Raw genomic sequence first — 61549 nt, 5'->3', positions numbered from 1 at the left:
TTCATTTCACCTTCATCTCCGAGGTTTAGCTCATCATGAGCTAAACCCCTTCATGTAGCTTTTCATGTTTTCATAGGCCAAACGTTCAACATAATAACACTTCGGTGGAAAATGTTGATGACCTAACCTAGCAACCTAGCATGTTAAGATTATGTGACTGCACTCCGATTGGACGTATTCATGTGCTTAACATGAAAGCTCAGTTGTGATATACTCTCAATGGCCATTAGGTTGCCAAAGTCATAGAAAGTTATAGCTCTGTGGATCGTAGTAAAGTTATGTCATAAATGAATCTTTGTTTAAACCATGCTTTTCACTTTGAGAATTTCTAAGTCTTTTTAACTGTTTTCCCAAAACTTTAACTTTATTTTTTTTTTTTTTTGACAAATGATTTATTTTATTTTTTTAAACAAGTTTTCTACTGAAAAACTATAGGAAGCTATAGCTCCCCAGTCCTTGTAAGATTGATATCTTTTTATTATACTATAACTTAGACAATATATACTTGCACTTAGTCTTTCCACCTTAAAATACTCGGTGTTTTGGGAGAAACCAATAGTCTTAAAGTTTAAGTTTGGAAAAACTTTACTCAAATAGTGATTCTGGAAAAGAGATAATCTTATTTATTTAGTTTTTATATAAGAAAATCATAATCTATGATGTAAAATAAATTATTTTCAAAAACATAGGATTCAACGTCATTACTACTATAATTATAAATTTTAATGAAGTAAAATGTGTATTATGCTTTATCATTGGATAATGTGGTATCCTGAACCTTGTGAAAGGATTTTTATTTTTTTTTAAAAAAACTTGGTTTACTGCTTAAAAATTGACAAATTCAAGTGCACCAATCTCACCGTCCACTTGTGAGGGCGCCCTTTTTAATTCTTGAAAAAGTTTTTATTTGAAATCCTCTGTTGTAGATCAAACTCCACTTTTGAACTAATAGTTGTAATATTTATTTTTGGGTTTTAGGTGTCATATCATGCACCTCGTGAATGGTGATGAAAATTTCTCCTTTTTGCAATTAATTCTTCAGCATTCCAAGCAGTTTCTCCTATGATATCATGTCATGTGACTTGAAACAGAATTCCCTGAAGTACAATTTGATCTTAAATTCTTTAATGTGATAAGTCTAATACCTTCGCAACATATACCAATCATCGTCTAATCAGATCAACCTAACAAATAACACCAAAAAGACACTGACACATATAGTTGTGTGGATAGGGATATGAAATGACTGACAAAGACTATTTTCGTTACATGACCGAACTTTACCAAAACTATGAGCAACTCTCTAAAATCCTCTAAAAACTTAAAATAAAGTTGCAAAAAGACTCCATAAAACACTAAAACACATGATACGATGAGAAGTCATCAAGTTCTCAAGCATATGACAAATATTGTCTTCAAAAGTTCACCTAATTTGGTATGTATGGATTATTATAATGAACAATATAAGGTTTCAAAATAGTTTCAATCCCATAGTTATTTATGAGATGCAACAAAGTTATAGGTTAGATTTTGGTCACATGATTTCCTTAATGCAGGATTTCAAGATTATAGGATAGTCTTCATAGTTTTATTAATATTAGTAGTCTTCATCCACCAAAAGGACTGTAATTTGACTTTATCTAACAGTTGGTGAATGGTGCATTCCACAGAACCCAAACACAACATAACCAAACAAGCTGCAAAAAAGAACGCCAAACTCGCGCGCCACCAGAAGAATAAACGAACTGAATAACATGGTCTTGCAAATGGTACAGATCAGCCGATGAGATACCAATCCACGCCCGAACAAGACTCCACAGTAAATTGAAACAGGGGCAAGAGAGGAATAAATGATGAGCAGTCTCAATGCCTCCACATCTAGTTGCGCACAACTAATTTTCATGAGAAATAATGCCACGTGCCACTAAATTGTCCTTTGTCGACAACCAATTTTAAAGAATACGCCAAGCCATAATAGAAACCTTCAAACGTTATAATTTTCTTATTTAACTAGTAACATACCCGTGCTGACGCACGGGTACAGTAAATGTTTGATATTTGTAAACAATCATTCAACATATGTATGAACTATGCTGCAATATATATTACATTGAATAAGTGTAATTGATATATGTTGAGGATTTGGTATTTTGTTATTAAATATATAAGATTGTAAGAATAGTTATGATATAAACATATATACTTGGTAATACGAACTTATGATACTTAGTGCAAAAATATAAATGATGTTAACATAAGAGGAAATTTTAATTTAATGATTAAAACTTAAAAATAGAAACTGACAATAATAAAAAGCTACTGGTCTTACAAAGAGGGTCTTACAAATAGTTGTTATAATTCTCGACCTCCCGTTTCATGAATTCATGGATCCGTCCATGAAATCCTTCTCTCTTCTTAATTTCTTTTCTTTCCAAACAATCCAACTACTCTTCTCTTTCTCTCTTCTATATGCCTCTCTACTCTCTTTATCTCAAACCAAATAAAAAGGTTTGAAGTTTCTAGTGTTTGGTAACTCAAGATGTTTTGTTTTAATGTCCCTAGTTATGTGTTGTAGGGGGCTGTTTGGCGGTGTCACATAATTGAAACTTATCTCTTCTTATCTTATCTGACGTTTCATTAGTTAATGTTGTGACATTTCATTTTTTTTGAGGGAATTTTTTTTTTGGAGGGAATTGTGACATTTCATTGTGTATCATATTAAATGTATTCCGATTTAGGAGCAGCATTACATATCTTGTGCTAGTTTGTTCTTTTTCAATAGAAATTTGCTTATTAAAAAAGTATATTGTATATGTAAAATATGCATCTAAATCGGATATATAATATAAAAATAATTGTTGTCGACAACGCTGGTATATATGAAAACTTTAATCATGACATGACAACTTTTAAAATATGAAAAGAGAAAACAATGCAAAGGATTTGCTGCTACCTTGTCAAGATTGGGCAAACATTAGAAGATAATCTAATTAGAAGCACGTTTTATCATGCTTTTCAAACTTCAAAGTTGGTAATTCAACACAAAAAAAAAAAAAGACAAAACTTCAAATCTGGTTTTTCTCCCTTCTACAAACTTTGTAAGTACACTGAACCAAACCGATTTCGTCATGTCAAACGTTATTTTTTTTTTTGTACTTTATTAAAGCTTAATTAATGCTTAATTTTTTTTAATCTTAGATGAAGTGGCAAACTACTGAAATTAAACTCACACACAACTGTGAGGTTTTGGGTTCGAACACGGGTCACAACGTCCGACCTTGTAATTTCAACATTTTCCAGTTGAGTTAGGACTTTTAGACAATTAATGCTTAACTTTATTTCTAGTCATGAAGTTATGGGTGCGAATATGGTACAAAGTTTCTCTCTAATTCCCCCAATCCGAACATCAAACCATTGCTTATCATTAAAATTAGAGAGTATTAGAATCACACTCTTGGGATATAGTAGTATTTGATATATATATATATATATATATATATATATATATATATATATATATATATATATATATATATATATATATATATATATATTAAGATGCAAATTTTATTTGTTTTAAATGATAAATATGTTGTTGTATGTTAGGGATAAAACCCTCAACCTGGTGTTCATATCATGATCACTCAACTTCTTAGAGCATCTACATTGGTGAGGTCTTCACCATTTAAGACCTGGTACCTAATAAGTATCCTAATGTGGATTCTTTTTTTGAGGATCTTCTAGGATCCAGGGTCTTACTTAAGACTCCAATGGTTAAGTGGACCCCACATTACTTTTGTTTAAAATAATCATTGTCATTGTACTATTGTTTTTCAATTGTAATTTACATTGGCTTTTTAATGTTATTGGTGGGATCCATATAGACCTTTTGTTAGAGGGTCTCCATTGAAGTGGTTCTGTACCTATTAGGTACCATTATTAAAAAAATATAAAAAAGTGATGTGTCCATATGAGACCGTTTATGACCTCAAAATTGAGGGTCTCCATTGTATCCATGTGGTAAGCCAACTTCCTATGTTTTATATATAATTATTAGTAGGAGACTTGAATCACTCTTAGGTGAGAGTTTTGAAGGGGAAAGAAAAGAATAAGAGGATTTTTGGGAGATGTGAGGAAGGGAAAAGAGACAAATCACATGCCTTATTTGATAGAATATAGTAGAGAATGTGAATGAAATACTTATAATTAATAATTTCTAATTTTGAAAATATGAAAATGATTTAAATAGTTTGTTTAAATCCTTCAATTCTTCTACAATATATTTTTGAATTCCTAGATATTTTATATTATGAGGAAATTATATTTCTTATTCAAATCGGAGGAACTATCATTTAAACAAAAGGTAGGTCTTGTTTTTGTTCCATTTTGCATCATTATAGCTTTAAATAAAAAACAGCTCTCCCCCTCCTGACCACCCCCTCTAGTTAATAGTTATAGCCACACATACACACAAACATCAAAATTTTAAGGGAAATGTTAACTTGTGCCCTTAAGGCACAAGTTAATGAGCCAAAAGTGGAAATAATTTGGTGTAATTAATGCATTTAAATTTAATTTTTTGACTTTTGATTAATTAAATGCATAAAATTCAAGAGAATGTTTCTACTTTTGATTGCTTAACATGTGCCCTTAGGGCACAAGTTAACATGATCCAAATTTTAAATATTAGATAGGAACGAGGAAAATGATGGCCACATGGAATGAACATATAAGCTAGGAACATTTAAGCTTAAAGCTTAATACGACACATCTTAAATATATTTAAAATTAGATGCTTTTAGTTAAAAAAAATAAAAATAGTATACTAGTTAAGCTATTTAAAACGAGTACTGTAAAAAGAAAAGAAAAAAAACTAGTCCGTGTCTACCCCGTGTATTTTGCAGCTTGCCATTTGCTATCTCAATTGAGGATCATATTTATAGTACTACTCATCTATTTTTTGTTTGGGGAATTAGTCACTTTAGTCCCTGAATGGGGAACGATTCGTCAATTTAGTCCCTGAATGCAGATAAATTGCAAAATAGTCCCTGAATGTAGACTTTGTTAGTCAATTTAGTCCCTGAATGCAGACTCCGTTAGTCAATTTAGTCCCTGAATGTAGACTTCGTTAGTCACTTTAGTCCCTGAAATTGACCATGCAGGGACTGTTTTGCATATTATCTGCATTCAGGGACTAAATTGACGAATCGTTCCCCATTCAGGGACTAAAGTGACTAATTCCCCTTTTTGTTTTGTTTCATATATATAGTACTACTCATCTATTTTTTGTTTTGTTTCGTATCATATTGATAAGGTCTTGTTAACGAGTGTCTCCGGGGCACTCTTTAAGCATTCCAAAAGAAGGAATTATTCCATAAAAAAGATTAAAAATTTCAATTTTCAATGCATTGATTACATTAATTTTCAAAAAAAAGTTACTTTTTAAAGGTCTTAAAAAGTGCCCCGAGGACACTCGTTAACATTTCCCTATTGATAATCATAAGATATTCTTTTTATATTTTTCTTACTCTTCAGTTTTTATGATAAAAAGGCTTTAATAAATTGAAGTTCAGTCCAAAGATATATAAAGTCTATCAATTTTTTTTTAATAGCATAAAGTCTATCAATTAATGTGGCATATACAGTTGAACATAAATATTAATGTTCTCCAATTGAACGTAGATGCTCTCAATTGATCCACTAGCCACATTGACCAATTACCACTTGGTTAGCAGTGAATCACTTATCTTTTAAGCATCAAGTGTTCTTACTTGTAAATTTATCGCGTGAGTTCAATCACTTATAGATGTAACAAAAATGAGTATTGTGGATATTAGTTTGTATCCCAACAAATCAAATGTTTCAATTGAAAAAATGTTAGGATTACTCTTTTTATAACACTCTTTCTAACACACACTATTCTATTAGACGAAGTTACAAATTGCAGCAAAGTATTTACATAACTATATGTATGAGTGTGTATGTAGTAAAAGGGGATTGATTTTATTTTTGTGAAAGAAAAAAGAGGATTAGAGTCAATTATTTTACGTGATTCGATTTCTCTCTACCCCCCATTGATTCATTCCTCTCCCCATACCTGTCGCTCTCACTTACTCTCTGAACTTTACGTGGTGGACTAATCTATTCTATCTATAAATGTACGAATCCTTCAAATTTCGCATCATGGGTTATTCTCATAAGGTCACAAAATCAAACCTATAATGTTTATATGCACACACAATTAGAAACTTCTTTAAAAAAATATATATAAAAAAAGATTTAACATTTTGGAAGAAAATGTCTTATTGTGTTTGTGTGCCTAAACACAACAAATTTAATCTTTGACCATACAAAATTATCTCTACTCCCTCCTGTCACTATTATAAGTAAAAGTTGACTTTTTAGGTTCATTCAATAAATGATGTATGTGATCTATATATAGACCACATACATCATTTATTGAATGAACCTAAAAAGTGAATTTTTGCTTATAATAGTGACCGGATGGAGTATTATTTATCATTGGGAAATGTTAACTTGTGTACTCAAGACACAAGTTAAAATTCAAATATAGAAAACACTTATTAGAATGTGTGCATTGTATTCAATACTATTTAACATTTTAATCATTTAAATTCACAAAATTTTAGAGAATATTTATTCTTTTAGGTTTCTTAACATGTGCCCTAAAAACACAAGTTGACACTACCCTTATTTATTTCTTTCACCAAATAGTCAATTGGTACCATGTCTACATTAACTGCAGCAAGCAAAAGCTGCCCCAATGTTAAGTCAATAAGAAGAAAATCTTATCGAAAAAAGGAAGAAAATCTTATCCAAAAAAGGGAAGAAAATGTCATCAGATGGGGGACATTGAATGAATACCCTTTTCTTTATTATTATTTTTTTAAATTAAAATGCATTTTTTGTATACAGTGTCTTATGAGATTATACATAATTTTTAAGAAAATAAATCTAAGAAAATTCTAATAAGGGTCCCTAACACAATCTTTAAGAAATCAAATATAGAAAATTTGCATCGATAGTGGTGTATCTAATTGCTTAAAAATTAAAAAGTTAATTGTTATTTTCAAAAGATTTTTTTCTTAAAATCTTTAGTTGTGTCATATAATAAAAGATATGGAGTACATGTTAATTAAGAAGACCTTTAAATATTCTAGTAAAAAAACAAGACTTTAAAGATACCAATGTTGATCATAAAATATATTTCATTAGGTAAAGTACTCTCTCCGACACTAAATATCAGTAAAATTATCCTTAATTCCTTTTTAATTAACCCCTCTGAATAAAAAATTGTTTATAATTACCTTTTTCCAAGTTCAATACAATAATAATTACCATTTTGTCAATAATACCTTCCAATATATATCTAAAAAGAGAAATAAGTGAAATGAGATAATAATAAGGTACAATTTTTTTGTTGTTGAGGAATAATAGGGTAAAATTTTTAATTGTAACAATTTTATTTTATTTTGTTAGTGTGTATGTAAGTTTAAAGCAACAACTAAAAAAAGAATGAAGTTTATTGTTGATATGACATTGATAAAACGAAAAACAGTTTGAAATAAAGAAATGTTTAAACGTGAGATTAGACAAAAGTAGTATATATGCATATAGTATTCACACTGCAATCTAAATAAAGTTATTACAACCTAACATTTTAGCCTAATTAATCTAAAAAATCATGTTCTTTCATAAATCTTAACCGGCAAACCACCTCTAAACGAGGCAGTTAAACCGGGTGCAAACTGCGGCTCTTGGTTCGGTCCAACAACCCGAACATCAAACCGTTTTACTAATGAAGCAACGACAGATTTCATCTCTACAATAGCTAACTCCTTTCCCAAACAAACCCTCGACCCCGCTTGAAAAACCGGATACTTAAAAGGACATTTTGGAACAAACACACCATCCTTCAACCATCTCTCGGGTTTAAATTCCAAACAATCGGGTCCCCAAATGTTCTCCATCCGACCCATAGCATACGGGTGATAAGTGACCCGACTCCCCTTTTTTATAAAAGTTCCATCAGGTAACACGTCATCCTCAAGAGCAAACTTTGAATCAAATTGAACCGGTGGAAAAAGTCTCATACTCTCATGAATCGCTCCATTAAGATAATGCATTTCACGCGTTTGTTCAAAAGTAGCACACTCTTGAGCCGGGTTCATTACTCGGTCTAACTCAACCCGAATTTTTTCCTCCACTTTCGGGTTCTTCGACAATAAAATAAAAAAACCGGTTAACGCGGAAGCAACGGTATCACGACCCGCTAACAGAAAACTAACAACAATATCTCTTAAATATTCGTCGTCATTTGAATTCAAAGCACCCATAAAACGAGATAGAAGATCTTTTCGTGAGTCAACTCCATTTTCAATTTCTCGTCTTTGTTTTATCATCTCATTTGCCAAATCGTTTACTATTTTAATTGCTTCTTTCAACTTCTTCTCTGACCCAATGTTGAAGAAACGTTTCATCTTCCATATTAACGGTGACGCCGTTAATGCTCGTTGAGCTGAAAGTGTTGAAGAGAGATCAAAAGCATTTGCAAGATTTGAAACAGGAAGTGATGGAATAAGACAACATGGGTCTAATCCAAACGAGAATTTACAAATGTTGTCGAACGAGAATCTTCTAAGAATGTCTTGCATGTCCAAAAGAACGTCTTCTGAGGTATTGTCTGCTTTGGACTTTGTGTGAGCACTCGCGGTTTTTTTCTCGGCAACAGAAGCTATAAGAGGAAGCAACCTTGTTTTGATTTCTTCGATGACAAGTTCCATAGCGTAGGAACGAATTACTACGCTACCGAGTTCAAGAGATGCCATTTTTCGTTGAAACTTCCACGAATGGCCGTCAACGTTGAAGATACCACGGCCAAGAAGATCACCAAGGATTGTAGAAAATTGTTTACCTTTAGGGTAGTTGTTGAAATTTGTTTTGAGTATATACTCCACGTTTTCTGGATTTGAGGTTATTGTGTTACCTAAGACATGAACATGGATTGTTCCTGTTGGTGATTCTTTAAGAAGATGTGTGTAGTAATCCACAAGGTTTAAGAATTTATTAGACCAACTCATGGTTAAGAAAGTTTTGCAAGTGTTGCAATTACACCATGGCTTGATTCTTGAGATGAAGAGAAGAAGAGAGAAGAAAGAAAACAAAACGGAGAAAGAGAAGAACAAGAAAGTGAAAGTTGTAGACATGGTAGATTGAAGAGAAAGAGAATCTTGATAAAAATAAAAACTCATTTCGATTTGTTTTATGTTTTCTTTGCAGTTTGGGAATATGATAGTAGGTAGAAGTGTGGATGTAGTAGATGTGGAATGGAATGGCATGTGATATATATAATGGGTTTGGTTCACTATTATTACTTTTATTGAACAATACAATGGGCAAATTAAATTAAGCATAATATTGAGTGTAGTGGTATTGATTTATTATTCTTAGAGAGTCCAATGGAGAATTTAGATTTTAGTGGAGAGTTGAGAGTTGACAAATGGACACGTAAAATACATAGTTGAGACAGAGACAATTATACAAAGAAACGAGTAACGCGTGCAAAAAAATATTGAGACACCATCGCTAGCTTGTTGAGAAACTTAGGTTTTGTTTGGTTGGGACCTTTTCTTTTCTATAATTTCACCCACGTGATGCTATTGTTTTTGGGGTATGTGGTGGGTCTAAGCATTTTTATTGTTTTTTCTTCTTTCTGCTGCTCTGTCTATAGGGTGTCCTAAATGGATTTGTATAGGATGTCATAACTGTGCCTTTGTGTTGCTGATTTTGATGTTTCATTTTAAATTTATTTGACGGCAAAAGATGATCTAGTAATAATTACTACATTAAATTATACGTATATCTTTTTTGTCAAGTAGTCCAGTGGCTAGAGAAATTCACCTTAAAGATGAATAAGTAGGGTGTCCGAGGTTCGAACCCGACCCCTGCACATATTGTACATTTTGATCATTTTATTCGTATTAAAAGTTATTTCGGTCATTTTATTTGTATTAAGAAATGTAATTACTATTTCATTCGTATTAAATGTAAATAGTTTTGTAAAATATGATCTAATAACTACTACTCCATCCGTTTCAAAATGAGTGTCGCTTTAGCCAAAAAAATTTGTTTCAAAATGAATGTCACTTTACATTTTCAATACAACTTTATTTTCTTTCTTCCAACTTTACCCTCTCCAATTTTTCTCTCACACAATTTTCAATGTAACTTTAAGTTTGTCTTTTTCTTATAAAGTAAGGGCAGTTTAGTAAAAGTGTAATGTCTAATGATTATTTCATTCCATTCCTTAATCTACGTGCAATTGCCTAAAGCGACACTCATTTTGAAACGGAGGGAGTATTTTTTATCGTAAATTATAAGTTATTTTCGTCATTTTATTTGTATTAAGAAATGTAATTAATTTTGAATGGAAAAGAGAAATTATGAGTTGTTTTAGAAAATTATCATTAATAATTGACATGTGAAAGATAAATTAAAGAGTTGAAAGAAGATAAAGTAATAAATAATTAAGGGTATAATAAGAAAACTATTGTAAAACGACTTATAATTTAAGATAATTTGTTTTCCAAATCGATTTATAATTTGAAATGGAGGATGTATATCCTAAATATTATTTGGGAGTAGTATCTATTATAAATGTGGATTGTATACTTAGGGACAGAGGGAGTATAGTCTAAAGATTGTTGGAGCAGTAGTTGTGTAAAATTAATTTGGTTATGTTTTGTTCTTCTCAAGTATCATTGATTTTGCCTTTAGAATTGAGTATACTTGAAGATAGAAATTATGACTTTTGATTATAAAATAGATTTAACATTCAAATTTTTTATGCAACTCATTTTATATAAATGTATCCAAATAAAAATCACATTGATTTAACTTTGATTTTTTTTGAACAAGCCAAAATGAGATTTTTATTAACAAGACAAAAGGAGGCCAGCTAGAGTTTGTACAATGTCAGCAAAGCCAAGACCAATAACAGGCCGCCTCAAAAAATGCAAGAGTAATCACATATAAACGCCCATACAAAATAAGGGATGTCGCCACCACCCATGGTAGGTGTAGATGAAATTGATTGATTTACCCCTGAGCCAAGTAAAAGAAAGTAACTTAACTTGATCGAGCAACTGATGTAAAGATAAGATTTTGTTGTTGAAAATCCGATTGTTTCTTTCTTTCCAAATCGTCCAAGCACAAGAGCGCCAAATAAGTTCTAGAAATGGATGAGTTTGTTGAGGAAACCCTCATAAGTGAGCAAACTAGTGAAAATGATCCTGAGCACAATAAGATCTATCAAGGAGAGACCAAGACAACATCGAATTTGCATCCAAAGCTGACCATAATGACTGCAAGTGATGAAAAGATGATTTGCTGACTCCTGAACGCCGCAGTTGCCAACACAAATGATTGTTTCTTCTGGAATGATACCCCGCACAAGAAGGTTATCCTTTGTTAAGAAATGGTTGTGAAAGAGGTACCACGCAAAGAGATTAACTTTTAGGGGGACATGTTTGAGCCAAATAGTGGTCGTGGCAACCCTCTCAGTGATGTGATCTGATGCTTTGAGTAAGTGGTAAACATCCCTGACTGAGAAGCCTTTGGTTGGGTCGAGTAACCATACCCAACGATCATGGATATCATCTTGCAAAACAATGTTATATAACAAAAAACAATAGTTCCTAAGAAGGGCATCCTCATCCTCCCACCCAATCAGCCTTCTTCGCCACTTCCACACCTCTCCTCCATCATCCCACCCTAAAAGATGCATCTCTGCCACCGAACACAAAGGATTTTCCGCTAGATTAAATAAGCAGCTGAACCTAACACTTAAAGGAACATCCTCAATACATTTATCCGTCTAGAAATAGTACTACTACCATCTCCTACCTAACCAATGATGTTATCGTCAAACTAGCTCCCCACTTCCATGCCTATTCAGTCACGAATACCCACCATGCTCTTCCACCATTCTGAACATGTCCTCCAACCTTGCTTGAGCCGCCCCCTTCTTCCTTGTAACACATTTATCTATAAGATCCCCCCTACAAGAAAAAAAGCATTTTGCGACACATTTATCTATAATTGACTTTTTTTTAACGGCAAATTTTATTAATCAACTAGATCCCTATTCAAGACAAACAGAGACCGATGAAACTGAAATTAAAAACAAAAGGCGCCGTATATAGACGGAACACCTGAAAATAAACACCCTCAAAAGACCCTTTAGGACACATTTATCTATAATTGACTTTGAATATAGGTGTCACATTTTATGCAAATGACTTAGTTGTTTACATTAAAAAAATATTCAAAGTCAATTATAGATAAATATGAATCTTTTTTATATATGAATTTGACTCTTTAAAGTGTCATCAAACTCGATTATTTTATTAAATAGGTATCGTTAGTTTTATTTTGCTGGTGTTACTTTAATTTATGTTGTATATAAACAAAATTATTGTGTTTATGAACTAAATTTAATGTATTGATTTTAAAATTATATTTTGTTTTATTTCGTTGTATTTGACCACCTGCAGAAAATATTGGTTAACTTTACCACCAAATCATCAAATTTGTTTTTAGATAGTCAACTTTATCCTCAAATATAATTTGTCTTGGTTAATTAGGCCAAAAAATTACTATAACAAAAGAGGTAGCGAAAATGTGTTTGCAATTTTAATACATTTATCTGCTCCCGTTGCTTACTTCCTCCGGTTCCCAATTCTTTGCTCAGATGCAGGACACGTGGCGAGTAAAATACCAACGGTTGAGATTAAAAACGTTTCACTGTTCCTCTTCTTCTCGACCGTATTCTCCATACTTGTTCTCCCTTTCACGTCTTTTGCTTCATCGATTCACCATCTTCCTTTTGTTGCGTTACCTGGAAGCCGTCATGAAGGCCCGTCGCTCCGACATGATTCTCCACCACTGCGCCATCTACCTTCTGTCGTGTTATGAGGACGCTGCCGTGAAGACCCATCGCTCCGCCACGATTTATTTGTTCATGAATTGATTACATTGCATACTAAACTCTGCATAAAATCTGCAACATTGAGAACTGCATGTCTTGCATCTGAACAAAGAATTGGGAACTAGAGGAAGTAAGCAAATGGAGCAGATCCTGACTCGTAAAGGGAGTACATTCAATTTTTGGGCTAGATTTTACCTTTTCAATTTTACCCTTCATTTAGACTATTTTATCATTTTAATAATTAGTAAAAAATAAGTAAATCCCATTATAATAAGAACAATCCACAACAATAGGAGGAACAATCAACAACAATAGAAACAATATTCGACCCTATGAAAAATCATTGTTTTGACCTTATCTAAAAAAATTATGTTTTGGTGTAACATTCTCTCTTTTAATTTTACCCTTCACTTCATTATTTTTTGAGCACTGCTAAATGCCACGAAGTAATTTCCCAAGAATAACAAGAATACAACAGTGTCATATTTCACAAAAATAAAAAACTATTAACACAAACTTTCACACAAATCATGACCGTGTGTTTGTGTTAATCTTCGGTGCTTGTCATTTCGTGGCTTTCGTATTTGTGCCTTTCGTTAGATGAATCATTATCCTTATTTTTTATTATACCATTCTATCATTCCTTGCCAATAAAAGCGGAAAGACTTTCCGTAAGCACAACTTAGTTGGTAGTTGCATATACAATGACTAGAGTTCGAACCCAAAACTCTCAACTTCTCCATAAACGTGCGAGTCTCATTCACTAAACTACTTGAAAGAAATGAAAAACAAAAAGACAATATCATAACATGCAGGTTATCACAAACATACTGGTATCCGTCTTCAACACTAGTACATCATAGTGATAGTATCTCAAATATTAAAAAAAAAAAACGGCCGTTTGCTACACTTATTTATTCATTAGGGTAATAATTATTTTGGTCCTTAAATGTGTAATAAGTAATCACAATAATCCCTCAATAGATCAAAATTTGAAAATAGTATTTGATTTAAAAATAGTCTTTGATTATGCACTCTGTTAGTCAAAATAGTTATTGACGCTAAAATAATCATTCAATACTCACTATAACTCTTTTCATATAGAAACTGAAATAACAATAAACAAGTACTTATAACAATTGATACGATAATAAGTAAATATATTGAAAGATTAATATGACAATATTAACGAAATATTTTATTGTCATAGACTATTTCTATCAACAAAGTACACAGTCAATGACTATTTTGAAATGTAGATATATTTAGAGACTATTATGAATACTTGTTACAGAGACCAAAATGACTATTATTCTTTTATTTATTGTTAAGTGAAAAGGATAAAATGAGTATTTCAGAAAAATGCAGAGTATAGGCCACGGGACCATGTGATGGGTATGGCAAGAAACAGTGTTAAGATTATCACAAAACAAAAGCGGCCAGCCGTTGTCAGCTAGATAAAGTGATATGCAACTTGAAGCCGTTTTTGTTTCGAGATGGCTTTGAGTTATTCAACATCACATGGCTAGTTGGGTTTATGACTTGACTGCTTAGCTCACAAACAAGACATTTTCAGCAATTCATTCACCACCATAGTTCTTTATTTAACATTAATTTCTTGAATATTTTCCACACGTTTTCAATTGTTTAGTTCTTGTGACAACTTCTTTTCCTTTGCTTTATTTTATTTTATTATACAAATTGAGACTTCAAGTACAAATAAATTGTTTAGAAGGAAAAAAAGTACAAATAAATTGAGGCTTTCGTTTTTCAAAAATGAAAAATTGAGACTTGTGTGTTGTGGCCTCGTCGACTGTCGACATATAAGTAGAGTGTAGGTCCCAAATATATCAAATTGTAGAAAGCCTTTAAAATCTGAATTTGATCCAACAAGAGAGAAATCGGTTTTAGTTTCTCTACTGTTAAAATTAACGACTTTTTTTTGTCCCTTTTATAATAGAAAGAACTTACAATGAAGACTAAGGAACAAGATAAAAGAAAGAAATCCCTCTACAATTATAAGAAAACAATAAAAATAAAGATGAAGGAACAATTTTGTTAAAAAAAAAGGGGAAATAGTCACTTTGATCCTTGAATGAGTGACGAGTAGTCACAATAGTCCCTCAATGTATTGAAATAGCAAAATAGTCCCTGATTGTGCACTTTGTTAGTCAAAATAGTCATTGATATTAAAATATTTCGTTAATATTGTCATATTAGTCCTTCAATAGGTTTACTTATTGTCATATTAGTCCTTATACGTACTTACTTATTATCATTTTAGTCTTATCAAAAGAGTTATTGTGAGTATTAAAGAGTTATTTAAGCTTTAGGGACTATTTTGACTAACAAAGTGGACAATCATGGACTATTTTGAAATTTTGATACATTGAAGGACTATTGTGACTACTTGCTACACATTCAGGGATCAAAGTGACTATTACCCAAAAAAAAAAGATGAAGGTGATGAGCATTCTATCAAATCAAGCTAGTCATTGTGACTAAGATTTGTAATACGATTCACATATCGATTGACGTCTGACCCCTCGATAAATATGAATATGTTCGATCTCACAATTTTAATTAGAAATAAAACCTCTTGAAGGAAGGGGAGCATAAGGTGGCTGTGAGCTATCCGATATATGACCAGTATTAAGACTAAGTGTGTGTTTGGTTTGATGGCGGTGATAATTGATTTTGTTAGAATTGAGTTTGAAAAGTTGATTTTGGTTAAAAGTGAGTTGAATGTGAATTGATTTATGTTTAGATGCATTTACTTAAAAGTGATTCTTATGAGTCGATGTGGTTTGGATAATTTGAATCAAAATTGATTTTGAATGTGTAATATGACCAAACTATCTTTTTAATTGTATTTAAAAGTAAATATCTCATTCTCATTAGATAATTATTTCAACTTATCATAAATATATTTTTATTGCTTCAAAGCTCATTTTAATGTATGGGAGGATAATTGGCTTCCTTATCAAAATGGACACAAGATTTGGTTCCCTAAACCCCCTAATTGTGATATTAGTTTTGTTTCAGATCTCATTCACCATGATATTCGATGTTGGAATGCTCCTTTAATTAATGAAACTTTTCTCCCTTTTGAGGCTCAACAAATTCTTAAATTGCCAATTTCTTTCTCTCGATTGCAAGATGAATTTGTGTGGGGTGCTTCACAGTCAGCTACTTTTTCTGTGAAGAGTTCATACCATTTCTTAAAGGCAAGGCGTGAAGCAGATGGCTCACATAGCTCAATGCAGGACAATAATCACCAAGTGTGGAAAAAATTATGGAAAATTAAAAGTATTCAAAAACACATCCACTTTTCTTGGAGGATTATACATGAAAAACTACCAGTAAAAAATGATCTGTTTAAAAGAGGAATAAGCAGCGATCCATTGTGTGTTCTTTGTGGGGAACATAATGAGACAATTTCACACCTCTTTATGGAGTGTCATTGGTCAAAGCAGATATGGTTTGCTTCCTCTTTAGGTGTGGTATTTAATTCGCATGATTCCAGGTATCTTCCTTTTCATAAGTGGTTAGAGGAAAATATTATTGATGTCGATGAGGATATTATAGTCCATGTTCTGACATTGTGTTATGAGATATGGTGTGCTAGAAATAAGAAATGTTTTGAGGGGACTGATGTTGATGTGGCTGCCACTATTCAAAAGGCACAAAGATCTATTGTGAATTTTAAGAGTGCTAGTAAGATGTTGGTGGAAGCCATAAGTGGAGGTCCAATTTTGCCAATATCTGATGTTCATTGGACACCCCCTTTTAGTGGTTTCTATAAGCTTAATGTTGATGCAGCGGGTCCGATAGAGGGTGATAAGTGGGGTATTGGTGTTGTTGTGAGAGATTATGAAGGTGTTGTTGTTGGTGCTAGTTCTTGGCAAGTATTTTCATTACCAGATTCAGAGGTTGCAAAAGCCTTAGCTATGCGGAATGGTTTGGAATTTGCAAAAGACATGTCTTTTCTGAATCTTATAGCATAATCAGATGCTTCAAATGTGATTTTAGCGTTGAATGCTCACCAACAATCTTCCAACTATGTTGGCTCTATTATTCGAGATTGTATTAGTTTTAAGGGTAATTTTCGTAGTTTAAATTTTTCGCATATTAGGCGTGAAGCCAACCAAGCTGCTCATTTTTTTTGAAGAGGCTAAAATGAAATTTGCATTACCACAACAAAAAGGCCTTCCTAGCACAAGATGTGCTATGGAAGAAACACCAAAATCCAGACAGTATTCAGATTATAATTACAAGGCAAAGCCACACCGCCAAAGCAGAGAGAAACGAAAAAAACCGCAAAATATGCTCATTATTTAGCCAAATATGTTCTTAAGATTTTAGATTGCATATGGGTCGAGGAAACTTCGCCTTGTATTTCTGCAGTCTTGACATTTGATTTATTGCCAAACTTTCGTTAATGAAATTGTTTTCAACGTCAATTTTTTTTAATTTATAAGAGTTATTTTTAATAAATTTTTATATCAATTGGATGATTTTTAATAGAATATAAGCATCAAAATATGTAAAAAAATGTTAAGTTAATCCCTTGTAAACGAGAATATCTATAAATTCTAAATACATTAATTATAGATTTTTTTGAAGCCTTAATTTTAGATTTTTAAAACCTTTAAATATATCCGTAATTTTTTTTAAATATAGAGAATTTAATTTCAAATATATATTATGTTCAGATTTTTGAGCAATTTATATTATAAATTCTATTTTTTTTTGTCAATAGATGACTTCTTTAGTTTTTTCGTTTATTTAAGTTAATGGGCTTATTTAGAAAGGAAAATAAATGGGCTTTGGGGCCAATTATTCCTTCCCTAAAAAATTACTTTTCCCACTTTAATGTTTGCTTAGAAACACCATGAATTGACGACTCTAACATCATCGCCAGCTAGCTGCCGCTGTTTAGTGAGCAATTGCAGCTAGCTGCTGCTGGTTAACATACAACAGCAGTTAGCTGCCGTTGCAGATGGATATTGCTGATAACAGCAACCTACTCCTACACACTATTCCATCATCACCCAAGGCTGGCCCAACACATACTGAGGCTCAAGGCGAAATCTAAAATGAGACCTTTTAAGTTATTATTAGTTTGTGCAAAAAAAAAAATTAATAGTATTTGTTTTAAAGTAATATTTTTATTCAAAATTTTACTTTTCTAACTTTTTTTGGATGCAAAATCATTCATTAAATTATTGTAATCGATTCCGTTTAACAACTTTTTTCAATCGACAACAAAACAAATCCATTTAATCTTTGTGGACACACTGTTGATCTTAAATAAGATATTATTAACTTTAATTTTGAATTTTATTTTTGACAGACACAACAATATTTATATGAATTGTTGGCATTATTTTATAAGGCAGCAGTATACACATTTGAAAAAGAATTAGTTTTTTTTTTAATATAATTAAGTATTAAACATATCAATTGGTGTATCATTTTCCACTTTTATTATTTCTCTTAAAATTTCTAGCTTCATAAATAAATATCAGGTATTAGATATAATAGGTAAAAAAATATTAAAAAATCGAGGTCTTAGGCAAAGGCCTAGTTAGCCTATAGCTTGGGCCAGCCCTGTCATCACCTTTCCTCCCTCTTCCATAAAAAATCCCCAAATCAATTTTTTTTTCTTTTCACAATCCTTCTCCAAAATCATTGAAGTAACAATCCTAGAAGGTTTCAACACATATTTGACGTCAAAAAACAGACAATGCATCTTTTAGTCGGTTAACATTTGTTGATTATACTGTACTTTTTTCGTATTTACTGACATGCAACTGCCGATGGCTGGGGGGCAGCGACAGTAAGTTGTTAGTGCAATAGTAAGTTGTTTATTTATAGTTATATTTTTTTGAGAGGAGTTATATGTTGTTTATTTATTGTTATGGTTGAAAACGCGGATGATGATCCAGTTGAGACAAAACCAATTTTTGTCGATAATTCTGGAGAAGTCACCCCATCTAAGGTTGAAGCCAAACCAAATATTGATGAAGCTTCCATCCATGTAGAAGCTTCATTATATATGTTGACTCCAATGTCGCCCCACTTGATGTTAATGAAGTTGATACGACTCAATTCTTTTCAAGCGAAGTTACATGGAAAGATAGAGATGACTTGCTTAATTGGGTACGTCGTCAAGCAAATAGGGAGGGATTTATAGCTGTTATACATATATCCAATTTTAACAATCCAATGTTGCAATTGTTGTTTGAAAGGAGTGGCGATCACAAAACACCGAGAAAAAGAATGAAGTATGAAGCAACGGGTTCAAGAAAATGTGGGTGTATGTTCATGCTGCGTGGATATCTTATTAGGAAAACAAATGATTGGAGATTGTATATTCTTAATGGAGTTCACAACCATGAGATGACACTAGTTTAGAAGGACACATTCTTGCGGGTAGATTAAGGGAGGATGACTAGAAGATTGTACGTGACTTGAACAAAAGTTTGGTGCAACCAAAAAATATTTTGATAAATTTGAAGGGAAAAAGGCAAGAGAACATGACAAATATCAAACAAGTATACAATGAACGCAAAAAAAATATTCAAGTCAAAGATGTAACAAGACGGAGATGTAGTATCTAATCTCAAAGTTGGAGGAGTACAAATATGTTTATCTCACCAGAACATAATGTGAGAGTACTACTATTCATGACATATTTTGGGCTCATCCAACATCTGTTAAGTTGTTTAAATTTTTTTCAACAGTTATGGTTATGAACTCCACCTATAAAACCAACATGTATAGGATGCCACTGTTTGGCGGTGGCTGTGAGCTATTAGATATATGATCATATTAAGACTAAGTAGTTCTTTGGTTTGGCGGTGGCGAGAATTGATTTTGATTAAAAGTGAGTTGGATGTAAATTGATTTATTTTTTGATACACTTACTTAAAAGTGATTCTTGTGGGTTGATGTTATTTGAAAAGTTTGAATCAAAATTGATTTTGAATGTGTAATGACCACTATCCTTTTAATTGTATTTAAAAGTAAATATATCATTCTCATTAGATAATTATTTCAATTTATCATAAATATATTTTTATTGCTTCAAAAATTTATGTTAAATAATATTACTTTATAAGAGTTATTTTTAATAATTTTTTATATCAATTGGGTGATTTTTAATAGAATATAAGCATCAAAATATGTAAAAAAAATGTTAAATTAATCCATTGTAAACGAAACTATATATAAATTCTAAATACATTAATCATAGATTTTTTTGATGCCTTAATTATAGTTTTATTAAACCTTTAAATATATATGTAAAAAAACTTTTAAATATAGAGAATTTAATTTCAAATATATATTATGTTCATATTTTTTAGTAATTTATATTATAAATTCTTTCTTTTTCAAAAGAAAACTTCCTCCTCCTCCTCCTCTTCCTCAAAGATGATTTTACTTGCTACTTTATTATTTGAAAACAGTTTGGTGCATTTGTCAAATTTAGTCATCAAGTTTTTGGTGCCATTGTCAGATACCGTTGATATTTTCACCGAGGTAATTTGATGTACTTATTTTATTTTTAGGTTGGATTTTGATTATACTTTGCTTCAACCCTTCAAACTCATTGGCAAAAATTAGATTCTAGATCAAGAAAATATGTTTACTAGGGGTTCAAGTAAGGTGTTAAAGTTCATATTCTTTCTGAGTTGGCTACAAAAGAAATTTTAATTTCAAGAGATGTTGTATTTTTTGAACATATTTTTCCTTATCAATCAAATCTTTCATCTGGTAATGTATCAAATAATGCATATTCTGCTTTTCACCAAGTCTTTATTTGATAGTCTCATTCCTGAAATTTTTCACACAATGCGTACTCCTTCTATTGATAATTGATCTTCACAAACATCATATTCATATCAAAATACATCTTCACATCATCCATCGCATTCATCTAATGTTTCCATTGATTCACATTCATCATCTTATGTTGATTCCAATATGTTAATACAACTTTTCTTCACGGTGACTTGAATGAAGAAGTGTATATGCAGCCTCCTTCTAGTCTTGCTCTCTCCAATCCTAATAAGTTTTGTAACCTATAAAGATCTCTCTAGGGTTGAAATAGGAAAGCAGACAATGGAACACCAAACTTACTAAAACATTGATTTCTTCAGGCTATACACAATCAAAAGATTATTACTCTCTATTCATTAAGAAAACTCCCATTGGATTCATTGTGATTCTGGTATATGTATATGATTTCTTCTTAGGAGGGACAAATACTGATGAAATTCAACATATCATGACACCTGTTAGATAAGAAATTCAATATCAAAGATCTAGGAGTTCTCAAATGCTTCTTAGGTTTTGAGGTTGCAAGAACGCAAGCTAGAATTACTTTGTGCCAAAGAAAATATACCCTTAATTTACTTCAAGAAACTGTACTCCTTAGCATCAAATCTTGTTCCAATCATATGCAACCACAACTTCACTTACATATTACTTCTAGAGAACTTTTATTTGAAACTAGTACTTACATAAGACTCATTGGTAGACTTCTATACTTAACTCGCTCCACACCAGAGATTTCTTATGCTGTAAGGGTTATGCTAGTTGGCTTACATGCTCTCAAATTTCTTAAGAGCAATCATGGTTAAGGGTTATTTTTCAGTTCATCTTCACCATTTACACTCAAAGGGTTCTCTGATTCAGCTTAGGAGACATGTCTAGATACCAGAAGATCAACAAGTGGTTTTTGCTTCTTCCTTGGCACTTTCCTAGTAAGTTGAAAAAGTAAAAAACAACTAGTAATATCAAGATCTTCATCAGAAGCTGAATATAGAGATTTGGCACAAGCTACATGTGATGGACAATGGTTTATTTACTTGCTTCAGGATTTTCTCGTAGCACATCCCACACCTATTATTCTTTATTGTGATAACATATCTGTGCTACATATTGCAGAAAATCCTGTGTTTCATGAAAGGACAAAACAGATTGAAATTAAGTGTCATGTGGTAAGGGAAAAAGTGTAGGCAAGAGTGATTCACTTGCTACCTGTATTACCTGTATCCTCAAGAGAACAAGTCGTTGATATTTTGACGAAGCCTTTGCACCTGGTCCTTTCAATGTCTTACAAAACAAGCTTGGAACAATTAACATCTATTCCAGGGGGATGTTAAAGCATAGCTAGTTAGTAGAATAAATAGTTACTTGTGTAACAAGTAACCATCTAATTTTTTAACCAATTTAACTGTCATAGTTAGTTAATGAGTTGTACATAATAACTATAGTTAGATTAGAGACTATGGCCAAGTTACGACAGTTAGGGTTCTATATATAGCCATAGTTACTCATTGTAAAGACTAGATTGGTGAATAACAAAATTCTATTATCAAATGCTTCTTCTTCTTCCTTTGCTATCCACATTGCAAGCTTAGTTTTCTCATTCATGGAGTATGTGTTTATCTTCATTTGTTTTTTTCTGTTCTGTATGTATATTAGTAGTTAGTAAGGTTGCCTCCTTCATGAATTGTGATATTTGAAAATCATGTTGTATAGGATTTGGTGGTCTATATTCCAGAAAAGGTAAAACAATTTTCACTACCACCTAAGTGTCTTGCATGTTGGTTTATGCTACTAAATTTTACCATGGTGAATTCTACTTTGTTAGGAGAATTCCTTATTGTTGAAGTCTACTCTTGTGTAATAAATTCTTTTACTTGATTCCCTTTTTCTGAATGTGGTGCTTCATATTTCTGCATGTATATGGGAAATCTGTCTTGTAGTAATTGGATTAAGTACAACGGGTATTTCGTCCAACAAGAAAGTACACCAAGATGACACCCTTGGTGTCACACCTATTTTAACAATTCTACCTTTAAATACAATCTATTGGGTTATAAAACCATTCATATACATACAAGGATTCTTAGGACATTTAGCTAAGGTTTTTCATGTGGTGCAAATTATACTATCAACCACCTCGTCCACCGAATCTTCCTTAGAAGAAAATATGAATGAATTCCGTGCACTCCAAATTGTTGAATGTCATACCAATAAGAAATCTTTGAATGTTTTCCCATTCCGGAATAGCCCCAAGAAAGCTTCTAGTTGCATGAATACCTCACTGGAAAGTACCGTAATTACTCCAAGCCATTTAGAGTCATATACCAAACACCAAACGCAACCTCCTATTTCATTTCCCTCAAGTACTCCTCCTCTCTGACGCAAGTTAGCCCGTGTAGGGATCCGGGCTAACAAAAGTTGCCATGCAATGGTAGAACCAAGGGGAGCCACGACCACCCCATCTTAATTTTTTTTTTTTTATACCCTAAAATTTGGTAGAATTAATTTGGCAGAATAGTAAATGATACCTTAATAAACTCACTTTTCTCGTCTAGTACACTTAACTTTGTTTTCTTTGACAATTTCAATCATTCTTGTTCATTACATATTGTTAAATTGAGAAACAAGATGAAACCTGAGTTTCTAGCAGATAGCATGTCAGTTTATATTGAAAAGGAAATTAGTGCATGTATTAGTTTTGAGTCAATTATTGATAATTTCAAGTCACTCGGAAAGCGTAATGATCAACTTTATATATTATGTTGTTTAAATTTTAAATGATAGATTTTTGGTTTATTACAACTTAAATGTGCTGTATGCAATATGATTTATATATTGTAGTTTATTTTTATGGCGGCCATCCCAAATTTTTTTGTCTGGCTCCGCCACTGTTGCCAAGCAAAACCAATATATTTTGATGGCGAGAAGATCTCCCACAATAAACCCAATGTGCATGTTGAATCTCTCTCTCAGTTCAAGTGTTCCAGTTTGCAGAATTCAGGTAGTTTTAGTTGGTTTTTCTTTTCTTCATATTTTAGGGGATTAAAATATGTGCATACTTATTTGTTTTCTATCTCCATGAGATCTTAGTTATCTTGCTCTTTGTGTGTTACTCTTCTTAAATATTTATTTTGATGGGACCTTAAGTACTATTATCTCTTAATTAATAATTTTTGGAATATTTTGAGGGACTTGATATGAATGTGTAATAGGGGTGATAGATCCTTGGTGGCAATAGGGATGCAAAAAATGAAGACAAAATGTGGGGAAGCACTTGGGTGACATAATGTCACCGTGACATTAAATCTGGGCCACACAACATACATTGCCACACAACATCTGGGCCACACAACACATACAACACATCTGGGCCACACAACACAACACCTTTGTGTGGCCCAGATTTAATGTTACAGTGACATTATGTCACCCAAGCATTTTCCCAAAATGTGCCACACAATTGAGCCATTGATTTCTGATGAAACGTTGAGTTTCTACACTATAGGAGATAAAATATCTTATAGAAAACAAAATAAAATAGAGGAAAATGAAACAAAGGAAAGCTAAATTCTTAAATGGATTATAGGAGAAATAACTTAAACAAATTCAAGCAAATGAGTAAATCACATACATAGTGGTAAAATGTAAAACTATGATGAGTACTAATTAATTTATTCAAACACTATCCCTCAATTTTTTTTTTATTCAAACACTAATTCATTGGGATGTTAGATATTTTATTCAAACACTAAGCTCTAAATTAATATAAGAGACGTGGCCAACCATTTTGAGGTAATATCTAATATGAAGGCTATTTCATTTGATACTTAGAGAGGCCAGCAATGTGTGCATTCATCATATAGTCCGTCCAGTTAATGCTACAGGGGTCAAAGTTCAATTCTTCATTCTCTATCTTGAGATGACCCTTTGTTGCCATCCGCAAAATTTCTGTGTTGGTATCATCATAGCTGAAATGAAAAATACTAGGTATCATGATTATGAAAAAAATTAAAGGATTGTTTGTTATAACTTTTTTAAAAATTGATTTCTATAATGCAACATCTTTTTGTTTTAATTTTTTTTTATAAAGAATTATTTAAAGAAAGCATCAAATGAAAAATTCATTTGAATAATTTCGCTTTAAATATCATTCTAAATATTTCATCATTCTATTGAAAAAAATCATTTTTGAAAGTTTTCTTTTAAAACGAATATTAATTTTTAGGCTAAAATATGGTATTGGTCCCTGCAAAATGGGCCAGTTTTGGTTTTAGTCCTTGCAAATTTTTTTTTATAGTTTTTGGCCCCTGCAAAAATAGGTCAGTTTTGGTTTTAGTCCCTGCAAATTTTTTTTATAGTTTTTGGTCCCTGCAAAAATAGGCCAGTTTTGGTTTTAGTCCCTGCAAATTTTTTTTTATAGTTTTTGGTCCCTGCAAAAATTTTTGTTTTTGGAAATAGTCCCTGACCCCAATTATGTGATGATTTGTCACTTTTGTGCATATGTGGCATATGTGTTTACTTAATAAAAAGAAGGGTTAATTAAGTTTTTAGTCCCTATAAATATTCACAGTTTTGTTTTTAGTCCTTATAAAATAAAATCACACTTTTTAGTCCATGTGACATTTTCCTTTAAGGTGGGTTTGTAAGGTCCCCCTAAGTTCTATCCAGGTTAATTAAATTCATTTAGCGCACAATAATAATATCAGAGCTTAAAATTGAAAGAATTAACTTATAGATAAGAAGAATGGTTCAATAAATTTTTATTTGAAATTTGATACTCCCCCTTTTTGATATACCCCTTTTTAGGTAAAACGAAAGGATAGAAGTTTTTCAAAATTTTCAAATATTATTAATGGGGCTCAGAGCCTTTAAATACTATCACATATACTCCCCCTTTTGTCATTAGCAAAAAAAAAAAAAAACAAATAAGCAATCAAGACAAAAAGATTTGAGAAAAACTCAAACATGAAGAGAGTATAAGTATAATCAGAACCTATACTCTTATCAAAATGTAATCATAGTATAAATAAGCAAATCAGAGCAATGAATATGTATATGAACAAAATATGAAGGCATAAAGAAACAGATCCAACTAAGCAAGTTAGTATTGTTCATAGGCAGTAAGAAATGTAAAACAAGAGATGTTCAGAAGCAAGAAATGAAACAGCTAAAACAAACAACAAACAAAAATAAACACTAGGGTGTGCAACTAAGGTTTGGTTTTCTGTTGTTTCATCATCTTCTCCATTTCTTCTGCTTGCTTCTTCAACAGTTATTCAAGAACATGTTGCCTCTGGAGAAGAGCCAATTCCCTTGCTTTAGCTTCTTGCTGTTGCTGTGCCATCTGCTGCCTCAGAAGCTTGAACATTCTAGCTTCTCTTGTCATGTAGTCAGCTTCTGAGCAGAATAGCTTGTTTGACAGAAGCAGCCTTGAACTTCTCTTGGCTAACTCCATATCTTTCAAAAACTTCCTTACAGTAGCAGCTTTGATTTTGATACATTTCCTACGAACAGATGCTATCAGATCAGTAGCTTTCTTCTGCAAGGATGCCCATTGTTCCTCATAAGCTGATGATAAATCAATTGCCCATCTTTGCTGAACAAGATCTTGCATCTCTGAGAGGATCTTGAGTAACTCAACGTCAATGTATTCAGATTCTAGTATGTCCATGGGTGGTTGTTCAAGGGTTTCAAGGTCAGAATCACTAAGGATAAGGTCTTGAACAGGAATGGATTCTGGAATGATGAGTTGTTCAGATGGAGTTGAGGATGATGGTTGGTCAGAAACAATGTGTGAGGTTGAGGTTGAGGTTTGGAGATTGACTTGATGATTGTCAATATCCATGGGAGTGGGTAAAGTTTGTTCTTCTTGTGGTTCATTATGCTCTGGTTGTGGGTTAGATTGAGGTGGTTGTTGTGGTGAAGTTTGTTGAGTTTGAATGTTGGGTTGGGGGTCAATGTCAGCTAAGGGTGATTGTTGTTGTGGAGGTAAGGAGGGTTTGTGTGGTTCAGGTGATTGTTGTTGGGGGCTTTCTGAAATAACTTTTTCAGAAGCAACTGCTTCTGAGGTTGTCTCATAGGCTTTCTCTGAGGTGGGTTCAACATTTTCTGGTATGATCATGTTGAGCGGTTGAATGTTAAGAGGTTGAGGGTTATGGCGGAGGATAGGATCAAAGACTCTGTCTCTCTGCTCAGCCATTTCTTCTAACTTCTGATTGATTATATGACCAACTGGTTCATAAGAGCTTGACTGATAGGGATTTTTGTTGGTCTTGGTTGATGTTGAATGGCTTTTTACTGATTTTCAAAAAAGGAGTCCTATGGGTATATCATCATCAGAATCTGATGATGATGAGGATGCGGAATCTGATGATATATTGACTACCTCTTCTGGTTCAGGATCAGAATCCTTCTGAGCAGACTCACTTGCCATCAGAATCAAGTGCTTAGCTTCTGAAACTACAGACTCTTGTAGCTCAGATGAAATTTCCAAGACTTTTTCAGCTTCTGCCTTCTTCCCTTGTAAATCCTTCAAAGCCAAATCAGAAGCAGCTTCAGCTTTCTTGGTAACATGAAGAAAATCCTTGGTCCTCCTCAATGCTGGTTTCCTCTTCCTTTTTGGTATTGCAGGTTGATCAAGAGCAATACCAACATCCAAGATCAACCTTGAATCCATGTCTTCAATAGCTTCTTCAATTGATGGCATTGCAGAACCACCAATTTTAAGCTTATCAGAAGTGACCTTTGCCTTCTTTGCAGATTTTTCAACCTCCAAATACTCTTCTTCAGACATCTTCTTCTTTGACTTTCTGCCTCTGGCCCGTGGCAAAACACCACCATACATCTCCTCAGGTACATCTTCCAACCTGATAACCTTGTTGGTTGTCTCATAGTGATCCTTGATGTACAACATCTGCACATCAAGAGGATCCTTCTTGCAGATTGGTGGAAAATCCTTCATGAGATCAGACAAGACATTGGATTCACTCAAATCAGTTTGAAGCTTAGTGACATTGCTGATCAGCTTCATATGCTTGAGTGTGTAAGCATTGATGAAATTCCTGGTCTTAGTGTCAAACATCTGATCTGTGAAGGCTTCAACACTGCTTAGTTTATCCAAGACACCTCCTTGATAGAAGATTTCTGATAAGAGCCTTCCATAAGGTACCCAGAGTCTATTCTGCAACTGACTCTTTTTCAGGCACTCTATCAAATATTTGAACATGTATTTTGGCACATTCACCTTTTCCTTTTTGATGAAGTGCTGGAGAAAGACTTTTTGTGCCAGATTGGGTTTATCATTCCCACCACATGGAAGCAAGTTTTCATTCTGAATCTTCAGAAGCAGCTTCTTATCCATGCTTAGCTCAGAATACTTTCCTGCCTGCGTGGAGTTGTACAGAGCCAAGTTCACCTTTTCTTTCCAGATGCGTTCTTCAGCAGCATTTGAAAGATCAATTCCAGAATATTTTCCAGAAGCTTCTATACCAAGTACAGCTTCTATCTGCCATTCAGCAATCCTTACTGGAATTCCACAGATACTGGACATGATTTCAACACCGGTAAAAGGCTCCAGTCCCATTTCTTCTCTCGTCTTCCCCTTCAGTTCTGGATAAATCAACACCATTTGACTTTCTTCAGCCAGAGATGCTATTTTGTCATAGATTTTCGGTCTTACCTAGAAGTGCCTAACCAATGCTTCGTATGTTGGTCTATTCAACATCTTGAAGTATTGCATGAGTCCTTGCTTTTCATAGTAGCTTCTGATCCAACACTCATGGAAAGTGAGTGATTCAAAATCCACCGGATTTTCTATTTGAACCTGTAGTTCCCACTCTTCCAGTTTCATACTTCTTCCTCTGTAGTCATATTCAGGAACCTTTCGTGCTGTAGATTCTGAAACTCTAGAAATTGATGATGCCATTGATGATTGAAGAAGATGATGATTTTAGGGTTCTAGAGTTGAGAGAATGCGCTTACTTCGCAAGAATAGGTTTGAAAGCAAAGTGTTTGTTTGTGAAGTGAGTAGTGTGTGAATTGACAAAGTGTTAAGAGTAAAAACGATTGCAATTTAAAAGAGACAAACAAACATAACATTAATGACAAATTGGGGGCGCGTGAAAGTACTTTTCAAAGCTATTAAATCATCATTGCCCTTTTTAGTTATACACCAATACAGACAGGCCACGTCAGAAACTTTCAGAGTAACTACCAAGTTAGTGGGCCAGAAGTTACCATAAAAAGTAACTCCCAACGTTTCCACTAACTCTACTATTCAGAAGCATAAAATCCAGCTTCTGGACTTCAGATGCTGATGTCATCATCAGAAGCGAGTTTTCCTCAGAACCTCAATAAAGAGCTTCTGATGGACTACTGCTTCTGAACTAACTTCAGAACCTAAAATCCTATTCATGAGCAAGCAATCATTTAATCAGACACAAAGTGCATGTTCAAATTTTTCTTTATAAAATCAAACCTTCAACAGTTAAAGGCTTAGTAAATATATCAGCCCATTGATTTTCAGTATCAATGAATTCTATATCTAAAATTCCTTTTTGAACATAGTCACTGATAAAATGGTGTTTGATTTCAATGTGCTTAGCTCTTGAATGCAAAATTGGAATTTTAGACAAACAAATAGCAGCAGTATTATCACAATAAATGGGAATACTGTTAGCAATTATCTGATAGTCTTCCAACTGATGTTTCATCCAAAGTAGTTGTGTACAACAACTTGCAGCTGAAATGTATTCTGCTTCTGCTGTAGACATAGCAATAGTTGTTTGTCTTTTGCTAGCCCAGGATATAAGATTATCACCCAGAAATTGACAATTGCCACTGGTTGACTTTCTTTCAATCCTATCACCAGCATAATCAGCATCATAGAATCCAATTAGCTTATAATCTAAGGATTTCCTATAAAGGAGTCCAAGATTAGTTGTTCCTTTCAAATACCTGAAGATTCTCTTGACAGCAGTCATATGAGATTCTCTAGGATCTGATTGGAATCTTGCACACAAGCATACACTGAATAAAATATCTGGCCTAGATGCAGTGAGGTATAACAAAGAACCAATCATACCTCTGTACAACTTCTGATCTACTTTAGCTCCTTCATCTTCTTTGCTTAAGGTGCATGTAGGGTGCATTGGATGTTCATTACTTTACAATCTTCAAGCTTGAACTTCTTCAGAAGCTCCTTTGTCTACTTTGATTGATGAACATAGACTCCATCTTTGCATTGGTTAATTTGAATGCCCAGGAAGAACTTCAGCTCTCCCATCATGCTCATTTCAAATTCATCCTGCATTAACTTAGAAAATTCCTTGCAAAGAGATGCATTAGTAGAACCAAATATTATATCATCAACGTATATTTGCACAACAAGAATATCTTTCTCAAGGGTCCTTCTGAAGAGTGTTGTATCAACCTGTCCTCTTTTAAAATCATTTTTGATTAAGAAATTACTTAGTCTATCATACCAAGCTCTGGGAGCTTGTTTCAAGCCATATAGTGATTTCTTCAGTTTAAAAACATGGTCAGGATATTTAATATCCTCAAATCCAGGAGGTTGCTTGACATACACCTCTTCTTCAATGACACCATTAAGAAATGCACTCTTGACATCCATCTGATATAATATTATGCCATGATTAACTGCATAGGACAGAAGTAACCTGATTGCTTCCAATCTTGCAACTGAAGCAAATGTTTCAGTGTAATCAATGCCTTCTTGTTGACTATACCCTTGTGCAACAAGTTTGGCTTTGTTTCTTGTTACTTCTCCTTGCTCATTCAACTTGTTTCTGAATACCCATTTTGTTCCAATAATGTTCTTGTGCTGAGGTTTGGGTACCAGATCCCACACATCATTTCTTTGAAATTGATTCAGCTCTTCTTGCATAGCTAAGATCCATCCGTCATCTGAAAGTGCTTCATCAACTGTTGTAGGTTCAATCATTGAGATCAGTCCAATCATTGATTCTTCTTGTCTGAAGTATGATCTTGTTCTTCTTGGACTATCTTTGTTTCCAATGATTAATTCCTCAGGATGTGAAGACTTGTGCTTGAATGTGTTTCTGGGAGGATCTGCTTGATGTGAGCCATCTTGTGTTTCATCAGAAGTTGCTTCATCTTGCGCTTCTGATGTGGGTTCAGCTTCTGGACTTTCTTCAGATTCAGCTATCTGATCAGGTTCTGGAGTAGCTTGAGGAACCTGTATCTCTGCAACACTTTCACCTTGCTTTGAAGTTTTATCTTCAAGCTCTTTGTTATCAAATTTAACGTGCATAGATTCTTCAACACAGAGTGTCTCTGAATTATACACTCTGTATGCCTTTGACCTTTCAGAGTAACCTAAGAAGATTCCTCTTTGGGCCTTGGCATCAAATTTCTTTAGGTAGAGCTTGTTATTCAGAATGTAACATGTACATCCAAATTGATGAAAGTAAGAGATATTGGGTTTCCTTCCTTTAAAAAGTTCATATGCTGTTTTCTCCAAAATAGGTCTAATATAGATCGTGTTCTGGACATAACATGCTGTATTCACTGCTTCTGCCCAAAAATGTTTTGGTAAATTGTTTTCATGGATCATGGTTCTGGCCATTTCTTGTAAAGTTCTATTCTTTCTCTCTACAACCCCATTTTGTTGTGGAGTTCTAGGAGAAGAGAATTCATGGACAATTCCATGTTTTTCACAAAAAGCTTCAAATGGCTCATTTTCAAACTCTCCACCATGATCACTTCTGACTTTCAAAATCTTTGATTCTTTTTCAGATTGAATTTGAGTGCAGAAACTACTGAATACATCACAAGCAACATCTTTACTCTTTATGAATTTCACCCAAGTCCATCTGTTATAATCATCAATAATTATAACTATTATTTAATTTAAATATAGTTTGATTCGCACCGAAAAGTGCCAACAAAAAAACTTTTCTCATAATATAAGAATTCTTCCACAAGATTTAGGATATCACGCTGACTCATAACAAACATAATTCATATTTCACTTCATTAAAAATTATAGTAATAATAACATCGAATCTTTTTCTTTTGAAAATATTTCATTTTACATCATAAACAATGGTTTTCTTGCACAAAATTAAATAAGTAAGCATATCCCTTTTCCCGTGTCACTATCAGAGCGGTGCTTTTCCCCAAAATAATCGACGACACAAGACAAGTCCTCACGAAAGGCATGCACTTGACTCCAAGACTCATAACCTATATAACTACGGTTTCGCAACCGCAGGGCCACGCCAGCAAACACAAACAACGAAGGGGTGAGTTCCGAGAACATGTAATAGTATAAAAAAAATGAGAAGAACACGTAAGCAATTAAGTCAAAGTCGTTTCATATCACAAACATCATATTCAGAACCTTGAAGAATATGCTATATCATCTCAATCTATATTAGTAGAAAATATCATTACAACTTAAGAACCAAAAAAAACTTCACAAACACAATGTCACAATTCAATTCCAACTAGTCACAACACATGTAGTCACCAATAACCATCTTCATAAGAACATCAACAAATAATCACCTTCATCGTCTCACATAATTACATTAATAGATTTCACAAAGTAATTCGTTAAAACATCACAACTTAACAACTTGACTCGACTCAACTTGACAATGCACTCTTAACAACTTAACAACTTAAATCATTGTGAAACTTCTTGATATGCAAATGCAGGTGGTACCATTCAACAACATATAGGAGCGTAATTAGGCTCTTCAACAAGGGATCATAAAGCTGCCAGGCTTAAAGCCCCCAACGTATTTGAGCATAAAGCTGCCGGGCCTAAAGCCCCCAACATAGTTTGAGCATAAAGCTGCCGGGCCTAAAGCCCCCAACATAGTTTTGAGCATAAAGCTGTCGGGCTTAAAGCCCCCAACGTATTTGAGCATAAAGCTGCCGGGCCTAAAGCCCCCAACATAGTTTTGAGCATAAAGCTGCCGGGCCTCCAGCCCCCATCTTTAATGAGTATGCAATGGACTCAACTCCTACAACTTAGACATCTTGAACTTCTTAAACAACTTGACGACTTCATAACGACTTGACGATTTAACAACTCTTATTTCTCCCCTCGTTGATCTAGGATACTCCTTAAGAATATGAATACTTATTCATCTTAAATCAAAATCTCATTCATCAAACCATATACCATATTTTCAATCACATATAATCATATTCCAACCAGCATCTCAATTTCAATAGTCATCATATACTTGTGGCATGGAAAAACTCTAATTCAATCAAGAATACAATATATAACATCACGTTTATATCAATCATTGAATAATTAATCAATCTAAACAATTGTGGCAAATCAAGCATGAGCACATACACAAAATTTATCATTGACATCAAATACCACATATTCACATAATTTAAATCAAACAACACCTTGATAATGTTTCTAAATCATCTTTTAACCTCACACTTCTAAATTTGCACATTAATTTAATTATTCTCTCCAAGGGCTACAACCGCCGCGGTGAGCCCCGAATGAATTTTGGGAAATACGACTTTCCCGTTCAACTCAATTAATTTACACTCATGATCTCGAACTTTTCTCTCTCACCCCATACCTTATTTCGACGCTTTCATATGCTATTCCAACTCCACGAGCAAAAGCTCTGTTTCCTTTGGTGCTCCGCCCCACATCAGCAAATTCAATTGGTGGTTAAAATAGCCAATAGTCTCACGATTATTTTGGCATTGGTTTCACTCGAATCCGATTGGATTTAAAAGAAAATCGAAGGAAGTTGTATAAATTGCTGGTTGACATTGGAACGTGGCTTTCCTGCTTCATGATACCGTCCCTCATGCTCTATGATTTGTTCCTTCCCTCTCGTTTGATGACAGCCGCATAACTGTATCCTCCCACACGATGAATTTAGGGATTTTTAATCCCATTTAATCTGATTCCCACTCATTAGCTAAAGCCCACCATGCTATCTTATTATTACTATTAGCACTGCCCTCTTAACTAAATTTTACGCAAACACAATCATACTTAGTACCTTGTTTTATTTTATATCTCAAATATTATCATGACTAGAGAACAATTAAAATAATAAAATAAATAAATATAGTACTAACACTTCACTAACTCAAATAAATATCCAAATATAACCAATCCGTAGCAAATCCATATAAGCTGAAAATAATAGTTAATGATATATAAGGTAAACATCTATCTAGATATTTAATATTTAGTTTATGAAAATTAGGGGCGTTACAGTTCTGGCCATTTCTTGTAAAGTTCTATTCTTTCTCTCTACAACCCCATTTTGTTGTGGAGTTCTAGGAGAAGAGAATTCATGGACAATTCCATGTTTTTCACAAAAAGCTTCAAATGGCTCATTTTCAAACTCTCCACCATGATCACTTCTGACTTTCAAAATCTTTGATTCTTTTTCAGATTGAATTTGAGTGCAGAAACTACTGAATACATCACAAGCAACATCTTTACTCTTTATGAATTTCACCCAAGTCCATCTGCTATAATCATCAACAATGACTAATCCATATTTACTTCCATATAAGGATGCAGTACTAACTGGTCCAAATAAATCAATATGGAGTAGTTCTAAGGGTCTGGAGGTTGAAACAATGTCTTTGGTTTTAAAAGATGATTTCACAATTTTCCCTCTTTGACATGCACCACAGAGTGCATCTGAATGATAGTCAATGTCTGGTAGCTCTTTGACAAGTTGTAACTTACTAAGCTTAGAGATTAATCTCCAGTTAGCATGTCCCAACCTTCTGTGCCACATCCATTTCTTATCATTCACTGATAGAAGGCAAATCACCTTCTGATCAGCCAGTTCAGGAAAATTGATTTTGTAGACATTATCAACTCTCTTTCCCTTGAACACAATGGATTTATCTTCCTTGTTGATTACAGTACAATTGGTTTTCTCAAAAAGCACATCATAACCATTATCACAAAATTGACTAATGCTCAAAAGGTTATGTTCAAGACCATCTACCAACCATACATTATTAATTCAGGTAGAGGAATTACCAATAGTTCCTGTACCTATGATCTTGCCAGTTTGGTTGCCTCCAAATTTCACACTTCCTCCTTCCTTCATTGTTAGGCTGAGGAAGCTGGACTTTTCTCTTGTCATGTGTCTTGAGCAACCGCTGTCTAGGTACCATGATTTTTGCTTTGGTGCTGCTCTTAGACATACATGCATCATTGACATTTTCAGATTTAGGTACCCATTGTCCTATGGGTCCTGAAAGGTTAGTACTTGAGGTTTTACTCTTCACTTCATGTACCTTGTGCTGTGAGTTGGATTGCTTCTGATTAACCATCACCTTAGGTTTTGGTACTTCAGAAGCAGTAACTGTCTTCTTCTGAAACTTAGACTTCAGAACCTCAGATTTTGGTTTCACCAGACTCTGAGGAACAGGTTCTGATCTTTTCAAGATCCTGATCTTTGAAGTCTTGGATTCAGATTTGATCATAACCTTTGGCTTAGAGTTCTTTGACTTTGAAGTAATCTTAGCCTTAGAGCCAGAAGCTTCAGGTTCTGATTGAACAACAGTTTCCAACTCAGCACCTTCAGGTACAAAGAAGGTTTTCAGACCTTCCTTGATGCATTCACAACAAGATTTAAGATTGGTTTTCTCAAGTTTCACTTCTGGAAAACCAATTCCTCTGCCATTGTTCTTGTAAATGCTATAAATCATAGAAGCCACCCTGCTTCTGTCAATGCCAGATATGATAAAATCTTCAAGAGCAATTTCATGGTTGCTTAAAGGTTTTTCATTACACTTTTCTTGTAGCTTCTGACATAAGAACCTGAGCTGATCTTCATAAGTTTTACACATGAAGTCAAAGCCCCTAAGTCCTTGTTCAGAAGCTTTCAGATCCAATAGAGTTGATTTTTGCTGTTTTACCAATTCAACATATTTTTCTTTTAAATCCTTCAACTCATTGGTTCTTACTTCAAAATGTGTAAGAAGTTCTTTAAGTGACTTAACAAGTTCATCTCTGGGAATCTTAGAATATACCGCATTTTCATCTTTAGAATCTGATTCTGATCCAGCTTTTGAAGTTGCTGTGGCAACTAACCCAACTGCTACCTTTGCATCTTCATCTGCTTCCTCTTTATCAGATCCAGATTTACTTCCCAAATCATCCCAGGTTGCCATTAAACTCTGCTTGATCTGCTTCTTGAATTTTCTTGGTTTGAACGTTGACTTCTTTGACTTGTCCTTTGACTTCTCCTTCTGAAGATCAGGGCATTCAGCAATAAAGTGTCCAGGCTTCTTACAGTTGAAGCATCCCTTCTGATCTTCTTTCCTTGAGCTTTTGGAGTTACTCCTTCTGGCTAGAAACTTTCTGTTCTTCTTGGCCAGATACTGAAGTCTGTTGGAGAGCATGGCCATTTCAGCAGCATCTGGTTCAGAATCTGAACTTGATTGTTCTTCCTCTTCAGATTCAACCACTTTGAGAGCTCTTGATGACTTGCCTTTGGATGGAAGAGCTATTGATTTACTCTTCTTAGTAGACTCATGTTCATTAAGACTTAACTCATGAACTTTGAGAGAACTAACAAGATCTTCGACACTTAAAGTGTTTAAATCTTTAGCTTCCTCAATGACAGTCACCTTTGGTCTCCATTTTGCAGGCAAGCTTCTGAGTATCTTGCTCACATGGTCAGAAGAAACATAGCTCTTCTTTAGAATTTGTAGCCCAGAGACTAAGGTTTGAAACCTTGAGTACATCTCCTTGATAGTTTCATCTTCCTTCATCATGAATAACTCGTACTGAAGTACAAGCATGAGAGCTTTAGCTTCTTTGACCTTCTTGCTGCCTTCGTAGTTAGAACAGAGAGAAGCAAACATAGCTTTAGCAGTGAATTTGTCACTCATCTTCATGTACTCTGCTTTGGGTATGGTAGTGACAAGAGCTCCTCTGATAATGTGATGCTTCTTGTAGAGTTTCTTCAACTCAGGAGTATGTTCCTTTCTATCCACAGCAGCTCCTTCTTCATCAAGGTCTAAGCCACTAACACCATCTTCTAGAATATCCCATAGTTCTTCATCTAAGCTCATGATATAACTATAGAAGTTGGTTTTCCACCAGAAAATTCTTCAGCATCTCCGTTGAACTTTGGAATCTTTCCAACACTGGATTTCTTGTCAACATTGTAATTGTATGCAACACTTTTGTTGTTGTTGCCAGATCCATTTCCAGAAACAGATTCGTCAGACATGTTTTTCTCTGATCTTGGACTGTTACACTGTTAGGTGTTATCAACAGAACCAAGGCTCTAGATACCAATTGAAGGTGGGAAAAACACAAGAAGGGGGTTGAATTGTGTTTTGAAAAATTCTTCGATTCTCCTAAAACTGAACACACTGATCAGAAGCTAAGTGAAACAGCTTCTGAAGTGATAATCAGAATCTAAATGCAGCGGAATAAAACAGAGAGAGAGAAGAAGAACGACACAAAGCAATTATACTGGTTCCTTCCACAATCCGGAAGTAGTCCAGCCCCCCTTGCACTTCCAAGGAGATTTCACTAAGAGTAATATTTGATTACAATTGCTCAAGCACACCTGCAAGAGACTTCCTTTGCTCCAGCACACTTTGCAAGAGTCTTCCTATGCTCAAGAACACAATCAAGAGACTTCCCTGCTCAAGCACAACTGCAAGAGACTTCTAACTAAACAAAATTACACAGAAAATTGTTTAAGGTTGAACACTTGATATACAATCAGAGGTGCTCACAATACAAATCAGATACAAACTCAATAACTTAAGAATTTCTAAGATGAAACTTTAAGACACAGAAATTCTAAGTGAATGCAGAACAATTTCAGCAGAGGTTTGGCACTTGTAAAAATGTTGTGAGTCTTTCGTTCAGCGTTCTTGCATTACCAAAACTCTAAGTCTTCACTCCTTTATATAGAGGTGTGAAAGAGACGTTGTGAAATTGCCAGCACATCAAAGAGTCGTTGTTGAAGATTGATCTTTCACCAATGATCTTTTGCCTGATTTGGTTGTTGTCCTATGAAGAACCAATTTGAAAACCATTCCTTTTCCAAAGGAACATCTATGCAGGCGAAGCCGTATTCTGGAGCTGTTTTCTTGTCTTGTAGTGTGGACACAAAACAGAGTAGTGGAGAAGGTGGTTGTACAGTTCGTACAAAGTACAATGTCAACGCTTTTTGAAGATAAGGTTCCAAGGCCTTCAAATCTTCACCAAAATGACCGTTGCAACCATCCACTAGTCTTCTGCAGTGTTTTCGAATCCAATAGACAGCTTTTGAAGTGTTGATCTTTGAATCTTCAGCTTCTGATGAAGTAGCTTCTGAACTATCCGCTTCTGATGACTATTCGCTTCTGAAGGCTATCCGCTTCTGTTGACCTTCAACTTCTGATGACCTTCAGCTTCTGATGACTTTCAGCTTGTGATGACCTTCAGCTTGTGATGATCTTCAGCTTCTGATGACGTCATCATTCTTCAGTAGCACTTATGACTTCAGATGCACTTCTTTTCAGATGCTTTCAAGCTTCCTTTTCTTTAGTCCATAGCTCTCTTTTTGTTCTTCAGAACCTTTATATGATGTACATATTTAACTATGGTCATGTATACTTGAACAAATATTAGCTAGTCCAATTTACAATTTTTAATACCTTGTTATCATCAAAACTCTTTAAGGTTCATTGTTAAACACATTTTGTTCCAACATAAAACACAAGAATAATAACAATATCAAGTAAAATTGCTAGAACCATATATTTAAGGATCAAAAAGAGTACATATTAGCGTGATCAAGTACCTCTAAACTCAAAGGGGTAGATTTAGCAACATATTTTCATAGTAGCCTTGCAAAAATGGAAGAAAGGGTGAAGATTCAAAGACAAGATCTTGATTTCTCTACAAATCTTGTGAAAATCCACTTCTAACACTCTTGCTTTGTGTTTCTCTCTCTAAAATGCCATATATATATATATATATATATATATATATATATATATATATATATCTCTCTCTAAAATATCAGAAAATATCATAACTTATTCACAAAAATGAGAGAAAAAGTTATTTATAGGAGGCTAAAAAGTGACAACTCGCTAAACGAGTTGCACCTCGCTATAGCGAGTTGCCTTGCTGCACCACAGGATGACTGCCACGTAACCTTCTCCTAAGCCACCTTAACACGCTGTGGCAAGTTGAACTTGCTATGGCGAGTTAGCCTTCAAAAATCAGGGCTTTTGGAGTTTTTTCGCTTTGGACTCGCTGTGGCGATCTTGCTCGCTTCTGGCTCGCTGTTGGCATGTTGAAAGCGTGAAATCCTAGGACTTTCTGCCATTTTCTCGCTTTGGGTGCGTTGGTCTTTGCATATTTGATGATTTCTTTGGTCCTTGCTTGTATTTTCCTCCACAAATGGGTAGAGTAAGGCACATAAAGCATAATTGGTATTTAGTCATCAAAATGTAGCTTTTCCTTAGATAACTTGGAAAACAAGTCACTAAAGTGCTTAAATTAACACATGAAATATATCACATTCTAACATTTAACAATGTCATAACCTTCTTCAATCAATATTGGTCCTTTAAATAGAGTTGAAGCTAAGATGGCCGTTTTTGAAGAAATCCTTGTCTTTGAATGTCTGATTAATTGTTGAGGAGTAATGTGGTCAGCGGCGCATGAGTTATTCAATTTCATCAATGGTTCTATTAAAGAGCATTACTCACTTGCTTGATTCAGAATAATCTTTCCTTTCTAAGCAAATAGCCGTTGCATGCATCAATGATGAATCCTAGAATTTCTTGCACACTTATACACACATTAGAGAAGCCTTGTTTGTTCTTCTAATCAATTTTGGTTTGACATTGGTTTCGTAGTTTTTTAGGAGTAGAGTTTCAGGGAGACTCTAAAGTTGTGGCAAATACTTTGATGAGAGATAGATTGGGTGGCATTGCTGGCTCGAGGTTGATTCAAAAGAACCAACGATTATTAGGTTCAAATTGGATGATTAAGGTGTGTCATTCATACATTGAGCATGTTTCGGTGGTTTATGAGCAATGCCTTTTTTGATTAGTTCTTTATTTTTAATGGCTAAGATGATTGTTGTTTAGTTTGTTTTTTTATTTAGGCTTAGGCCTACCTGTACAAAACAAAAGAAAGAATAATGTAACCTTTTTCACTGTGTGTAAATGTACAGTTTACTTAATTAATGCACTAAAAATGGTGACTAATTTAACATATCACTCAAAAAGATCGAATGAATTTGAAGAAAAAATAATTAAATTAAGTCTAAAAATAATAAAAGTACCCTAACGAATACTTAAATAATATTAAGATATATATATTTTTTGAAGTATTGTATACCTCAATTATTACAATTCTCAATAATCAATCATATTACAATAACAACCTTATAATTTCCATTCTTTCAGGTACATGCTTTCTCACACATTTTTATTAAATATCAATATTTTATTCAAACATAAATCCAACAATAGTTTTGTTCAAACACATACAAAGCTCTGGATTAATAAGAGATGAAGCCAACCATTTTTGAAGTAATTTGAAGACTATTTCATTTGATACTTAAAGAGGCCAGGAATGTGTGTGTTCATCATATAGTCCGTCCAATCAATGCTAGTTGGATCAAAGTTCAATTCTTCATTCTCCATCTTAAGATGACCCTTTGTTGCCATCCGTAAAATTTCAACGTTTGTATCATCAAAGCTGAAATGAAAATAAAATAATGGTTCATGATTATGAATAAAATTAACCTAGGTAGATAAAATTTTCAAATAATTGAAGGCCATAACATTACGTACACGGACTTAAAAAATATATATGGTCTGTATAGTTTTGCCAATCGTTGCAGCCTTCTAAGGTTTCTACTGTTCTTCTCATAAACATCTTGAAAGCTATGGCGACATATTTTGTTCACCAAGTTTAAGATCTTGAAAATGTGTCAAACATGTACAAATGATTAATTAGTATAATAATTTCAACAAGAGCCAATACAAATTAAACGGTTTACATTAGCTTGTTACTAGGATATAATATTAATTTAATAAAAAATGTATATTTATAATTAATTCAACATACCATTAGTAGCAAGACATATCGGACCAACACATAAATGTTGAAAACAGCAAAACTATTCACTGGAATTCCCTTGGAAATGGTTATTGGCTTTCCATTTTGATTTACGCAAGGTGTTTTCATGAAATAACGATGGCAAATATTATGTAAATCAGAAGATTTGAGAGGATTTCTTAACGATGAAGAAACATGGTAGATGAAATTCTTAGGAGGTTGATTTGATGAATGAATAAAAATGGCTGCAATCACACAATTGATGACCATGTCTGCAGGTATCTGCATATCATTATCGAAAGTAAAGTTAAAGAACACAATAAAAAATAAAGGTGTTAGTTTATAAATAATCTTGTAATAGGTTAAAGTACTTTTCTTCTCGCATTAACAAAATTCTTTGCTTATCAATAAAAGAGTAAATTGCATTTCATCACACGAGAGAGAAGCTTGACTCAGGGGCGGACCTGTTCAAGACAGGGTGTGGCAATAGCCATACCAGCCTAGGTGTCCAATTTTTTTTTTTTTTATCTGCCCACTCCAACCAGCCCAACCCATCAATATTACACACACTTTCCTGATTTCTTTTCTCAAAACATTAAAAAGCCCACTCCAACCAGCCCAACCCATCAATATTACACACACTTTCCTGATTTTTCTCAAAACATTAAAAAATTTAGCTCAAACCCCAACAATTATATCCATACCACCACAAATTATAAAAAAAAATATCAATTTTAACCATTTCCAAGATCACACCCTTTCACCCATCGTTCAACAACTTTGATTGGCACTTGTTGCTTGTGCTAAGATTCATACATATATTAGTGGTTTTCGGTAAGGTCAATATGATTGTTAATTTCATCCGATCATCTAATTTTGGTTGCTACAACTATTTTTAATATAACTATTTTTATTAAATTTAGTATTATTTAACTAGACTCTTACTCGTGCGATGCACGAGTTTTGTAGAGTTTCATATATAAAGTATCAAATTGGTTATATTATTACTTGTAAAGTTACATTCAAACTCATAGAAACAATCAAACTAAATGATGATTGAGAGTGATCGACATGCACTATCTCAAATAAGCAATATTTTTTCCGGCAAAAATGTTAGTGCTCTAGCGGTAAAACTTCTGAGGTGTTGTGATGTACTAATCGGTTCGATTTTCTATAAACCCTTTTTTCATAAAAATTAAATGGACCCGCCAAAAAAGGCGGGATTAGAGTTGATTGCAACACTATTTAACATTTAATAAAATTAAGATAAAGATTATTTGACAAACATATTCAGTCTCACCGATATTGTGAGTCCATGTCCGCCTCTGACTTGACTATATATGATAAAATAAATTACATTTAGGTTATTAGCTCAGAGTCAAAGTTCAAATTCCAGACCCCTATCTTTTTCATTTTAGAAAAGTGAAATTGTAGCAACTAAGCTGCTTAAATAAATAAAAATATCAGAATACTACCAATACACTTACTGCATCTATAACTGTCTTGGGATTACCAAGGAAGCATTTCACCTTCCCATGACCATATGCATATATCAGACTGTCGATAGTTCTGTAAACACAAGTAAAAACTATGAGAAGTGATATTTGAACATCCATTTTATAACAATTTTTGTGACAACTTTCTCTCTCGTACTCACATTATATTTTTACTTTATGTCTCTATTAATTTGGTTTCTGTGCCTATACATACTTTTCTTTGTGAAAATGTGGTTGTCCATTTGGTTGTCAAACAAATGGATGTTCAAATAACACTACTCAAAAACTATTTGTTACCAAATGATAATTCATATATATAGAAACAATTTGTTTGAGATTACGATTATACTCCATTTGATTATATTTATAAGTAAAAAATAACTGTTTAGGTACATTGAATAACTAATGTATTTGATCTATAAATGTGACTGAATACATTAATTATTCAATGAATCTAAAAAGATATTTTTTGCTTATAAATGTGATTGGAGGGAGTATATGTTAAAATAATTAAAGGATAAGGATTCAAATTTGGTGAAAGAGAAAATGATAACATAACAATCATAATAAATTAACATCTGTCCATTAATTTAAAACAATTTCTTACAAGTTTACAAACGACTATTCATCAAGAAACTAACATCTAATAAAAGCTTGCACATTGGTATATATAAATAAGTTTTTTTTTTTGTCAAGATATAAATAAGTATTTATTATGAGAAACCCTAATGTATATCTTAAGGGCATTTTTTTAAAGATTTTAAATCGTAAGTTTTTATTTAAAGATTTCAAATAGCAAGTTTTTAAAAAGTCTCTATATTCAATGTATTTTTGACAAAATGTATTCAATGTATTGAAAATTGAAATATTTAACTTTTGTGATGAATAATAATATTTTTTACGCAAGAGTGTTTTTTCAGGGGAAAGTTACACTACACTGTTAGTGCACAATAGTTAAATTTTTAACATTTGTGAATGGTGTGAATATGATATATACCTTAAACCTTCAATCCAACCAGGAAAGGGATCCTTGCTTGTACTAGTTACCATTGTTGGACGTATAATGATCAATGGAACATTATCTTTATGATGCACTAATAGCATCTCCCCCATTGCTTTTGTGAAAGTATATGTATTTGGCCAACCATACAAATTTGCTCTATTTTCCGTTATATATAGTTTAAATCGAATCACAAAAAGTAACTTATATTAGATATGTAACCATATATAATTTTAGAATTTTAGAAAAGAAAAAAGTAAAAAAGAAACAATACAATAGAATTGGCTTAAAAGCATTTTTATCCCTTATTTTTCAAAAAATGAAGTTTTGGTCCTGATTGTAAAAATTGGTTTTTCTATCCTAATATATTTATTATTCCTTTATGACGTTATAACACTTATTAGATCACATTGAATACTTATGTACGAAAAACATACAAATTAAGTGATGCCACGTCATAAATAAATATGTCAAATTGTAAAAAAAATCATACGGGTGACCGAAATTCCAAAAAAGGTAAAATAAAGGAATTAAAAACTCGATTTTTAAAATAGAAGGACCGTAACACTTCATTTTCATTCAAACCAATATAATAGAACATAAATTAATGACTTGTACCAAAAAAAATAAGAAGAATTGAAATTGACGAACCTTTCCATTCCATAATCCTTCATTGCACATTTTATTGTATTTTCATCCACATTCATTGCTTGGAGTTCAGCTAATTTTCTCTCCAACAAATTCATTTCTTCGTGTATGTCTAATTTTGAGGTCCCTTTTAGAGATTCACCCATCTTAAATGGTTTCTCTCGTAAAATTATACTATCTCCATCCTTAGCATCTCCGCAAACATAAGCTTTAATGAATACATGCCAAAAGAAGTTACAATGTTTATGTTATAATTAATTAATAAAAAAGTTGAATCATAAAAAAAATTAAAGACAAAAAAAAAAAATGAAACTAGTTATCTCTATTTGAATACTTCTCTAATATATAATTTAATGAAAATTTTCATGTGTTTTCGTCTTTAATTTACTTAAAGAAAATTAAGTTAAATACTTTACCGGTGGATATGTGCACAAAAGCCTTTATTCTTTTACAATTCTTTGCAACGTTCAAGGCATGTAAAGCACCTTGAGTATTAACACCCATTAATATATCAAACCTATAGAGAAATGAAATATTATATCTCAAATAATTAAATTTATTTGACAACAATTATATTAGCTCTTTTTTTTTTTATTTTATAAAAAATTAGATTTTACCTTTCATCGAATTTGGTAGATGCAGCAAAATGGACAAGAAGGTCTATCTCTTCAAATATCTCATTTTTAAGCTTTTCATCTTTTATTCCTAAATTTTCAACAGCAACATCTCCTGCTATTGCCACAACCTTCTTTGATATGAAAGAACTAAATTTTTCACCCCACTCTGCTCGCAGCACGCGAAATAAATCAATTTCAAAAACCTGGTATTGGAAATTTCAAGAAATGTAAGTCAGAAGATAAACATTTATTTGTGTTTAAAGGCTCAAATTTAACTGGACCCTGCAGTCACTGCAGAGGATTCATTACTGTTAACACTCTTTTATGAGTTTTAGTTAAAAAAGTTCATGCTAATAGTTTCACTATACAAATTTTAAGATATTTATAGTATATTTATTTTCTTAACTAGTATCTTGGAAGTTTTTATTAGCATTTTCTAAATTTTTTTTCTTCTTTATGATGCATTCATAATTTCAATGTAAAGAAATGAAAATTGACGATGCACCTCATTTTGCAAACGATTTTCAGCCAAATCAGTGTTTGAAGCTCTGAGAAGTAGATATAGTTTTTGTATCTCTGGTTGGATCCTTAATATCTTTTCAACAAAAACTGCATATGCATAAAAATAAATTCAAATTAGATCATAATAGATAGTGATAGTTTAAATGATTAATTATATTACAAACTTTGCTCTATGGTACCTTTTGCTAAGAAGCCAGCTGCACCGGTCACTAAAATAGTCTTTCCCTTCAGGAAGTCTTGTGAGTTCATTATGGAAAGAAAAATAGTAGTGGGTGCCTATGCAAAGGGTTCTGGTTTGGTAATGCTTATTACTGCATGCCAAGTCCCTTATTTATACTTTTTTTTAAGGCTTATATACAATTTTGATTCCCTTATTTTTAAGTTTGTTAACTTTTGATATCCTATTTTTTTAAAATTATGTTTTTGTCCCCCTATTTAGAAAGTTAACGAATTTTTTTGGTCACTTTTTGAATGATATGACGTGCTCATCAATGACATGGGTTCTGCATACAGTATCTACATGGTCCATCATTTTCACCTCATCAATTACGGTTTTAAGAAAATATAAAGATAAAATATCAATATTAGTCAAGCACCCTAATACCAATAATTCCCAAATTGATTGTCAATTTTCCTTTTCTTTTTCACAGATATGCATAGTTTTTTCGCTTCAATCATTTTGTTCGGATCACTTTCTACTCAAATTTGGGCACGATGAATAATTTTTCCATATTTTGGTTTGAGATTTCTTGTTAAGATTCAATTGACTCTTGTCTGCGATTCTGTTTGCTTTTATATGAGATTCTTGTTAGTCTATTTGCGTGATTCCCGATTCGGTTCTATATTGCAAGTCTTGAACTTTAGTTAGCGATCTTGCTCACGATTATGCTCACTACAAGAAATAAGGTTGTCTGTGACTGCTAAAATGATGGATTGCGACTGTTCTAGGGGTTGCAGATAATCATCTGTGACGGTTCTCCAGCGGTGTAGGAAATTCGTATCACTGCATCATATTGCGATAGTTCGGGAAACAGTTGCAACAACTGTCGTAGAGAATATTGCGACGATCCCTAACGATCGTAAAAAAAGAGCTTTCATATAGTTTTGAAGTGGCTTGCGACGGTTTCCAACGGTCACAAATTTCTTTCTTTTTTTTTTTTTTTTTTTTTTTTTTTTTTTTTTTAAGTTGAGAGGGCCTGATTTTGGCACACTCCTATGATATTACCTTCACCAATGTGTCATTTCAAATGGCTAACTCCTACTAGACTCTCCAATTACTTAATATACTAGTTTAGAGACCCGGCGTTGCCCGGGTTAGATATTAAATAAGTTTTATAAGTTTGTATGCACGAATACACGTGTCAGGATATTAGATTGAATTTATTTAATAATGAATTAGTCCAAGTGGTAAGAGTTTTTGGTCCCTTTAAACATGTGGTCATGGGTTTGTTTCGTGGCCCATGCATATGAGAGAGAAAAATCGATTGAAAGGGAAGAAAGTGGTTGATATATATATATATATATATATATATATATATATATATATATATATATGTATCAAACTATATGTATGAGAAATAATAAAATTAATGTTTGGCAAACCTGAAGAAGGAAAAATGTTAGATGAAAAGAAGGTTTGGGGATTCTACTTGTGCTCAAAATATGTAAATATGTGATTAAGGAAAATTTATTTATTTATAGTTAACATTTGCGTTAGAATATGTTGCTAAAAGATAACATAATAACTAATCGAACCTTTTTTTTATAAAAAAAAAAAAACTAATCAAACCTTTTTTTTCCCTCAAACATAAAAACTAATTGAATGATATAGTGCTAAAAGATTAGTATTAACTAATTGAAGCTTCTTTTCCTAAAAACAAATTAACAAATTGGAGTCTATTATGTAAACTTTGCTGAAAGTATTATGTGTAGTTTGTTGACATATTTCTGCTACATAAAATATTAGAAATTCAATAAAAATTTAAAGAAAATATTGAGTGGATAAGATCAAAATGTTGTTGAGATATTTATGTTAAATAAAATAGGGTTAATTAAGTTTTTAGTCCCTATAAATATTCACGGTTTTGTTTTTAGTCCCTATAAAATAAAATCATATTTTTTTAGGCCCTGTGACATTTTCCTTAAACATTTTAGAGACCGAAAATGTTGATGCAAATTTTTTATAGGGAATAAAAATGCTAATGGAAAAATTTTATAGGGACTAAAAAAGCTGATGGAAAATTTTATAATGAGTAAAAAGTGTGATTTTATTATATAGGGACTGAAAACAAAATTCTGAATATTTACATGGATCATTTACTTAATTAACCCAATAAAATATTGGTTTTAAAAAATAGAAAAAATAATAAAAATATTGAGAATGAATGTGGAAGTGACATGTGGCATATAAATGATTGATGTGTAGTTTGTTAAGATATTTCTACTACATAAAATATTAGAAATTTAATAAAAATTTAAAAAAAATATTGAGTGCATAAGATCAATGTAATATCCCGCTTAACAGTAACAGAATATTACCCATTAGACGCGTCAGAGGACAAATAATCATGGAAATGTCTATTAATGGCATAAGTCAGGTATGAGCTAGATATCAGAGATTAAGTGTTATAGAACGTCAAGTACGACGGAAGATGTTTTTATGAAATATCAGTCAAGCAGGGGTTTATGTATCAGTGTCAGGTTAAGCGCGACCAAGACGAAGGGCATTTAAGTAAACTCGCACAAGGGAGTATATAAGTGTTTTTGGGGCCAAAATATTCATTTTCCCATTTCACTTCTCTCTCTAGGTTTTGGAAAACCTTTCTCTCCCCCTTCTCTCTAAGAATTGCGCCTCCCTCTCCTCTATAAGTCATCCAAACTTCTTCAATACATGATCAAGCATGGCTTAGCAAGCAAGAAACAAGTAGAGGAAGAGATTAAAGTATGGTTTGGTGAAAAAAGGGCTAAGGATCAAAAGCTAGGGTTTGAGCTTGGAACTTGAGGAATATGCAAGGATCATGTTAGGTGAGTTCCATAGATAGTTTACCTTCCCTTGGTTGTGTAAATTCATGCTAGAAAGTAGTAATTTATGTTTATGAGGGATTTGGAACCCTAATGGACTTTTGATAAATTCTTGTTGATTTGATGTTAAATTGCCATGAAATATGTTTATAAATGTATATATATGTTGCTGGATGTTTTGGTGCATTGCAGGAACCATTAGAATGAGTTTTGGGTCAAAAATTGGAAAATTTGTACCACAGACCCGAAGAGCTACGCTATTAGCGAAATCTACGCTAATAGCGAAATTGACAGGATGAGCCACGCTCCAGGGGCGCTATTAGCGCAGCCCTCTGGACCAGCCAACATGCTTATGGCTGTTGGCTCAGGGTGGGTCCGTGGTGCATTCCGATGTTTTTCTTTCAACGTTTTACAACTTTATAACCCCAAAACAACATCTAGGCAATGCACATAACATCGAACGATTCTTGAAAAGAAAATCATGGCAATCTTAACATGAGTGGCAAGAGTGATTCAAGAGAGTTTAGCCGAGTTACTCGGGTAGCAAAGAGCTAGGCATGGGATGAAAATAGAGCCTTGACATAGCTTGTCAAGAACTAGAATAGTTAGTAAAGAATAGAATAGAAGGTTAGACATGAGTTGTAAGCTTGATAAGCCGCGAAGTGACATAGAGTTTTCTCTTCGCATAGAAGCTAGAGTGCCATACGAGTGTGGCAAGACGTGAACTGATTAGATATCTCTTCACATAGCAAGTTAAACAAGCATGTAGTTTACCTCTAGTTGGATCGTATAGGCATCCGAGGTAAAAGAGATAGCTAGTATAGATTTAATACTCATGCATATTTATAGACCCAGACTTTAAAGTTAAAGGTGCCATGTCTCTTGTGTCCACACTAGGTTGGCTCAAGAGGTTTCCATTAGGTGAAACGGGGTTAGCCGTAAGGAACCCGCATGTCACTTAGTAAGTAAGATGTAGTGGTCGTGTCTCTTGTGTCCACACTAGGTTGGTTCAAGAGGTTTCCATTAGGTGAAATGGGGGTAGCCGTAAGGATCCCGCACGTCACTGCAGGAGTGCCGTTGGTTATACCTTAGATAGGTTTCCATCGGATAGATAGGGATTGCGCTCGGGGTTACTCCACTCGGGGCTTTCCGTAAAATGAACTCAGATAATGTTTGATTGTTAAACGCTAACTTCATGAATGAATCTGACTGTGCATATTTATTAGATATATTTATGTTATGTCATAGAGCCTTGACGTAGATCGTCAAGAATAGTAGAGCCTTGACGTAGATCGTCAAGAATAGTAGAACATAGACGTAGATCATCAAGAACTAGTATGATAGCAAGATAGAATATGTTGTTAGATACAACATAGCTATGCATAGAGCAAGTATAGATAAAGATATGTCGATGACGATCTTAGGTTTCCCTTAATCGTCCGGTTTAGAATTGTGTCATGATTATAGTATGCTTAGGCCTTGATGCGTAGAGCGTATTCTTGGCATTGCGGTTTTAGATTCCCCTTGACCGTCATGACACGTATAGGAAGTGAAGCCTATAACAAGTGAGATAAGACTACGACGGCCCTAGTATGCACACCGTCTAAGTATGCAAGTCCCCACACACGTATAATCAACCGGCAGGTTGTATTCTAGACACGTGGTGACCGTAGGTTTCCCCTGAGGTTACCTATAGCCTAGGATTTAGGGGAACTCACTGAGACATTATGTCTCATCCCAATCCTTTTTGTTTCAGATAAACAGGTTGGATTAGCAAGCTAGTAGCCGAATGGATGATGCGACAAGTGTTCGTTCGTACCCGCTGCAGGATGAGATGGATATTTGAGGATGTATCTATTATACTTTAGTAAAGTTGAGTTGTATTATTATGTACGAACGCATTTGGTTGTATACATATATATTCATTCGTAGTTGTTTTGTTGTAAATTTTAATGTATCCAGTACTAATCTAATGCACATGCTAGACTTTCTAGATACGTCTAGTATGGGTGTTACATTTGGTATCAGAGCAGATCGATTCAGATCGTGCCTTGGGTCATTAAGTTACAACAAAGGTAGTGGGACCATTGGGTTCCGGGTAAATGTTCTAGTTGTTGTTGTTACGAAGTATGTGATGAAGATTCACCGGAAGTGTGAATTTAGAAGCAAGAACTCAGAATGAGTATTAGTAAGAAGTTGATCGTGCCAGTAGGTGGCCGGTGAACTAAGCAAGTAAGAAGTATGAATCCTCCGGCAATGTAAGACAATGTTGAGAAGGGTCGTTCCGAAAGTGCTGGGTAAGTTGTTAATGAAACTTCGTATACCCGTAAGTGAAGGATATGGAAATATCTCAGCAGGACCTGAAGCTTCAGTAAGGGTCATAGTTAGAATGGAATTGTATTCCAGAAAGTAAGCGCAAGGCTACAAGATAGAGAGCAGTCGACGTATGTTGACGGAATTAGTGGACTCTCAGGATTAGTGTTATGTTATTGAAGTTACGGACTTGAATGTTCAAAGTGAACAAGGTTCTAGTGTTCGGGAAGCTACGTTAAGCGGTAACGCAGAGAGTAAGCTACTCGTAGTAGAAAAGGATTCAGTGAAAGTTTTAGGTTATCAGGAATGAAGCATCCGTTTCTAAAGTGCCGAGAATTGTATCGAATTAGGTTGATGCTTGCCATGCATATGTAGTAGAATATATTTTAGATTTTGGGAATGACTGATGTGCATTGATTTACTTGAGAAAAAAATATATTTATGCAAAGTATGTTTTGAAAAATTGAGCTGAATAAACTCATCAATAGCGAACCCGGAGCGAAATTTTCAATTCGTCTCTAGGGAATGCAGTGACTATTGGAGAGTTGTCTTCACCATCTTTTATGCGATGAAAAATTGTTTTTTTTATATTGAGTGACGAATGCATATCACCCCCCCTAAAGTTTTCAAAAAGGGAAAAAGGCATGGGCAACCATCAACGAAGATCGATTCGGTTTAACGTGACTTTGGAAGTTAATGTGTCAAGAAATGAGAATGAGTTTGGATCAAGAGTTTAGAGGCACCAGTATCTAGAATGGAAGTCACAGATGTGAAGGCATTAAGTAAGGGGTTAAAGTGGTGCAGAGTCATACGAAATCACAAGGATGTTGGATTTCGCGAAGTTATGAGTACCCCTCGAATCTATGTTTTGCTTGATGAACTTGCGAAGGCTCGTTAGGATGCTAAGTTGTAAAGTTTACATGATTTTAGAAAGACATACGCATATGGGTGGTTGAAGTTGACATTTTTGAAATTCAAAATGAAATTTTGTAGGTACCGGTTTGTTACGACTCGCGTAGTTTGGGCTAAACTCACTAGGACTAAGATTTGATGACACATACATGTTATCAACTCGTCCTGGGATTTTAGAGTAACGACTGGGACCTAGATTCAGTATATGTTTTATATAGTTGAAAATCATCAACGTCAATGACCCGTGTGCTAATTTACGAAATTTTATTAGAAAGAAAAAGTAACGAGCAAGCATAGGAAGGATTGAGCAAAACATAGTATGCGAGATACGAAGCTACAATGTTAGATGCATAAGGAAGTATGTCCGAATGCAAGATTAGCCTACCATGGGAGGTTGTAAGAGCATTTCATGGAATAGTAGTTATGTAATTGCAAATATGTGCTCCTTGAGTTAAGTTGCTCAGGAATAAGAATAAGTAAGACATTGATATGTCCAGGGGTAAGTTTCCTTGAGATTCAATCTTACCAGCAAAGAGTAGAACGAGGTTGCAGAGTAGCATGCAACATAGAAGTATCGAACAGAGTTCAAGCAGATATTAATGTAATAATAGAAGAAGAATAAAGTCACTCGTCTCAACGGATCAGAGTATTGGTTGAGGCCAACCGGTGGAAATCAGAGTAGCGCAACGGAAGTTAATTACTTAAGTTGCGAACAGTAGCCATGGAACATGGAAAATTGGTAGTAAGAAACTTCGTGAAGAAGTTCAGGATAGCAATGCAGCTTTAGTGAAAAGTATTATGTGGAAAGCGAGGAGTTCTCGTTATGTAAGTAAGTATAGATGCTTATGCAGCCAGTAATGATTAAAGTAAAAGTTTAAAGAAAGCATCTTCACTCAGGTAAGATGAGAAAGACTAGAGTTAAAACAGATGAATTAATCGAGTTGCCTTTTTGGTGATGTCGAATTCGTAGAAGAGCTGTTGGTTAGTCAGAAAGAGTATGTGCTATGTTAATGGAGTATGATTTATGAGTTATGCCTCACGAAGTACATACCCTCTTATACCATACTTGTTAAATGATAACGATACTTTCTAGAATGGTGTCAAGCCACGATTTTATAACTTTTAAAGATAAGATTGGTATTGAGGAACTTGGGAACGATGTTTATTTTAAAAACATGAAATTTCACATTGTTAAAACTGATGAGATACGTCGTAAGCGAGTAAGCTCACTTAAGACGTACAGACTTCAGGACCAGCTTGTTAGAGACAAGTGTGAAGGAGAGTCATAAAACTTTTTTTTTCAGATATAGAGACTCGTCCTGTGGTTCTGCAGTACTAGTATAGACTCAGTTTTAAAATGATATTTTTCTAGTCATGTATTTATTCGTTCCAAGAACCTATGTACCAAAGTTTAGAAACTCTTAGAAACAAAAGCTAGAATGAGTATCGTTATTAACTAACAAGCAATGGTGCTAGAAAGTATGCCAATACTAGAAGATACAGTTTTTATGAATGAATGACAAGACCCATGTGATATTAGTGTCATACGGGATGCACAGATTTGTGCTAAGAGTGTTCAATGCAAGTGCAAAAGGACTTAGTAGAAAGTTTCAAGAGTATGTGAACCGCCAGACAGGTTAATAGATTGTCAGATGAATCAGTGTAGTTGAGTTCACTTCTTCATGCCAAGCTAGACAAGTTACCCATGAATTGCAGTACAGGGAGATTACGAAGAGATAGAAAGGTTTCATAAGACTATGATTAGAGATGAGTAGAATCATCAAGATAAGTAGCAACAGTAAGTAGCATAAATCGTAATGTGCGGTAAAACAGATTATGTATGCATGATAAGATGTATACATGGAAGATGTGTTAGACACACGTAAGCACTGCAGGGCAAACCTGGATATCAGTAGAACTCCAGTTTAAAGGCAAATCCTGAGTGATTCAGATAGAGAAAAGTTACGTAGATGCAGAGTTCATGCTAAGCAGAGAAGGAATAGATCCGAGACAAGCAATCCTCTTATAACAAAAGTTAGTTTTAATCACTATGTTCTCAGACAGTTCTGTGATTTTGATAAAGATAGTAAGATTGAAGAGACCATATTCAATCATATGTAGAATAAATAAGAGGAAGAGTTACATGTATTGATAAGGAAAGTATGCTTCGAAACTCTTCAGAGTGAGTTTGATAAGATATTCTATGACTAAAGCCAAAGAAGGCAGGATTTAGATGCAATCATATGTAGATAATTTCTAAATTTCGAGGACGAAATTTTTTTTAAGGGGGGTAGAGTGTAATATCCCGCTTAACAGTAACAGAATATTACCCATTAGACGCGTCAGAGGACAAATAATCATGGAAATGTCTATTAATGGCATAAGTCAGGTATGAGCTAGATATCAGAGATTAAGTGTTATAGAACGTCAAGTACGACGGAAGATGTTTTTATGAAATATCAGTCAAGCAGGGGTTTATGTATCAGTGTCAGGTTAAGCGCGACCAAGACGAAGGGCATTTAAGTAAACTCGCACAAGGGAGTATATAAGTGTTTTTGGGGCCAAAATATTCATTTTCCCATTTCACTTCTCTCTCTAGGTTTTGGAAAACCTTTCTCTCCCCCTTCTCTCTAAGAATTGCGCCTCCCTCTCCTCTATAAGTCATCCAAACTTCTTCAATACATGATCAAGCATGGCTTAGCAAGCAAGAAACAAGTAGAGGAAGAGATTAAAGTATGGTTTGGTGAAAAAAGGGCTAAGCATCAAAAGCTAGGGTTTGAGCTTGGAACTTGAGGAATATGCAAGGATCATGTTAGGTGAGTTCCATAGATAGTTTACCTTCCCTTGGTTGTGTAAATTCATGCTAGAAAGTAGTAATTTATGTTTATGAGGGATTTGGAACCCTAATGGACTTTTGATAAATTCTTGTTGATTTGATGTTAAATTGCCATGAAATATGTTTATAAATGTATATATATGTTGCTGGATGTTTTGGTGCATTGCAGGAACCATTAGAATGAGTTTTGGGTCAAAAATTGGAAAATTTGTACCACAGACCCGAAGAGCTACGCTATTAGCGAAATCTACGCTAATAGCGAAATTGACAGGATGAGCCACGCTCCAGGGGCGCTATTAGCGCAGCCCTCTGGACCAGCCAACATGCTTTATGGCTGTTGGCTCAGGGTGGGTCCGTGGTGCATTCCGATGTTTTTCTTTCAACGTTTTACAACTTTATAACCCCAAAACAACATCTAGGCAATGCACATAACATCGAACGATTCTTGAAAAGAAAATCATGGCAATCTTAACATGAGTGGCAAGAGTGATTCAAGAGAGTTTAGCCGAGTTACTCGGGTAGCAAAGAGCTAGGCATGGGATGAAAATAGAGCCTTGACATAGCTTGTCAAGAACTAGAATAGTTAGTAAAGAATAGAATAGAAGGTTAGACATGAGTTGTAAGCTTGATAAGCCGCGAAGTGACATAGAGTTTTCTCTTCGCATAGAAGCTAGAGTGCCATACGAGTGTGGCAAGACGTGAACTGATTAGATATCTCTTCACATAGCAAGTTAAACAAGCATGTAGTTTACCTCTAGTTGGATCGTATAGGCATCCGAGGTAAAAGAGATAGCTAGTATAGATTTAATACTCATGCATATTTATAGACCCAGACTTTAAAGTTAAAGGTGCCATGTCTCTTGTGTCCACACTAGGTTGGCTCAAGAGGTTTCCATTAGGTGAAACGGGGTTAGCCGTAAGGAACCCGCATGTCACTTAGTAAGTAAGATGTAGTGGTCGTGTCTCTTGTGTCCACACTAGGTTGGTTCAAGAGGTTTCCATTAGGTGAAATGGGGGTAGCCGTAAGGATCCCGCACGTCACTGCAGGAGTGCCGTTGGTTATACCTTAGATAGGTTTCCATCGGATAGATAGGGATTGCGCTCGGGGTTACTCCACTCGGGGCTTTCCGTAAAATGAACTCAGATAATGTTTGATTGTTAAACGCTAACTTCATGAATGAATCTGACTGTGCATATTTATTAGATATATTTATGTTATGTCATAGAGCCTTGACGTAGATCGTCAAGAATAGTAGAGCCTTGACGTAGATCGTCAAGAATAGTAGAACATAGACGTAGATCATCAAGAACTAGTATGATAGCAAGATAGAATATGTTGTTAGATACAACATAGCTATGCATAGAGCAAGTATAGATAAAGATATGTCGATGACGATCTTAGGTTTCCCTTAATCGTCCGGTTTAGAATTGTGTCATGATTATAGTATGCTTAGGCCTTGATGCGTAGAGCGTATTCTTGGCATTGCGGTTTTAGATTCCCCTTGACCGTCATGACACGTATAGGAAGTGAAGCCTATAACAAGTGAGATAAGACTACGACGGCCCTAGTATGCACACCGTCTAAGTATGCAAGTCCCCACACACGTATAATCAACCGGCAGGTTGTATTCTAGACACATGGTGACCGTAGGTTTCCCCTGAGGTTACCTATAGCCTAGGATTTAGGGGAACTCACTGAGACATTATGTCTCATCCCAATCCTTTTTGTTTCAGATAAACAGGTTGGATTAGCAAGCTAGTAGCCGAATGGATGATGCGACAAGTGTTCGTTCGTACCCGCTGCAGGATGAGATGGATATTCGAGGATGTATCTATTATACTTTAGTAAAGTTGAGTTGTATTATTATGTACGAACGCATTTGGTTGTATACATATATATTCATTCGTAGTTGTTTTGTTGTAAATTTTAATGTATCCAGTACTAATCTAACGCACATGCTAGACTTTCTAGATACGTCTAGTATGGGTGTTACAATCAAAAGTTTGTTGAGATATTTATGTTAAATATAACATTGGTTTTTTAAAAATAGAAAAAATAATAAAAATATTGAGAATGAATGTTGAAGTGACAGATGACATAAAAAACCTTACTTTATAGATATACTATTGATTGATTGATCGATGTGTAGTTTGTTGAGATATTTATCCTACATAAAATATTAGAAATTCAATAAAAATTTAAAGAAAATACTGAGTGCATAAGATCAAAATTTTGTTGAGATATTTATGTTAAATAAAATATTGGTTTTTAAAAATAGAAAAAATAATAAAAATATTGAGAATGAATGTGGAAGTGACATGTGGCATATAAAACCTCCAATTATATATATATATATATTGACTGATGTGTAGTTTGTTGATATATTTCTACTACATAAAATATTAGAAATTTAATAAAAATTAAAAACAAAATATTGAGTGCATAAGATCAAAAGTTTGTTGAGATATTTATGTTAAATAAAAAATTGGTTTTTAAAAATAGTGAAAATAATAAAAATATTGAGAATGAATGTGGAAGTGACACGTGACATAAAAAACCTTACTTTATATATATACTATTGATAACATCGACGATATTTATTTACTTGAATACAAAATTTTTACATCAATTAAAAATCATTTTGATATTTAAATTTCGAGACAGGTGTGCATCCGTAAAAAATTCGAGTAATATGTAACCAATTCAATCGATCATAGAGCAGCCGGTCCCAGATTGTGAGCGACACTACGCATTAGTGATGTTTAGCAGACTCAATTTATTATACCCACACTTTCAAATCGATCATATAGCAGCCGGTCTCTTAATGTGTGTGACACTAACATGAAAGCAAACCAACAAAGTTAGTCATATCACAAAATCCAATTTAACTAGTATGATACCCGTGCTAAGCACGGGAAATTAGCATAGTGATAAAATTTTCATAATAAAAATATTATTTAAAATTAGATTGAAAAGTAAATGATATAAAAAAAATATCTCTTACGTAAAATTAATGTATATTTAAGTTATTTGTCGTATAAGTCAGCATAAATTTAAAGTAAAGTTTGTATAAATTATGAAGTTAATTATAATATTGTATATATATTTTTTTTTAAAAAAGTATTATATAATTGTATTAACATATGTCATTGAAAGTTGCCTCATTTAGTAAGGAGTTGAATCACCCGCAACGCAAGGTCGTGGGTTCACGTCCGCTTGTCAATGCGAGAACCACTTTTATGAGTGATTGTAATTTGTAAGTAACTTTGTAAGCGTACTTTGATCCTTGAGATGTGTCTTGACCCATATGAGCTTCAGGAGCTCAACTCACCTAAACTAATATGTAACAAAAAAAAAAGGTATGCAAAATCTATCAAAGTCAAAAATGTCTATCTTGCTTTCACCATTTTCATTTGAACTGTTGTCACCGCCTTTAATTGAAAGTATCCATTTGCTAAAATTTACAATTTCGTTGTGCTCCGCTAATACAATATATGCCCCCCCCAATCTCATATTCACAATAAGCCTTAACATAATACAGTTTTCACATAGAATGGATGAATTAATTGAAGAAACAACAATATCATGTCTTGATTTTTTCTTGATTACAGGCAGCGTCTGTCTGAAATCACTGCCTGAAACTATTGTGATTCCATCAAACTGCTGATACTTATTGTGAGAATCTATTTTTTACATGATGTCATGTACTCAGTGGCCAACTACTCAAATAATAGCGGTGCATCATTGATGCATCATCCCAAATTAATATCTTTAATTGACAAAGTAGTTTTTCCCTAGGACTATCCTTTCATGGTTAACATTGATGACTTCTTAATCCCAATTGAGATTGTAAATAATGAATGTCGAGTTCTTTTACCCAGTAATGATAGAGCTACAATATCGTCGGAAGCAAAGTTCAAAAAAATAACCCTTTAGATCTAACAGCCACATGCATTTCCATATAAATGTTTTCCCAATATACCACCATAAAAATATATGAAAAATAAACCACTGCTACCAGAAAGAACAGACTTCGTGATCTTATCATATACACATCTGTTCTGGACCGGCCAAAAGGATTATTGGCCCATCCACTTAGGCCCAATATCACTCAAAGCCCAAACTCCACGTTTGGCATTATTGCTCGCAACTTACCCCCTCCCTGAGGGGGGTGCACAAAGCAAACGAGACTGGTTCAAACGAACCCCAACGTCTCTCTTGCACATTCTGCATGTTCCCGCAATAAACTCTCTGGCGGTTACACTTCCCACGATTTCGTAAACGCCAGAGCCAGGTGTGCCTCCTCAACGGCTCTGTAGCTCTCCACCTCAATAAATAGGGGACTCACTGCAGTCCCCAAGGTAGAACTCTTTCTTCCTCTCAAACCCTCACTCTCTGATCTCTACTGACTTGAGCGTCGGAGTGCCTGCAGGTACACACCTCCCATCCGCTCCAAGAAGCAGTCTGACGTATTCCACCACCGTCACAAACACCGCATTCAAAGCACCGGTAGTCACATTCTGATCAGGTACGATCAGTGGCGCCGCCTGTGGGAAACACATAAGCTCCCCCGTTTTTATAATACTAAAAACCAAAGCTTTCATAAAATACCATGGCTGCCAACGGTGCCAAATCCCAGTTACGAAGTGAAGTGCGCATTCCTCAACGGGATGACATGATATCCTCACCATCACCTGTGGATACCCCTAGGGAGGAACCAACTCAAATAGTTCCTCTCCAGCAAAGGCCTCTGCAAGGTCCCAGCCGGCCTACAGGGACACCAGAAGATGCTACCCCAACCGGCGTACTCATCGGTAACCTGATCCGCACGGTTCAACGATAGACGTCGTTAATCGAGGAACAGAACCGCCGACTGATGGATCTGGAGCAAGCATGTCCAACCGTTCAAACCCGGCGATCTCTCTCCCCAACACGTAATAAAAGAGAAGAGAGCCCCAGTCGGTCAGGTTCCAGATCCCCTCGGCACTCGGTGAGCATCGGATCTCCTTCTTGCACCAGGAGGTGAACAAGGAGATCTCCCCGAAGGTGGAGAGGAGATCTCCTCCAAGGCGATCTCCACCCAGGAGATCTCCTCCAAGAAGGGCCCCGTCGAGAAGATCCCCTCTGCGCTGAACTCCACCCAGGAGATCTCCACCCAGGCGCAACAGGCGTTCACGGTCACCTTCTAGTTCATTGGACACTCGCGATAACCGAACATATCGTAACGCTTACGGTTCGTTCACACGGCGTATCCGGAAAGCTCCTATCCCTCGCGGACTGGAAAAGCCGCCACAAATGGACTCATACGAAGGGACTACCGATCCGGATGAGCACATCGAGAACATCGAAGCAGTTCTCACCTACCGGTTGGTACGGGGCACCGTCAAATGCAAGCTTTTCGTCACCACCTTGAGACGAGGAGCGGTCACGTGGTTCAAGAACTTGAGGAGAAACTCCATAGACTCTTGGAGTGACCTCTGCAACGAGTTCACCACCCATTTCACCTCGTCAAGGACGCAACCAAAATCGATGGCTTCCCTCGAAGCCATCGTCCAAGGAAGAAGCGAACCTCTCCGAGACTACATCGAGAGGTTCAATAAAGAAGCCGTCCAGGTCCAAGACGCAAATGAGACTATGAAGCTGTACCTCATTGCCAAGGGCCTACGCGACGAGACGGGCGTGAAGAAAGCTGTCCTCCTGGATCGCCCAAGGACTCTCAACGAGTTCCTAGCGATCGCTAAGATCTACATCGCCTACGAAGAGGCTTTGTACGCGGACAGCCTCAACAAGGTCAGGAAGGAGGAACCAGCTGCTGAATCCTCCAAAAAGCCCTTCCACGAGAAAAAGAAGGAAGGCAAAGCTGCTCGCGAAAGCAAGAGGCCAAGCGGCCACTTCACCGAGTACACTCCATTGGCTATGTCAAGGGAGAAAATCCTCGCCGAGATCGCCGTAGCCGATCTAGCAGAAGTTGGCATCAAGCCACCAAAGGCTCTATCTCAGGAGAGGAAGGGAATCGACAAAACTAAATATTGCCGGTTCCACAAATGCCACAGACACACCACCGACGACTGCGTCCATCTGAAGGATGCCATCAAACTCCTCATCCAGAGGGGTCGGCTCAAGCAGTATGTAAAAAATCCAGAAGCCGAAAGGAAAGTTGTCGAGCTCATCGGTGACGGGTCTGAGCACGGAAGGACCACCGCCATGTCCGTGGAACATCTTGGTGATTTCACTGACAACATGGAAATCACCCCCTATTCATGCACCTGGGAACAGTTCCCCACCGCCAACATCATCACCGGAGGAACACTGAACATCTCCATGGGCAGCATGAAAAGGAAATTTGAAGAGCTCATGAGCGTCAAAACCATGGCTTCCTCCAATCAAGGAGGAAGGCCACCTCTGGCGTTCTATGACTCTGAACTACCTGGTGGAGCTTCAAATTCTGCCATCCCTTTGCTCGTGCGAGCATCGATAGCCAATGCAGATGTCCGACGAGTCCTGATAGACACAAGGGCCTCATGCAACATCATGTACACCAGCCTGTTCAAAACTCTCCAACTAACAGAGAAAAACCTTTCTCCTTACGTTGGGGATGAACTCTACGGCTTCAACGGATCATCCACCCAACCATGGGGGTACGTGGAGCTACTGGTCTCTTTTGGCGAAAAGGAGGCCAAGAAGACAATAAAGGTCTCATTCTTGGTGATCGACTGCCCTTCTCTCTATAACTGCATTATAGGGAGGACCGGGCTAGCCCAGCTAAGGGCTGCATGTTCAACCGCTCATCTGAAGTTGAAATACCATGCAAAGGACGGCATCATCGCCTCTCTCAGCGGAGACATCGAAGCTGCAAGAAGATGTTTCCTCGAAGCCAATAAAACCCAGAACTCGGTTTCCCAACCCAGCAAACCTGCTGAGGACAAAGGGAAAGCTGCTGCGAGTACCCTGGACGCCAACTTGGTCGAACTTGACCCCAGGTTCACCAAGGAAGACCTGAAGGAGCAAAAACGGGAGAAGAAGGATCCGCTTAACGCGAAACTTCTTCGACCTGTTCCTGATGGCAAGTTCGAGCTGGTCCCTTTTGGAAACGACCCCTCGAAGAATTTCAAGATCGGCAAGGACCTCCTAGAGCTTGTCAAGAACCAGCTGATCGTCTGGCTAAGGGATAACGCTGACCTGTTCGCCTGGAGCGCGGCTGACATGCCCGGAATCGACCCTAGCATCA

The 61549-nt window shown here is 34.7% G+C and overlaps 3 protein-coding genes and 3 long non-coding RNA genes across 7 annotated transcripts in view; 2 read left to right on the top strand and 4 right to left on the bottom strand.

Moving 5' to 3' along the window:
- Positions 1 to 1034: 1034 nt before the first annotated feature.
- Positions 1035 to 2600, bottom strand: LOC146930136 (uncharacterized). Its single transcript, XR_015008314.1, has 2 exons — positions 2344 to 2600; positions 1035 to 1982 (listed from the first exon to the last, which is right to left on the bottom strand). It is a non-coding gene; the product is annotated as an uncharacterized LOC146930136 (long non-coding RNA).
- A 5009-nt stretch (positions 2601 to 7609) lies between these two features.
- LOC146930135 (cytochrome P450 94C1-like) lies at positions 7610 to 9338 on the bottom strand. Its single transcript, XM_085701759.1, has one exon. The coding sequence runs from the start codon at positions 9270 to 9272 to the stop codon at positions 7704 to 7706; it is 1569 nt and encodes a 522-aa protein (XP_085557885.1). The 5' UTR covers positions 9273 to 9338; the 3' UTR covers positions 7610 to 7703.
- Positions 9339 to 31771: 22433 nt separating this feature from the next.
- Positions 31772 to 33754, bottom strand: LOC146930134 (uncharacterized). The gene is made up of 2 exons (XR_015006282.1): positions 33454 to 33754; positions 31772 to 32085 (listed from the first exon to the last, which is right to left on the bottom strand). It is a non-coding gene; the product is annotated as an uncharacterized LOC146930134 (long non-coding RNA).
- Positions 33755 to 40163: 6409 nt separating this feature from the next.
- Positions 40164 to 45555, bottom strand: LOC146930133 (fatty acyl-CoA reductase 1-like). Of its 2 annotated transcripts, XM_085708276.1 has the most exons (10): positions 45418 to 45555; positions 45222 to 45325; positions 44717 to 44919; positions 44516 to 44616; positions 44103 to 44307; positions 43449 to 43610; positions 42443 to 42524; positions 40965 to 41237; positions 40688 to 40815; positions 40164 to 40592 (listed from the first exon to the last, which is right to left on the bottom strand). In XM_085708276.1, exons 1-10 carry the CDS (start codon positions 45485 to 45487, stop codon positions 40436 to 40438), a joined length of 1485 nt encoding a protein of 494 aa, XP_085564402.1. In that variant the 5' UTR covers positions 45488 to 45555; the 3' UTR covers positions 40164 to 40435. The 2 variants fall into 2 exon arrangements, with proteins under 2 accessions (XP_085564402.1, XP_085564403.1); XM_085708277.1 differs by lacking the exon at positions 43449 to 43610 and having other exon boundaries at positions 45418 to 45541.
- Positions 45556 to 54245: 8690 nt separating this feature from the next.
- Positions 54246 to 56282, top strand: LOC146930132 (uncharacterized). The gene is made up of 2 exons (XR_015008313.1): positions 54246 to 54300; positions 56055 to 56282. It is a non-coding gene; the product is annotated as an uncharacterized LOC146930132 (long non-coding RNA).
- Positions 56283 to 59850: 3568 nt separating this feature from the next.
- Positions 59851 to 61549, top strand: part of LOC146930131 (uncharacterized) — a 4593-nt gene continuing 2894 nt past the window's right edge. The window contains exon 1 of the mRNA XM_085707491.1: positions 59851 to 61549. This exon is cut by the window's right edge and continues 95 nt beyond it. Coding sequence (XP_085563617.1) covers positions 59851 to 61549 — 1699 coding nt within the window.

Source organism: Medicago sativa, chromosome 4 (assembly GCF_051527215.1).
Source record: "Medicago sativa cultivar Bolivia chromosome 4, Bolivia_mono, whole genome shotgun sequence".
NCBI lineage: Eukaryota > Viridiplantae > Streptophyta > Magnoliopsida > Fabales > Fabaceae > Medicago > Medicago sativa.
This window is presented reverse-complemented; position numbering and strand designations above follow the sequence as displayed.

Coding starts and splice junctions, on each gene's coding strand:
- LOC146930135 (XM_085701759.1), bottom strand. CDS start 9,272: ATGAGTTTTTATTTTTATCAAGATTCTCTTTCTCTTCAATCTACCATG.
- LOC146930133 (XM_085708276.1), bottom strand. CDS start 45,487: ATGAACTCACAAGACTTCCTGAAGGGAAAGACTATTTTAGTGACCGGT. Junction 45,326..45,417: donor AGCTGGCTTCTTAGCAAAAG/GTACCATAGAGC, acceptor ATGCATATGCAG/TTTTTGTTGAAAAGATATTA. Junction 40,816..40,964: donor GATATGTCTTGCTACTAATG/GTATGTTGAATT, acceptor CACATTTTCAAG/ATCTTAAACTTGGTGAACAA.